Source organism: Pinus tabuliformis, chromosome 3_2 (genome assembly GCF_031772625.1).
Source record: "Pinus tabuliformis cultivar Carrire ecotype Pingquan chromosome 3_2, CPIR1, whole genome shotgun sequence".
NCBI lineage: Eukaryota > Viridiplantae > Streptophyta > Pinopsida > Pinales > Pinaceae > Pinus > Pinus tabuliformis.
In genome coordinates, this window is record NC_142302.1 from 661,096,023 (window position 1) to 661,168,111 (window position 72,089).

Below are 72,089 nucleotides of genomic sequence, written 5' to 3' on the forward strand. Positions count from 1 at the left end.
ACCTTGGTGTCTACTGGTCTTCTTGTGAGTCTGACCATTTATGAAATCTCCCCTTGTTGAGGAATTCGCTTTGAGTTTTCTCATTTCAAAATTTCGAAAAGCTTGTAGTTGAAAGTTTGCAATTTTCATTTTTACAAAAAGAAAATGAAAGATTAGTTGTTTTTTGACTAATTGTGATTCTGCATAAATTAGTCCTTAGCTCACATTTAGCTAAGTAAAACATCCTCAAAAAGACTTTTAGTAGGCTTTGACTTCAAGTAGCTTTTTATAGTTTGTAGCTCTCAAAGTTAGTCATTTTCATTAGTTTTGAGTGTCATTTTACAAAATATAAAAAACAAAATCTCTTTTGGAAAAGTTTGTCTTTTGTAGTGATTGAGTGCTTTGAAAAGAAAAAGGAAATTTGTGTGAAATAGCTAGTTGTCTCGTTTTGAGTGCTTTGGAAAGGAAAAGCTCTTCTTTTAATTTGTTTAATTGAGAAAGATTTGTGTTTACAAAGTAGTTGCATTTCTCAAACTCTTTCTTAGTTTAGAAGTTCATCGAAGAGAAAAGATTGTTTAAATCATCCTAGGTGCATCTTTTTAGTGATTTCGAGTCAAGTATTTACACCACGAGTTTCATCTCTGCCACCTCTTGACTTAAACAACAACCACTAAAATTAACGCTTAAAGTAAAATTCACCTAGTAACATTTTATTTCTAGGGCTCTCATACACCAACTTAGCTTAGGCTAGTGTCTTGGAGTAGGAGAGTAATTAACTCTCCAATATAGTAAAAACAAACAAGTAGCTGTATCTTGTGGTAGGAAGAAATCTAATTGTTGCATTTATGCTCTGGAAAAGCTCCTCTTAAAGGAGAAGCACGAGATCGTGTCTAAACCAGTGTGGGAATCAATCCTTCCTCATTGGGAACGACGCCAGATATTCACGTATTAAAAATGGTAAACCTCGAATTAACCATTTTCGAGGAGCCTGGGGTCACTTGTTGGTAAACCTTGGATTATGTCAAGGAGCCTTCAAGGGGATTGAGCTTGCTACTCTGCCCTTGCATGCGTATCAGATCGTAGACTGTTCCCCCAGGTGTATTTGTCTTAGTTGGTAACCTTAGTGGCCATATTCTTTAGGATTCTTCCTAAGGTGACAGTGGTGGGAAGATCCCACTGTACCTGGAGCAGACGTCGGCTAGACTCACTTGGATTTTCTAGGGGGTTCACTTCACTCGAGACGGTTAAGTGGAGGAACTTGGTCCAGTCTATTCATTAAGCAGGTTGCCGGGGTAACTATTCCAACCGCCATTTCTGTACTGAATTCTGCGACGTTGGATTTCATCACCAACTAGTGTTTTCGGTCCGGAAAGTTACTGTTTGTGTGTGTTTTGATCTCTAGATTCTTTAGGCATGTGATTCAAATTTGTTTGGTTCTTTAGAGGCTTTAGGTGTTTTTCATTGAGATTTTACTTTGTTTGCGTGTGAAGTAGTTAAAAGTTTTTAACTGTGGCTGAATTACCAAGACAGTCCTGTAGACTTTGGGGCCAGTCTCCTAAGTTTGTAACCGTGGTTGATTTACTGAGGAAGTCCCATAGACTTCAGGGCCAACCTCCTGAAGACGTTCCGAGCCATATTGAAGGCTTGAAAGTCCTCGTAACTCCTAGTGGCAGTAAAGTTGGTTCACCTGAAGAAAGAGAGTCTTCATTGGTTATACATCCTGATTACCAAAATCTAGAAACAGGTTATAATCCTGAATCTATTTGAGTTTCCGAACTTGCTGGTATCTTTTCATCTACTAGTGATATAGGTGAAGAACCTGAGATATCTGAACCTGTTACTCCAACATCGGGGTTTGTCTCTCCAACTTCTAGTGGTCCTAATTCACCTAGGGTAGAAAGAGTAATCACCGAAAATCTTCCTTTTGGTTTGATAGCTATTGAAGAACTTGCTCCGGAAGAAGAAGTAGGCATCCCTATCCCTGAAAATCAACCTATTATTGATCTAAGGGTGCGTGAATCAATTTTTTACAGTCCACCTAGAAGTACTACTTAGTATCTTTCTTTGACTAATTATTTGGAAAACTCATTGTTAAGTTTTTCACCACCTCGTACTCCTTATCATCCTAGAGGTTTTTATACTCCCGTAAATATGTCAGGTCAGTCGTCCATGTTTACTCAATCGCCTGAATCTTTTTTGTACGGCAGTCCTTCTGTTCCCGCTGGGTATCAGTCACTTTCTGGTACTTTTTCGGGAGCATCTCCTCAACCCATTGAACAAGGGTTATTCACTGGAAGCAATGGTGCAAAGCCATTGAGTGTAGAAGACATTCTTATGATGTCAGGTTCTATTCCCAATTCTCAACCTCAAGGTGGCCAATTACCGCCTGGGGGGCAACCTCATTTAACGCCTGGGGGACAACCTCAAGGTACACAATTTGCATCTGGGGGGCAACCTCAAGGACAGTACATACCTACGGTACAATACATTCCTCAAGGTCAACCCCAGACTCAATATGTACTCCAAGGTCAACCCCTGTATCAATTTATACCTCAAGGTCAACCCCAGTATCAGTACGTGCCTCAGGGATATGTACCCCAAGGTCAGTACTCGAACCAAGGTTTCCAACCACCCCAAGGTCAATCTTATGTTCAAGGGACGAGAAATGTACCTTTCAACTATCCAACCTACCCTCAACCCGGTTATGGTCCTCAATATTCTCAACCTATTATGGGTCAGTACCCCGGAATGAACATAGTGTGGGATCCATCGCAAACTCAACAGGTGTTGTAGCCAGGTGTACAGTTGTCATCTCAAACTGGACAACCCTTAGTTTCTGGTTCACCCCAGCAACCAGTCCAGTCTAACATTCAAACTTCTATACCTTCGAGAGTTTCACAGTCTGGGCCTACTGCGCCTCGTACTCCATCTCAAACGACTGCTGCAACTACCACAACATCTGTTCCATCTACCTCACCTACTTCTGGAGTATCGACAGCTTCGGTTTCTACTGTTTCTGTATCTACTCCTCAGACATCTTTACCACCATCTGGATCCACCATTCAAACTACAGTTTAGATGCCTGTAGGACAACCTGGTTTAAGTACGGTTGTCACCAGTCAACCTCAATTCACCTATCAACCGTACCAGGGACAGTACCAATTCGGTCCTGCTGTCCAGCAGCCAGTTTATCAGTATCAACCGTATCCTGGTTACACTTATCAACAACCTCAACAACCCCAGTACGGTCCGGTTAATCCTGGTTTTCCGGGAGGATACAATATCCCGAACGCGATTCCTATTCCTAGTTATCCTGGATATCCTCCTCCTGGGGCTGGTCTCATGACCCAGAGTTTTAGGGATCCTAATCGGAAGTTACCATTTATCGCAACTTTAGACTTACCAGACTTGTCGCGCCTAATGAATGATCCGATTAATTATCTTCCGTTTTGGCCGCCAATGCCGAATAAGTTGCCCAGTGACATTCCCAAGTTCGAAGGTAAATCTGGAGAGGACCCTTCGAACCATGTGATGACTTACCACCTTTGGTGTGCATATAACTCCATCACAGATGATTCGATCCATCTTAGACTTTTCCAGCGCACTCTAATTGGTCTCGCGGCCAAGTGGTACATTGAGTTACCGCGAGGCACTTTTTATACTTTTAGTCAGTTAGCTACCTCATTTTTAACTCATTTCCAGTTGCCAGTTCGATATGACAATGGCACGGAATTGTTAACTTCGCTAAAACAGTCGACACCCACGTATATTTTAGATCATATTCATGAGTGGAGACGTCGACGACGTTTAGTGAAGGTATTCATTCTGGATCAAATCTTGGCTGAGTGGTTTGTAAAATCTTTGTTTCCAAGGATCACTGAAGATGTTGCTAAAGCCGGAGTTGTTACTGAGGAGCAAGTGATTGCTCAAGCACAGTACCTTGACTTGGTCTATACTCAGTTAGATACGTTACACGAAAAGATCCCCGATCTTCCCAAGTCAAATCAAATCACTGCAGCTCCTTCGGGATCTCATGCCGCTGACGGTATGATTGGTACGATTAACACTAAAAGTAAGAAGAAGTCTTCCAAGAATTCTTCTCCTATCATAACCTTGCCTGATTCCCCGACAGGAGATTCTTCTGCAGAGGTTTCCGCCGATGTTCATGTTGTAGAATCATCTACAGCTAAATCAAAATCCGGCGGGAAGAAAAAAGGAAAGAAGAAGAATAAAATGGACAAAAGTTCAAAGGAGAAACCTGAAAAGGCAGAATCCAATGATGAAAAGCGCAAACCTCGTTATCCGTGTCTCATTTTTGACGAAGAACATTTCACAAGAGATTTCCCTCATCGAGCAGAGGTTGCGAAAATCGTCAAAGGTTCCCAAACTCCTACTGCTTTGAAGGATCCATTTCCAAATCAAGATAGCAAGATGATAGGTTCTTCCTCGAGTGCCAATGAAGAACCCATATTGATGATGTCCCATGTAAGGATTGTGACTCGATCGCAAGATTATGGCAGTAAAAGTCTTGTTGATGGCAAAGAAGCAGAATCTTCTCATTCTAATCCATCAACCTCAGCTCCCGGTTCCGATCCACTACAGATCGAGAAACCTAATCCAGACTTAGTAATAAAACCGCCAGCCAAGGGTGTACTTCGAAGGTCAGCTTTCAATCCACATGCGAGAGTGGCTCAGAATTATAACATTGTTGAGGATTTAGCTGTTTCACCCTCAGCAATGTCGGCTTTGGAAGTGCTGCAATCATGCCCAGCACAACGCAAATTACTTTTGTCGGCTATAGGAGCTGTTGATGTTCAGGACCCGAACCTAATAATCTTTGATCTAGAAAATAGTACACTGTGTTTGCCTTATCAAATGGCTTTCCAGATTCCAGTGATAGTAAAAAACAGGCCTATTCATCGGACTATAATTGATGAGGGAGCCTCAACGTGTATTATGTCGATACAGTGTTGGAGATCGCTTGGTTCTCCTTCACTAAATCAATCCCCGACGATTCTTAAGGCCTTTGATGACCGTGGGTTTCATCCTTTTGGCATTCTATAGGATTTTCCTATAGGGGTTGAAGGAAAAACCGTTAGTCTAGATGTGGAGGTGGTTGATGCCCCTCTAGACTACAACCTTCTCTTGGGTCGAAGTTGGTCTTACGCTATGACAGCGGTCGTTTCATCGGTCTTTAGAGTCATAAAATTTCCACATAATGGAAAGATCATAACAATAGACCAGCTGGCTTACTTTTCATCTGACCCAGCCTCTTCGGAGAGTATTCAGCACGTCGGTAAAATGAATATCCCATATAAGGATGTTGGAGTAGGATTAGTTAAAGATGTCAGTTTAATGGGAACTTTTCCTTTTCCTCCAATCAACGCATCATCTTCATTTGCAACTATTCATATGATTACATCAGACACTATTTTTTATCACGATCCTTGGATCGCTCCTTCTGAATCTGAAATAGACTCATTTGGTAATTCCATGCCTTTGAGTCCATATGAAATTGCCTATGAAGTTGTGCAGTCTTTTGCCGACTCGTGTTCAACCGAAAAAGACTTAATGAATGTGGTCCGTGAGGAATCACTTTTCACATCAACCTCAGATTTAACTACGTTTTCTGAACTTGTTCACTCTGAAGAGCAAATTCGTGAAATCCTATGTGTAGATGATTTACCATGGGAAGATCTCCATCACAGATCTTCGTTTTTACCTGAGGATGATCGTTTTGAAAATAATTTCTCATCAATATTTACGAACGAATATGTCAAGGAACCTCAGAATCCAATGAAACATCCCGATTCAGAGTTAAATTTGGGAAACATCTCTTGAACTATTCCCATTGACATTTCGGTTAAGCCTGGAATTGTTGAGAACATTCATATTGGTGCCTCGTGTACAGATGACGAAATTCAATTATATAAGGCCCTATTTCAAGAATTCGGCGATGTGTTTGCCTGGTCCTATGAGGAAATGCCAGGAATTGATCCCACAATTGTTGTTCATGAGATCAAAACTTACCCGAACGCTAAACCCGTCCGACAACGTTTGCGTCAGATTCACCCACGAAAAGCTGCTGCAATTAAAGCAGAAGTTGAAAAACTATTGAAAGCAGGTTTCATTTATCCGATCCCGCTAACGGATTGGGTATCGAATATTGTTCCAGTTAACAAAAAATAGGGGACAATAAGAATATGCATCAATTATAGGGACATTAATCGAGCCTATCCAAAAGACAATTACCCAACTCCCTATATCGATCAAATCATTGATGATTGTGCCGGCAGCAAAATATTTTCCTTTATGGAAGGTTTTTCCGGATACAATCAAATCAACATTCTACCTGCCGATCAACCAACATGGGGGACATTTGCTTATTGCAAATTACCTTTTGGGCTTAAGAATGCCAGAGAAACTTTTCAGAGGGCGATGTATTATGCGTTTCATGACATCAAGCACATTGTGCAACCCTATCTCGATGACTTGTCTGCTCATTCACTACATCGAGCTGATCACCTCGTCCACTTACGAGCAATCTTTATGAGGTGTAGGCATTATCGTATTCGGTTGAACCCACACAAATGTGTCTTCTGTATAGAAACGGGTCGATTGTTAGGATTTGTAGTTTCGAAAGCCGGCATTCATGTTGATCCCTCGAAGGTCAAAGCTATTATCAATTTGCCTCCTCCTTCGAGTCTTCGCCAACTCCAAATTTTGCAGGGGAAAGCAAACTTTTTACGACAATTCATTCCTAACTATGCCGAGGTTACAAATGGTTTTACACAGTTATTGAAACAAAATACTCAATTTTCTTGGGATGAGATAGCTCAGAAGTCTTTTGATGCACTCAAACACGCGTTAACCCATGCACCGTTGTTGCATCCTCCCAACTACAACCAGGATTAATTTTTGTATCTCGCTGCCTCCCATTCCACCGTTGGAATGGTCTTAGTTCAGGAAGATGAATTCGGAATGGAACATGTGATATATTACCTTAGTCGCACGTTAAATCCAATTGAGCTAAAATACTCACATGTGGAGAAATTAGCATTGGCAGCCATTCAAGCTGTCCAACGTTTTCGTCACTACATTTTACTACGCAAAACTACAGTAATTTCGAATTGCAACCCTATGATCTACATTTTGACCAAACAATTGCTAGGGGGCAAGTACTCTAAATGGATCGTTATCCTGCAAGAGTTCGACTTGGAGTTTGAGAAATCTAAGTTTAAGTAATCTTTAGTTTTTGCGGAGTTAATGTGTGACTTCCTGCGTGCTGACACAGAAACTGTGGCAGAGGAGCCCATTGCGGACGAATCTTTGTTTCTAATCAGCACTTTAGATCCGTGGTATGGGGATATCATCGTCTATCTCCAGACCCAATCCTTTCGGCCAGAAATTTCAAGGTCGGAACGTCGGAAAATTTGCTTCTAGTTGTTGGCATTATGATTCAGGTGTTGTCCTTGATGGCAAACCCATTCAGGTGATAAATCAAGAAGGACGCAGGAAATATGTTCAGCAAGTGCGTCCCCGCAGGTATACCATACAGAACCCGCGTCCAGGGACGCAGGCCAGCCGTTCAGGAGGTGCGTCCGCCCAGTGCACACATTTCAAGGCAGAGAAAAGCACGTGGGGGTTTCTTGTGTGGTATCTAGCCGACGGTTTTGTGTTTCTATGGTGTCGGCTCGTGGTTTTGTTCCATGTTTTGGGGAGAAGCTTGCCTATATAAAGCAAAGGAGTTCATTTGGATTATGTATCATCTTGGTTGAATATCTTTTGGTGAGATCTAGTCCAGATCTATGAAGGCGAATCTTCTAATGGACTGTGATCTCTATGGCGCATGATCAGATCTGTGGATCTGAGTGTTTGGGTTGGTTCTGAAGTCCTCATATCTTTTATATCTGAAGGGACGCAGGTTCAGTGAAGGGAAAGTGCGCCGGGACGCAGTACAGTAAAGGCTCAGGTGCGTCTCTGAGGCAAAGGACGCGGCGCGACTGTGTTATTGGGTGCGTCTCTGAAGCAAAAGACGCGGCGCGATAGTGTTTTTGGGTGCGCCGGTCGCAGCAAAGCATAGAGGAACAGTGCGTCGGCACGCAGAACAGTGGAAGGTAGACTGCGTCCAGTCGCAGGTCACAGAAAGAAAATATGCGTCCCTGTCTTAAGATGATCTGTTGACTGTATATTTCTGTTCATAAGGTGTTCTGGGTTATTTCTGTAATTACTGATCTGATATCTGTAGTGGACTGTATCTGTTGTATACTTGCTGATCTTTTGATTCTTCATGAAAAGAAGTAGGGGGTTGTAGCTCCCTTCCAGGAGAGACTGGAAAACGAGAGAGAGTTGTAGCTCTCTGCAGGTTGCAGCCTGCGCACTGGTAAAGGACTGCACCAGTACAAAATCATTGTAAAAAGAATTTCTTGAAAGAAGATAGAGACATATTGCAGCAGGTGGTTTTCTCCCGCATTGGGTTTCCACCTTACATCTTGTGTTCTTTGGTGTGACTGTCTATTTTCTTTATTCATGCTCATTATTTTATGGTACTGATATGCAAGAATAATTCAAAAGATCAAATAAGGAAGATTTGGTAAATTGCTTGATAATACTGATTCACCCCCCCTCTCAGTATTATTTCCAACAATTGGTATCAGAGCAGGTCCTTCAGAAAAGCTTGATCGCTTGAAGGTAGATCGTTCATCATGAGCAACTACGAGAGAGAAGCATCAATCAGGCCACCAGTTTTTGATGGGACAAACTTCAATTATTGGAAGGTAAGAGTTACTGCATATCTTCAATCTCTTGGTACTGAAGTTTGGGACATTGTAGAAACAGGCTATGCTTTTCCTTCAGCTACTCCTACAGATCCAGCTGAGAAAAAGAAGTATGAAACAAATGCAAAAGCAGTCAGTACTCTATTAGGAAGTATATCCCAAACAGAATTCATGAAGGTAATGCACTTCAAATCAGCAAAAGAAATATGGGACAAAATGATCACAAGCTATGAAGGAGATGAACAGGTAAAACAAGCCAAACTTCAAACTCTCAGAATTCAATATGAGACTCTCAAGATGTATAATGATGAAAGTGTGGCTAATTATTTTCTTCGGGTAGATGAGATTGTAAATTGTATGAAAAATTTGGGTGAAGAAGTAAAGGAGTCTCTAGTAGTTCAAAAGATTCTAAGATCATTATCCCCCAAGTTTGAATCCAAAGTATCTGCAATAGAAGAAAAAGAAAATCTCCGTGTTCTTACTATGTCTCAGCTACATGGAATTCTAACTGCTTATGAAATGAGAAAGGGAGGACCATCAGACAGAAGGGAGGCTGCTTTTAAAGCATCAGGCAAAGAAGATTACTATGAAGCAAGCCATGATCCAGAAGAAGAGGAAGAAGAATCAAATTTTGTCAGAAATCTTCAAAGAGGTTCTGGAAGGTTCAGAGGTAAGCTACCTTTCAAATGCTTTGCTTGTGGAAGAGTAGGTCATTATGCTGCAAAATGCTCTTATAAGGATAAAGGAAAGGAACCAGTTAGATGGAACAAGAAACAAAGCGCAAATAAGAAAAGCTACTACACCCATGAAGATAGTGATGGCTTATCAAACAGTGATGAAGATGAACAAGGTAATAAATATAGGTTGTTAATGGCATTTGAAGATGATGATTATGAGGATGCTGTAGATGTGGATAACCTTTATGATGAAATTACTAGACTCAAGAGATGCATAGAAGAAAAGAACATGATTATTGATACTCTACAATTCCAAATTGATGAAAAGGAAAAACATCTTGAAAAATTAGAAGGTGAAATTGTTGGTCTTAGAAAAGAAATTGAGAAAACAAAAACTATTAATCTCAAGTTTGTCAAAGGATCTGAAACTTTGGATGAGATTATCAGTGTGCAGCGGTCTCCACTAAATAAGACAGGTTTGGGCTATAATGGAGAAACTTCTCAAGCATCCACTTCAAAAAGTTATCTTGATGCAGCAAGAAGAAATGAGCAAGAGCACAAGGAAGATCATCAGGTAAAGCAGGGACAAATGTCAAGCAGAAACTATCAGGGGCAATCCAGTTTAAGGGTGAACAAAAGCCACAACCAGCCACAGGTAAAATCTTCTCAATTTAGTTCAAGAATAGATGAAAATAGAAATTACAATCAGTTGGCTGGTAGATCCAATAATCGCAGAAGCTTCTTCAATGGACAATGCTTTTCTTGCCATAACTTTGGTCACAAAGCAGCTCAATGTGTTGCGTATAAAACAATCATGACTAGAGAAGCTCAAAAACAAAGAAGTATGACAGGGATTACAAAAAGGACCTATAACAACTTTTCAGCTCTTGAAAATGAAGTTGAATGTTCTATTTGCAATAATTTTGGACATAAAGACTTTGAATGCAGAAGCAGGTTTCCGGAAAGAAAGGTACAAGAGCAGAAAAAGGAACAAGCCTCAGGCGCCAAAACATGGAGAATAAAGGAACCTCAAACAGAAAGATGTGGGATAGCATTTTATGCAGAAGGACAAGAAAATCTATGGCACATTGACAGTGGATGTTCGAAGCATATGACAGGTGATAAAGAAAAACTTGAGTCTTATTCTAATTTAGAAAAGGGAAAGAAAGTCTCTTTTGGAAATGATACTCCTGCAACTATAAAAGGAAAAGGTATTGCTCCTTTAAAAGAAGATGTTAAGGCTGGAAATGTTTTGTTTGTTGATGGATTGAAGCATAATCTACTAAGTGTCAGCCAGATGTGTGATCAAAGAACCGAGGTTATATTCAGATCAAATGGATGCCTTGTTCGTGATCTTGATACAGGTAAAACAGTTCTCAAAGGAAAGAGAACTCCAAATAATCTATACATATTTGATGAAGGACAACAACAATGCTATCTAAGCAAGAATGAAGAGCACTGGTTATGGCATCGAAGGTTGGGACATCTAAGCTTCTCACAAATAAGGAAAGCTTGCAAATATCAGGCAGTTCGCGATCTTCCAGATATCAAAATTCCTGACAACACCATATGCAGATCATGTCAGTTTGGAAAACAAACCAGAACTAACTTTCCAGAGAAAGAAGGATCAGCCAGCATGCCTCTTGAGCTAGTACATACAGATGTATGTGGACCATTCAGAAAAAGAACACCTAGAGGAGAGGAATACTTGATATTATTTATTGACGATTTCTCCAGGTTTGTTTGGTTAGGACTTATGAAGCACAAAGATGAAGCATTCGAAAAATTCAAAACCTTCAAAGCCTTGGCTGAAAATGAATCAGGTCACAAAATTAAGTGCCTCAGATCTGACAGAGGTGGGGAATTTACTTCAAATGAATTTTTCGATTTCTGTGATGAACATGGGATAAGGAGAGAATTCTCTACAGCTAGAACGCCTCAGCAAAATGGAGTTGTTGAAAGAATGAACAGAACAATCCAACAAATGGCTCGTGCTATGCTTGATGAATCAGGAACCCCCGCAACCTTCTGGGGTGAGGCTGCACATACTGCGGTTATTATTCTCAACAAGACAAATGTCCGGGTGAACAGCACTCAAACCCCTCATGAGCTCTGGAGTGGTAAAACTCCTTCGGTAAAGCACTTCAAAATATTTGGGAGCAAATGCTATATCAAGAATACTGAGGAGCAGCTTGGCAAACTTGATCCTAGAGCAGATGAAGGCATTCTTCTTGGCTATTCTCCACATAGCAAAGCATACAAATGCTACAATAAAAGACTTGGCAGAATTGTTGACAGCATTGATGTAGTGGTTGATGAAAAGGGATATATTCCTAGGCAAATACATCGTGAAGACATCGAAGAAGATGAGAGCTACCCTCAAAGACAGAATGATGAAGAAGAAGAACCTCAAGAAGAATCTCAAGAAGAACCTCACGAAGAAGCAGAAGAACGGACAAGAATAGAAGAAAAGACTCCATCCAGATATGTTCAGAAGAACCATCCAGAATCTCAGATCATGGGACAAAAAGAAGCAGGTATACAAACTAGAAGAACAGTTGCAGAAGCTTCAAGCTATTTGGCATTACTTTCCTCTACCGAACCACAAAATGTGAAAGAGGCATGCAAAGATGAATGTTGGGTGAAAGCAATGGATGAAGAACTTGAGCAAATCGAAAAGAACAACACTTGGGAGCTGGTTCCTAGACCAAAAGATAAGAATGTTATTGGAACAAAATGGGTCTTCAAAAATAAATTGAATGAAAATGGAGAAGTAATTAGAAACAAAGCCAGACTCGTTTGTAAAGGGTATGCGCAGCAAGAAGGAATAGACTTTGAAGAAACTTTTGCTCCTGTTGCAAGACTTGAGGCCATCCGAATGTTCCTTGCACTCTCAAGTTTTCAGAACTTCAAAGTATTTCAAATGGATGTGAAATCAGCCTTTTTGAATGGAGACTTGGAAGAAGAAGTGTACATTGAACAGCCAGATGGGTTCATTCTTGGAAATGATCCAAATCTTGTATGCCGATTGAAAAAGGCTCTCTATGGTCTCAAACAAGCTCCAAGGGCTTGGTACTACCGGTTGGACAAATATCTTCATCAACAAGGTTTCTTAAAAGGTTCAGCAGATAGCAATCTGTATATAAAAGTTGAAAATGACAAATTGCTAATACTTGTTGTGTATGTAGATGACATTATTTTTGGCAGCAATGAAGAAGCTATGAGTCAAAGCTTTGCCTCAGTCATGCAGAAAGAATTTGAAATGTCCTTGCTAGGAGAACTGACATATTTCCTTGGTTTGCAAATCCAACAGAAGGAAGGAGGAATCTTTTTATCTCAAACCAAGTATCTCAAGCAGATTTTGAAGAAATATGGCATGGAAGATGCAAAACCAGTATGTACACCCATGGTCACAGGATGTAGTCTCAGTGCAAATGATGAATCTGCAGCAGTACATCAACCAACCTACAGATCTATGATTGGAAGTTTACTATATTTGACAGGTACCCGACCAGACATCATGCATGCAGTTGGAATAGTTGGAAGATTTCAGGCAAATCCGAAGGAGACTCATCTTCAAGCAGTGAAGAGAATTTTCAAATATCTTCAAGGGACTCAAAATTATGGCTTATGGTATCCTAGAAATACAGATCTTACTCTTCATGCCTATACAGATGCAGATTGGGCCGGAAGCGTGGATGACAGGAAAAGCACAAGTGGTGGTGCGTTCTTTATGGGTCCCAGACTGGTCTCTTGGTTCAGCAAGAAACAGAGTTCAATTGCCTTGTCTACAGCTGAAGCAGAATATGTTGCTGCTGCATCTTGTTGCACCCAACTCCTTTGGATGATGCAGAATTTGCAGGATTATCAAATCACTTGTACTCCTCCAATCCCTATCTTATGTGACAACACAAGTGCAATCAGCATCTCAAAGAATCCGGTTATGCATTCAAAAACCAAGCACATACCAATCAAGTACCATTTTCTCCGGGAACAAGTACTTGAACAGAAGGTCAAGTTGGAGTATGTTCCTTCTAAGGAACAAGTTGCTGATATTTTCACCAAACCATTGCCCAGGGACACTTTTGAATACCTCAGGCAAAAGCTGGGGGTTGTTGATGCATCATCTTACTGTTGATCATCTTCCTATTGGTGGTATAGGCTCAGGGGGAGCACATAATGCATTGTTGGCATTATGGAGAAGGAGATCTTGGAAATAGCTGCAATATGTCTCTATCTCCTTCATGATGGATTTCTGGTTACAGATCTGGAGATGCATGAGCATAGGGGGAGCATACCCTTTGCCCTTGATGTCAAAGGGGGAGAATGAAGCTGAAGATTATGTGGTTGCCATCAAGTCCAAAGGGGGAGATTGTTGGCATTATGATTCAGGTGTTGTCCTTGATGGCAAACCCATTCAGGTGATAAATCAAGAAGGACGCAGGAAATATGTTCAGCAAGTGCGTCCCCGCAGGTATACCATACAGAACCCGCGTCCAGGGACGCAGGCCAGCCGTTCAGGAGGTGCGTCCGCCCAGTGCACACATTTCAAGGCAGAGAAAAGCACGTGGGGGTTTCTTGTGTGGTATCTAGCCGACGGTTTTGTGTTTCTATGGTGTCGGCTCGTGGTTTTGTTCCATGTTTTGGGGAGAAGCTTGCCTATATAAAGCAAAGGAGTTCATTTGGATTATGTATCATCTTGGTTGAATATCTTTTGGTGAGATCTAGTCCAGATCTATGAAGGCGAATCTTCTAATGGACTGTGATCTCTATGGCGCATGATCAGATCTGTGGATCTGAGTGTTTGGGTTGGTTCTGAAGTCCTCATATCTTTTATATCTGAAGGGACGCAGGTTCAGTGAAGGGAAAGTGCGCCGGGACGCAGTACAGTAAAGGCTCAGGTGCATCTCTGAGGCAAAGGACGCGGCGCGACTGTGTTATTGGGTGTGTCTCTGAAGCAAAAGACGCGGCGCGATAGTGTTTTTGGGTGCGCCGGTCACAGCAAAGCATAGAGGAACAGTGCGTCGGCACGCAGAACAGTGGAAGGTAGACTGCGTCCAGTCGCAGGTCACAGAAAGAAAATATGCGTCCCTGTCTTAAGATGATCTGTTGACTGTATATTTCTGTTCATAAGGTGTTCTGGGTTATTTCTGTAATTACTGATCTGATATCTGTAGTGGACTGTATCTGTTGTATACTTGCTGATCTTTTGATTCTTCATGAAAAGAAGTAGGGGGTTGTAGCTCCCTTCCAGGAGAGACTGGAAAACGAGAGAGAGTTGTAGCTCTCTGCAGGTTGCAGCCTGCGCACTGGTAAAGGACTGCACCAGTACAAAATCATTGTAAAAAGAATTTCTTGAAAGAAGATAGAGACATATTGCAGCAGGTGGTTTTCTCCCGCATTGGGTTTCCACCTTACATCTTGTGTTCTTTGGTGTGACTGTCTATTTTCTTTATTCATGCTCATTATTTTATGGTACTGATATGCAAGAATAATTCAAAAGATCAAATAAGGAAGATTTGGTAAATTGCTTGATAATACTGATTCACCCCCCCCTCTCAGTATTATTTCCAACACTAGTCCCAACAATTCAAAATTATTGGAGATACTCTTTATCGCCGTGGGGCAGACTCTATTTTTCGACGTTGCTTAACTCATGAAGAGGCTGAGAGAGTTCTAAATGAATGTCACTCTGGAGCATGTGGCGGTCATATGTCTGGGTATGCCACAACCCAAAAGATATTGCGCGCTGGCTATTTCTGGCCGTCCTTGTTTAAAGATTGTATTACGGCGGTCCGAAAATTCCACAACTGCCAGATTTTTCATCGTAAGATGCGCGCTCCACCTGCTCCTATCCACCCTATAATTGTCGTTGGTCCTTTTGCCAGATGGGGTATCGATTTTATTACATGTAACCCTCACTCGGTCGGGGGGCATGCGTATATCATCCTTGCGGTAGATTATTTTACTAAGTGGGCTGAGGCGATGCCTACATTCGAGGCAGATGGCAAGAGAGCTACAATTTTCGTGTTCAATCATATAATTGCTAGGTTTGGTGTCCCACAAGCGATAAACATTGATCATGGGCGTCATTTTTGAAACGTTATGATGACCGAACTCACAGGCTAGCTTGGTTTACGTCACGATAGTTCAACCCCTTATTATCCACAAGCAAATGGTCTGGTTGAATCCATCAACAAAGTTTTAGTTATCATGATCCGACGAATCATTGGGATTCATCAGTCGAATTGGCACAACATGCTATTTTCAGCGCTTTGGGCGTACCGAACTTCAGTAAAAACATCAACAGGGTTCACTCCTTTCCAACTAGTCTATGGTTTGGAAGCTGTGTTACCCATTGAGTGCGAAATCCCGTCACTGCAAATGGCCATCGAGTAACTTCTAGCTACTTCCGAAGAGGAGAAGCGTCTATTATACTTAGCTCAATTATATGAGAATCGACGTGATGCTGCATTGGCGATCGAGACTCACGCAAAACGTGTGAAAGCTCAATATGATCGGAATGTGACCCCTCAAAATTTTTCGGAAGGAGAACTAGTGTTATTGTATGATCAAGCTAATGATAAAATAGGCACTGGGAAATTTGTTCCTATGTGGCATGGTCCCTATATTGTTAACCGAAAGCTAGCAAAAGGGGCCTATGAGTTGGTAGACTTTGATGGGGACTCTTTGGGTAAACCCATAAATGGCCTTTACTTGAAGAGGTACTATGCTTAAAAGAATGGGGTATGGAGATTTCTAGTTAGGATAGTTTTCTTTCTAGCTAGTGTGTTTTAGTTTAAAAAACAAAAGTGTGCTTAGCTTAGAGTGTTTTTCGTCATTATTCCTGCTTATCTTGGTTTTACTCTTGATATTGCAGATGCCGATGCCTCTCCAAACATACATTGGATTTGCTGATGGTGCTTGTCGTAATACATGGAACATCTCTTCCACAGCTTGGGTTATCTATTCACCCTCTAACGAGTTAGTTTCTATGCATGGGGTAAGTCTCGGTCAAACAACAAACAAAATTGCAGAGTATAGTGCAGTGATTGAGTTATTATCTGAATCTATTTCATTTGGGATTCAGAGTTTGATAGTGAGGTTGGATTCTGAACTCGTTATATTACAGCTTAATAGAGTGTATACCATTAGAAATCCAGTGTTATTAAGATTATTTTTGAGAGTGCGTCTCTTGGAACGTGAGTTTGATTACATTGAATATCAGCATATTCCAAGGTCTTTAAATACATTAGAAGATGCAATTGCTTCTCGAATGTTAAATAGACATTTGCAATAATCATACATGTAAATTTAAAACCATTCCATAACACGATTTGCAAGATAGTCCGGTAATAGTGATATATATATATATATAGGAGTGTGTCAAAAAATACATTGTCTTCGATCATAGTTTGAAAAACACCTTATGATCGGCAAAAATGATAAGTACAAAAAACAAAATTTCACATGTGCCCACAAAAGGCGATCATCCTATCACTGGTGATGATCTCTATAAGAAACCACTGCCCGAGCCACCTCGCAAAGGAACCTCCTAAAAGGTCCCGGGACTCCAATCACATAGCACTGAAGTCGACGAGGAATGTCGTCGATAGTGGTCTCAGGAATATCTCCTATCAAGCGCTCAAGATGACTCTCCAACTCGGCCAAAACCTCTGCTGATTCATCCTATGGGGCTGGCACGGGTGCAACTGGTTGCCTCCTCTCGAAAGGCTGGAAAGCGGCTGGTCACTGTGGACCCACATCTGCATTTGAAATTTTTACTATCAGTTTTGAGACGATGAAAAATATAAAAAAAAAATTTAAATAGGGAAAGTTGAAAAGGATTTAACCTGACTCATCCCACTGCTCTCCTGGTGGAAGAGCCATGTCTGGGTCACTACGGAAATCTATCCTAGCGTAAGGGAAATCCTGAATGCAAAAGACCTGGTTTTCCAACCATTGGAAATACTCAGGTTTGAACCGAGCAACCTTTGTCCTCTCATCCAGGTGACGGGCCATGACTGCGACCCATCGCATCAGTTTGGGCTCTCGAGGAAGCCCAACTCCAATAGTAAGATGTTGTGGGATCATCATAGGAACCCTCTCCAGGCCAAAGCTCACGACTAAAGTCCCATAACCAAAGGTCTTTAGTCGTCCGCTCTTGGCCCTGGTCAGTTGGCCTTTCACATTAGCTAGCACAGTATTGCACCAGTTGAAGATGGTGCCTTGAAAGAAATCAACTACCATACGCATCTGGGATCTAGTGGCAACATGTAATGCAGCAGCTCTGCAAAGTCTAGTGACAGTAAACGCAATCACCATGAGCTCAGGACGGGATATGGTCTTTATGTCTATCCCTTTGTCTTTAGCCTGGCTGTTGCAGTACTCTAGCCGAAGGCTATCGACAGACTGGCCACCTGGCCTAGTCCCGAATAGAGTCAAGTCCTCGCCTCTCTTAGGCAAACCAGTCAAGAAATATATGTCCTCTGGCTCGATTTCGAGCCGGTGTCCGCCAATGAAAAAGCACTGGTCCTGTACGCTCCACCTGTCAACCAGCCACTGTAAGAAATCTACCTGAGCCCTCATGCCAGGAATGGTCCAGAATTTGTACAGTCCGCATGCCCTCAAAGCATCTAGTAAAGGCTGATGATTCCATGCGGCGGTATCCACGTCCTCATGCTCCCGTTCTCGCCAATCTAGCATGATATATTCTCTACATCAAGTATAAAGATTAATTATATTGCTAGAAAACATTTTGATTGGTCCATTTTTTAGGAATTTTAGGTTCAAAACCCTTGCTGCGGGGTACGCACCCTCCACGTTAGACACAGTGCGTGGATCCGCACTTTGTCTACACGGAAGGTGCGGACCCCGAGTTTTTTCCCAATGGAGAAAAATTCGGGGTTCGCGGGTCCGCAATGGTAAACCTGCGGACCCCCGCGCGCGGGTTTTGCGCCTAAAAACTCTCCCCCAAAAAAAATGAGGGGCTAAATCAAAAAACTAAACAGTTGAAAATGAAGAGTAAGATGATATGGATTACCTGGAGAAGACGGCGCTCGATTCTGACGGTTGGATTTTCCACAATCTTCACGGGAAGTTTTCTAAGCAAAAGCACTATTTTCTCACCCAATCTCGAATGGTAAAAATGAATTGACAAAGGCCCTTTTTATAAGTTTTTTGAGTAAATAAATCGCAAATTTGTTTATGTTTCACTTTGAAAAGGTATTTTGCAACGCTTTTATCCATTTCAAACAGGTATGAGTAATGTTTGTGTCTTTGTGCAGAATACAGGATTATTCAGGCGAAATCTATCCTTTTCAATGAAAAAACAAGTAGAGTCATCTTTAAGCCCTTTTCTGACTCCTAAAACATGAAAATATTGCCGAGCGTTTCTTTTACACTCGTTAAAATGGAATTAAAAGACGGTCCACTTATAGCTCTTTTCCGATCGTTAAAACATGAAAAGATTGCCGGATTTTTGTCGTTTCAAATTCGATATTGGTTATAAAATGACATGTCGTTGATCGCTTTTTTACTTTTTCAGGTCAGTGACACTAATAATGAAAAGTACTCCTTGGTCGTAAAAGATCAAGCGGTTCTCTCAAGTATTATTTTATACTTTTTCGGGCTTGGGAGACACAAATTTACGAAAAAGGTCAACCCTGGAGTCTTCTTAAGTTTTTTCAGACTCTCTAAAATTGAAACACACCGAGTTTCTCCTATGCTGGACTCGTTAAAATTTCACAGTAAAGGACCTGTTCAATTACAAACACGAACGAACCACTCCTTCTTAGGGTTCGAATTTAAACTAAGTTGGACTCATCCGAAGGATGAGCTTATAATCAAGCAAATGTTATCCTCCTCAAGCTTGTCAAAAATAAAGAGGTACTTGCCAGAAATGGTGGGGGAAAAGAGAGGAAAATGAGTCTGTTTGTCATACTTTGTAACCACTCTTGAACACGACACTTTTATTCACCTGGGTTGGGAAATCCTTTGCCTAACAGTTGATCAAACCACATTGAAAGTCTTCAGCCGGTTTCTGGGTATTAACTTTGGGTCAATTGCCACCAAGCCATCTGTCGTGTCGTTATGTGTTCAAGAGGTCACTGCCAATAAGCCATTCATTTGCAAAATATCTGTCATCCATCTTGACCATCCCTGAGTGAGTCCTTGCAACTAAATTTCTTCAACTTGATCTATGATTTCATGTTGTGGGCTTACCTACGACGGATCGCTTTCTATCGACATCAACTCATTATCTAGAAAGATGATCTAGAAATTGTCAGTACCTTGAAATCTGCATGCCTCAATGGCAGGTTTCTCGCCTTTGACGACAGTTTACATCATTGACTTTCGATCGAAGGATTCCGTGATATGTTCAACATCAACACATTTACTCACATCTCATGGGTTGTACTGGGTACTTTGAGAGCCATTGACATCACTGGTGGTTTCTCTCACACTTGTTAACAGTTTACATCATTGACTGGTAATCAAGTGGTTTCTACCATGTTTGACATCAACACATTTATTCGCATGGATAGAATCGTACTATTTCGGGAAGTAGAAATGAAGACCCTGGATCTAGTTTCTACCATCCAGGCTGCGAGGAATTTTGTACTCATTATGTTGTGGACTACTCATAAAATATGGCTGCGTCCATACTGTGTTCACACGAGTCTATACTTATGATGTTTTACAAGATCATTCCTATATCAGAGCAGTAGATAGATTTCTAGTTAGTTTTGATCTGAGTATGGGAATGCCTACCTCAGCGATGATATGATCTCATATATATATCTTGCATTGAATGTTTTTACAGGTTCCGACCAGGCTCTCCACAAGATAATCCTCGAAATTATAAAGTACTTCACTCTTCCTATATGATAAATGAAATCCTCATCTACTACAGACTTTTCACTTTAGGGGGCAATCTGTTACACAAAAATATCGTCACCATGATTATTTGCAGTCAGTATGGGTCTATCATCGCTTGTACTGTCCTCCTAAGCAAGTCTAGGACCTTAGCTCTTCAAATCAAGCTTTGGAAGTGGGAGAAAGACATTAAAAATCAATGTAACTCTGGTTCCACACTTTCTCTCATGGTCACCTGCGGTCCCGCACCTTCTGTGTACAAAACCTGCGTACCTACCCGCTCTGTTCCTAACGATACAGGTGCGGACCCCTGTGAAAGTCAAAAGGCACAATTTTTATCTTAAAAAACTCACTATGGGTTAATTCTAGAGTTTTCTAGAAGGAATTTTGACGTGGATTGTTCGCTCTGAGGTGGTTCATGCATCCCAAAAGAGAAGGAGCTAATCCCTTGACTAAAGGAGCTATCCCTTTGAAGGAGGGCTTTATCCCTTTGAAGGAGGACCTAGTAACTTCCCTCCATTGCACTATAAATACAAGCATTGGGGTGAGGACTAGAGAGGTTAGAAGCTGAACATTTTGAGGGTAAATGCTGGTGAAATCAAGACTCTTTGGTTGAGCTTGAGAGGAAAGATCACATACCTCTTGGTTCCATTGGAGTGTGAGTGAAGCTTGTCAAAGTAGAGGAGACATCTTGCTGGACCCTGGAAGGAGCTTGTACAGCATCAAGGTAAAGGTTGTAAAGTTCTTCTTCTTTTGAATTAATACAATCAAACTCATTTTTCTCAACAAGTATCTTATGTTATTTGTTTCATGGACTCCTTGACTTTCATGTTAAATATGTTTCATTCAATTGGTTTTTCAGGTGCTATTTAATTTGTTTGCCTTGTTTGTGTTTGCAGATTCGCGAAGAGGAGCTCATTTGGATCAAAAGATCGAGGGCATCCGCAAGCTTGCGTTGGACCAAAGGTAGGCCCTAAAAACCTTTGTTTGCTATTGTTTATTGAAGCATATTTAGAGAAAGATAGTGTCTGGTTGGTTTGCTTGTCGTTAGGTCTTCTTTAGATTCTAGGAAGGTCTATCTTGTCTGCAAGATCGATCCATTCCGCACGACAGAAGGGATGAGAGGATAGGATGCATCTTAACTCATTCCTCATCCACTTTCGAGCTAATAGGAGTTGATAAGTGAGGGAACCTTCTAGATGACTCTAAGAGATAAGAATATTCCCCAAACCCTATGTGAATTTCACTCAAACTCGTCCATCGCAGGTGAAAGGAAGCCTAAGTGCTCTATAGAGCACCCTGGCATGGACTTAACTACTCTGCAGTGCACCCTTACATGGGCCTACCCGTGCTGGTCCCTCTAGAGGCCATTTCTGGATGTCTTCAAGTCATGAAACTATCTAGGAAGGAGGCATTCAAAGGGGTGACTTGTTTAGGGCATGTAACAACTGAAATTAGGGTTTTATGAGACCTAAAACACTAATCTAGATGATCATATTGATGTGCCCAAATGGATCTGTAACACTTCCCCAGTTCTTTGATTTCGCCAAGTAGGTTGTAGTTGAGACTTATTAATTCCTAGGAGATTGTGGTGGTCCAAAAGTTTCTCAAAGAAGTTCATGAGGGGGCTAGTCTGAGCATGATTCCCCCATGATTCAACATGGTCAGGGGAGAAATTCAAATCTCCACCTATGATAATATTATCAGTATTCATGAAGGATGTCGACTTCAGATTTTCCTAGAAGGCTTCACAATTGTGGTAGGGGCCATATATATTAATCATTCGAAGGGGGGTACCCAAATCAATAGAGATAACATATGCTCCCAAGACTCCTTCCCTCCCTAGAGATTTTCAATATTCATAGTTCTATTGTTGAAGCCAATAACACAACCCCCAGGCCTACCTCTCACATCCAGAGTATGAAAAGTCCAACAGGGGAGGATGGATTTCAAGATGAGATTAATATATTCTCCATCTCCTAGGGTCTCTTGTAGAAACATAACATCCAGCTTCTCTACTTCAAAGAGTCTTCTAAGGGCCAGTTTTTTATCACGGCTATCCATGCCCTTGCAATTAAAGGATAAACACTTCATGAGGTAACAATATCAAGGTTTCCTTTTGCTCTAAGAACCCAATCAATGCAGATTTGTTTTCCATATGCCAACTCAATCCTAGCCTTATGGATAGCTTTAGATATATAAGAATGTATTCCCCTGGTTGATCTCAGAGGCTTTGGGGGAGAGGTATTGCCAATGCCATAGGAAGATAAGGGCTTGGAGTGTGCATGGATCAAAGGTTGTACCTATGGATGGGGCTAGTGTCCGATGAAGCCTCACCTTCAAAAGGATCAAGATGGGGGAAGGCTTACAGGGAGGATGTTGGGTCCCTATAATACTAGTGATTACCCCATTACTATTGTAGTTATACCCCTTATTAATATTGTTGTGCCCCTATTTCCCCCATATTGTTATTACTGTGCCCCATAGAATCCCTCTATTGTTATTTTTGTGGCTTTATATTATTATTGTTAGGTCGGCTGGATTATATTGTGACTCCTTAGACTCCTATATATAGAAAGGAGGTTTTGTCATTTATATCATCCAAGAATTGTTCATTTATGTAATGTAAAGGAGGTTGCCCCCTCGAAGAGGCTGAATTCTAAGGCGTTGATCTATCTTTTCTATCTTTTCTTGAGCTGGTTTCATAACATTTGGTATCAGAGCTTTGGATTCTAGGGTTTCGCTACTCCAAACAGGTCATCGTGGAATTTTCGCTATAACCATTTTTCTGTGACGTTTCAGAAGTCGAAAAAAAAAAACCATTTGAGAAGAAATTGCATTGAACCTTGGATCCGAATTTCAGAGCTTTTCGCATGATATCTGCGGAGATATGATCTGACGAAGTTGGTCTTTTTGCAGACTCCTGAATTACATTCAAAACGGGTGACTTGGGGAAAATCGTCATAACTTTCTCTCTAGGGATCGGATTGAAGTTTCGTAAGCAGGTACAGAAAGAAGACGGACTGTAGTTTCTTTTGTGTGTTTTTCAGATCCAAAGGTTGAAACAATGACTCCTGGCACGTTGTACAAGTTCACTCTACTGAACTAGTCTATAATCAAGTCACTGTGGGAGATTTTGCATAACTCTTCCTTGGAGAATCCAATTTGGGTCAGACTTGTGGCATTGGAAAGAGGACATAGAGGGCTACTACAGGTCACAAATTCAGAACTAGATAATCAGAAAGTACAGAGATACATCAGAGGCAATATCGAGCTCCTACAAAGTGAAAAAAGGTGTGTAGATTTTCTTTAATTTTTGCGGAATTCAAAGGGCATATTAGAGAATTATTATCGGTAACTGATGCCCCGAGGAAAGAAAATGAAAACACCTAGTAAGGAACCCGAAAGCTCTAGCATGACTCATGAAGAAGAAGAAGAAATGCTATATGATATATCAAAATTACAAGAACAAGTGCAACAAGTGTCACTTGCACAAAAAGCAACAGAATCTAAGATGGATGGTTTAAGGAAAGATGTAGAAGCTAAGATGGATGGTTTAAAGAAGGGTGTAGAAGCTAAGATGGATTGTTTAAAGAAAGGCATAGAAGCTAATATGGATGGCATGGAAGCTAAGGTGAATGGAATGGACGCTAAAATTGATGGCATGGATGATAAGATGGAAGAATTGAAGATAAATATGAATAAGTTGCTACAAGAAATGGTCACTAAGGGTGAAATGGTACTAAAGGAAACTCATGATGAGAACAAAAGAAATTTTAATCATGATTCCATAGACTCTAATGTTGGATCGAAGACTCACCATATTCCAAAAATCGATATGAGGAAGTTTGATGGCAGGGATCCTGCCACATGGATATTACAGATGGAGCAATTCTTCGATCTCAATAATGTGCAAAACACACAAAAGGTACGTATGGAAACTTTATATTTGGAACCAAATCAGTTTGTATGGTATCAATGGCTTTGCTCTCATAAACAATTTATCACTTGGGCAATTTTTACGGAAGAATTGAGAACACATTATGAGGATACAAAAAGCAACACTTTTTTTAGCCAATTGATAAGTCTCAAACAAAAGGGTTCAATAATGGAGCACATTGAGGAGTTCCAAAAATTGAACATAAGGGTAAAAGATATTCCAGAGGAGCATAGGATTGATGTGTTCATAGGGTCTTTAAAGGATAATATCCAACATGATGTTCGCCTTTGGGAACCTGATTCATTAGAGAAGGCATTCAGGTTAGCAAGAAAAATGGAAAGCAAAATTATGGCAACCAGGAAGCATACCACTCACAACTATAAAGACGGAAGTGTTGTTGCCGCTAGTCTTCCACAACCTATAAGGTTGAAACCACAACAATTGGAAGAAAAAAGAGCAAAAGGGCTTTGTTATAGTTGTGATAGCAAATACACTAAAGGTCATAAGTGTGCTAAGAAGAAATTATTCTACATAGATTGTGAAGAGGAAGATGAAAAGGAGCAAGAAAGGTCAAAAGAAGAGGATATAATCCAGGAACAAAACCTAGATAAAGAAGAAATGAATCCGACCATATCTTGTAATGCATTGGCGGGAATTACCACTCCTCAAGCCATCAAGATAGAAGGACAAATCAAGAAGAAAAAGGTAATAGTGTTGATTGATTCAGGAAGTACCCACAATTTTATTCATTATAAGGTAGCAAGAGAATTGAATTGCTTCTTATATCCAACACCAGAGTGTCAAGTGATGGTTGCAAATGGAGGAACAATAAATTGCTCGAGAAAGTGCCATAATATCAAGCTATCCTTGGGAGAATATGTATTGACTAGCCCAATGCTTTCCATTCCAATGGGAGGTGCTGATGTTGTACTAGGAGTCCAATGGCTACAATCTTTGGGTACAATAGCTTTTAATTTTCAAGAACTTTTCATGAAATTTTCTGTGGAAGGAAAGGAAGTTGAATTAAGGGGTATTGCAGGGAAACCGGGAAAGATAATTAGCTCTAACGGTATGATAAAGCTTCTAAAAAAGGAACAAAGAGGTGTAATTGCACAATTATGTTCGCTAGATGTGTCCACAGTGGAATCATCTATTTTCCCAGATCTCCAAAAAGTCTTGGACAATCATTCCAAGGTATTTGATACTCCCAAAGGTCTCCCACCTATTCGTGATCATGATCATGCTATTCATTTGATTCCAGGAAGTGTTCCTCCAAACATCAGGCTGTACAGATATCCCTATGCCCAAAAGAGTGAAATTGAAAATATGGTTGTAGAAATGCTAGAGGCTAGTATAATTCAACCAAGTCAAAGTTCTTTCTCTGCTCCAGTCGTATTGGTGCACAAGAAGGATGGATCATGGCACATGTGTCCGGATTATAGGGAGCTCAACAAGCTCACTATTAAAGATAAGTTTCCCATTCCTGTCATTGATGAATTACTGGATGAATTGCATGGATCAATTTACTTCACCAAGTTGGATCTTCATTCGAGATATCATCAAATCAAAATGAAGATTGAAAACATTCCGAAAAAAACATTTAGAACTCATGAGGGTCATTATGAATTTTTGGTCATGCCTTTTGGCCTTACCAATGCACCTTCAACATTTCAAGGTTTGATGAATTCAATTTTCAAACCATTCCTTAGAAAATTTGTGTTAGTATTTTTTGATGATATACTAATCTATAGCAAGTCTTGGAAGGATCATGTTGAACATGTTGACAGGGTGTTACAACTATTGGAGGAGAAATAGTTATATGCAAAAAGATCCAAATGTTTCTTTGGAGTACAAGAGGTGGAATATCTGGGTCATATTGTATCTCATGAAGGAGTTAAGGTAGACCCTAGAAAAATTAAAGCCATTAAGGAATGGAAAATCCCACATCCATAAAGCATCTGCGAGGATTTCTCGGGTTGACAGGGTATTATCACAAGTTTGTTAAGAATTATGGGAGAATAGCAGCACCTCTAACAACATTATTGAAGAAAGATGCATTTTCATGGACCCCAGAAGCAACAAAGGCATTCGAACATCTTAAAGAGGCAATGTGCCAAGCACCGGTCTTAGTTACACCGGACTTCACAAAAACCTTTATTGTGGAATGTGATGCTTCAGGAAATGGAATTGGTGCTGTTTTAATGCAAGATGAAAGACCCATTGCTTTTGAAAGTCGTCCAATCAAGGGAAAGTTTTTACACAAAGCTATTTATGAGAAGGAAATGTTGGCAATACTCCATGCACTTAAGAAATGGCGACCCTACCTAATGGGAAGACACTTCAAGGTAAAAACGGATCATGATAGCCTTAAATACTTTTTAGAACAAAGATTATCCTCTGAAGAGCAACAAAAGTGGGTCACAAAGATGTTGGGTTATGACTTTGAAATCATCTACAAAAAAGGGAAGCAAAATGTGGTGGCAGATGCACTCTCAAGAAAGGATGAGGATGTTGAAGCATTGTGGTGCGACATTTCTATTATCCAACCAGATTGGATAAACGAAGCAAGGGAGGAATGGAAGAATGACAAATAAGTGTAGGCACTTATTCGAAAGTTACAACAAGATTCCAGTATGTCTGATACATTTAGCTGGCAAAATTATTCGTTATGGTACACAGATCGCTTATACCTCTGTAAGAATTCCCAGCTAAAACAAAAGATTCTTATGGAATTGCACACTTCTCCCTTAGGAGGGCACTCAGGATTTTTAAAAACTTACCACAAGGTTAAGAAGGAATTTTTTTGGGATGGCCTTAAATCAGATATTCAAAAGTTTGTGGTGGAATGTTTGGTTTGCCAACAAAATAAAGTTGAAACAATTAAGACACCAGGTCTATTACAACCTTTATCCATTCCAAGCCAACGTTGGGAGGAGGTTTCAATGGATTTTATCACAGGTTTACCAAAGTCTGAGGGAAAGAGTGTCATCATGGTGGTAGTTGACAGACTTACCAAGTATGCACACTTTTGTGCATTATCACATCCATTTAAAGCTAGTACAGTTTCTACTACATTTATGGAAACAATTCAAAAGCTACATGGAAACCCAAAGATTATTTTAAGTGACAGAGATCCCATTTTCACTTGAAATTTTTGGACAGAATTATTTTCTTGTCTTGGTACTCAGTTAGCTCATAGCTCATCTTATCATCCTCAATCTAATGGGCAAACTGAGATAGTAAACAAATGTTTGGAAGGATATATTCGTTGCTTTGTATCTGATAAACAAACATAATGGGTCAAATGGTTGCCTTTGGCTGAATGGTGGTATAACACTTCCTTCCATACAACAACAAAAATGACCCCATTTATGGCACTTTATGGGTATCAACCACCATCCATCACATCATATTTAAGAGAAAATTCTAAGGTTCAAGCAATGGAACATCACATCGAACATCAACAACAAGTCCTCCAACTCTTAAAGGATAACCTCGTGTTGGCACAAAATAGAATGAAACAACAGGCAGATCAACATCGCAGTGAAAGAAGTTTTGATGTAGGTGATTGGGTATTCCTACCGCTACAACCATATAAGAAAATGTCCCTCAAGCAAGCCAAGAAGGATAATAAATTATCACCAAAGTATTATGGTCCGTACAAGGTGTTGCAAAAGATTGGTACTATGGCATACAAATTGGAGCTTCCTGCAGCTTCTCGATTGCACCCAGTTTTCCATGTTTCATGTTTAAAGAAGGTTATAGGTGACAAGCTCCCACTTCAAACAATATTGCCAGAACTTGATGAGGAAGGAAAAATTATATTGGAACCGGAAGCAGTCACAAAAACAAGAACTCGACAACTACGAAATCGATCAATTTCAGAGTATCTTATCAAGTGGAAGAACTTATCCACTAAAGATTCCACATGGGAGGATGAGAATTTTATGCAGAAGTATCTAGAACTACTCAAGCGTTGAGGACAACACTTTTTTGAAGGAGAGGGGCATGTTAGGTCCCTATAATACTAGTGATTACCCCATTACTATTGTAGTTATACCCCTTATTAATATTTTTGTGCCCCTATTGCCCCCATATTGTTATTACTGTGCCCCATAGAATCCCTCTATTGTTATTTTTGTGGCTTTATATTATTATTGTTAGGTCGGCTGGATTATATTGTGACTCCTTAGACTCCTATATATAGAAAGGAGGTTTTGTCATTTTTATCATCCAAGAATTGTTCATTTATGTAATGTAAAGGAGGTTGCCCCCTCGAAGAGGCTGAATTCTAAGGCATTGATCTATTTTTTCTATCTTTTCTTGTGCTGGTTTCATAACAGAGGAGATGATGTCATATGACAAGGGGGTAGAATTCAAATTACAGGAAGATAGAACTGAACTAGAAGTAGATAATGAAACAAAGGCAAAATCTAAAAGTAAATGATGAGATTAAACAGGGGGTATTGAAGACAATACAATAGCCAGAAGTGGACCAGATCTAGAAGAGTGTGATCGAGTAAACCTTACTGAAGGTGGTCGATTTATTGGTTGCTGAGGGTTTTTCCCAGTATCCTGTTGTTGCCTCGGTGTATTGGTGGGCACATTTGGAGTAGGAGCCACCCCATCTACTGCCTGTGTCTGTGTTCTAGTTGATTAATGCGTTGTTGATGTCTCCTTGTTATCAATGGTGAGCAAAGGGAAAATCCTTATAGAGATGTTTGACTTTGTGACACCTTCTGCAGCAGAATGGAACCCCTTCATAGTCCATAATATGCCATCTGATATGCCCACGATACTGAAGTTGTAGACTTTCAACTAAGCCATCCCTAGTATCTAGGTGAACCAGGATTCTAGAAATAGCCACATTCCCTATTTCAATGAAGGACTTATTGTGGTCCAAATAAACCCCCAGGTCATCACCAATGCATCTGAACACATCTTCGGACCAAAATTGTAGTGGTAAACCCAGGATTCTGACCCAAATAGGACCCGCTACCAATTTTTCTTTGTATGGGTCAAATAAGGGTGTCCACCTCTTTAGTAGAACAAGTGTCGTCTCAATATGTTGGAACTTGGAGAGGATCCAACTTGCCTGATCAGGATGTGCGAATATTAGGGCAAACCATCCTCTTGTCATGGTGAGAACCGTGAGTAACTATTCGAGAACTTGACCCAAATTTCCATCAACCATTGCTTGAGCCTTACCATAAACTAGTTTCACCCTCTAACCCTGCATACCAACACCGAATTCTTTGTGTTTACGACCTGGGTCATGTTAATTCCTTCTTCGAAAACTAGTAAATGCCCTCGTTCCCTAACCTTAGTGCACTTGGATTTTTTCCCGGATTTTTTAGATTTCCCTTCACTTGCTTGCCCTAGGTCGTTAGGTTGTGCTTCTTCAGAATCAAAAACCTGAACCTTTTCATGGTCTAAGGGATGGTTGGGGGTTCCTTCAAAACAACCTAAAGATCTCACTGTGTGCAATGACCGATGTGCCTGAGATGTTGGATTTTCTTCCCCTGTTCTATGGAGCCCCAATCTCTCAAATCCAATGGTTTTTTCTTCAGATCCGAGTAACCCTTCTACCGCCCTAGACATCTTGCACCCTCCATATGAAAACTTGGATAGATGTTCTAGCTCCCATAATTGTAGTTCAGATGGGGACGGGATCGCAAGTACCAACTAAGGTTGATAGTCCAATATTATGTGGTCGATGCCAGCATTAGAAACAAAGGTAGGCTACGTAAACCCCAAGGTAGTAAAAGAGACCACTCCTTCTTCCATATCAACAATAAAGGGATCGACTTGGACAAATGGTTCCTAGAAGACCGTCGTTGAATGCATGTTGTGATGCTGAGGTGGATCATTAGTCCAGATCAACATGGAATCCATGGAGTCTATCGAGTAGTCAACAAGTTTCTCTTCCATATCAACGAGGATAAAGCCAAATTTTTCGCAATAGGAGTTCGAAAGATGCGAGGATGTTGCCTTTCATCAGTGGTAATGCTATCAGCTGACTGCTACATCCTTCTCCATCATCGACAGCCTTTTTGCTTTCACCGCTGCCTGCGCCCTTCAACTTCAGGAATCGGATTCCACATAACCTAACCAAACCCTAGTCTGTCGCTAACCTTCGCTTCGTTGTGGTACTTCAAAGCCATTTTCGGACAAAAGTGACATTGTATTGCCTTTAAATATAATTTTTTATTGTCTTAGAGAGACAATAACAAGGACAATTGTCTCTATAAAGACAATATGTCTTTAATCCTAATTATTGTCTTTGGAGAGACAAAAATGAAATTGTCTCCTAAAATACAATAATGCTTGTATTATATATTGTCTTTACGGAGACAATTTTTGAAGACAATAATTTGGGACACCCGCTTAAAGACAATATTTAAGACAATACACAGTTTTTTTTTTGTCTCAATTTAAAACAATTTACCCAAAAATTATCTCCAATATTGTCTTTAAAGTTCTCACTATATCATAATAAAAAATTGAAAAAAAACAAAACAAAACAAAATAAATTTCCCAAACGCTTTTAATTTTGGAAATATATTTTTACATTTACACTTATAAAAATTTAATCCACATCATCAATATAAACTTTAAATTTATACATAAACTTTTGTATTTTCATTTTAAGAAATTAGTCTTCATCAACTATTGATATATCAGCACTTATACAAATCTTTCTATTTGTATTTCCAACAAATTGATTCCTATCCCATTTTAAAAATGAATATATCATAAATTGAGTTATTATCTCAATCTTAACCATTAACAGATCTAGTGTAAACTTTTACATTTGTATTTCAAATCTTATTCATATCTCCATATAAACCATGAATCTACGAAGTATGAGATCAAATCTTTGCAAATTGCAAGATATTTGATTTCTATGATTTCTATCTTCATTAATGATGATAAATTTTAAATCAATTTAAAATTTCAAAATTAAATATGTTTAGTCTATTTTATATTAAATTTTTATTAAAAAATATTATTTCCATTTACAAAAGGAAAATAATAATTATTAATTTTTTTAATTAAGTAAAATTGTATTTCATTATATTATTTAATTTTTCTATTTTGGTTTTCTTTTGTTTTGTTTTTTTTTTTAATTTAATATTGGCTAAGCTACATCATAGGTATGTTTAAGAATAACATTCAAATAAAATGAGAAAAAGAACCAATAACTTAATATCTAAAAGTAAAAGACACCATAAACATCACTTAAAACTTATGTATAATATATATGATATACATTGATATGCCTATTGTAAAGTAATTATCAAATTTAGTGCTATATTCATAATAAGTTTATAATAAATTTGATATTTAAATATATATTATTTTAAATTTATTAATATTTATTTTCTTTAGTGAATGTTAATATATAGTTAAATTAAAAAATATATATTTTTAATTTATTTTGTATTTAGATTTAATTAAATATATTTAATTTTTAAAAATTCATATATTAATTTTATTTCTTAAAATAAATTTATTTTCCATATATTATATATATTATATTGGTGTAAACATATTTAAATTGGTAATTAAAGCTTCTCAATATTGTGTCATATCTTTGAGGTGTCCAATATTTCTAGTGAATATTTCACCCATTTTTAGTGACAAAAAGTTGAAAAAGATTAGACACCTCAAGAGATCACAAAATATTCCAGAAGCTCTCATCATCATATTGTTAGCTGTGAAAATCTACATGCTAAAAACATATTTAAAAAAAAATAATAATAATAATATATTCATTTTATTTCTCAGCCCAAAAAAGAATTCCATACATTATATAGATTCATTTTTGCTTTGATGAAAATGATGATATGTTGTGTTACATTGTTTCATCATTACATAAAATTAATAAAAACAAGATGACTTTAAAATCAAATTATTACATAAAATTAATAAAAACAAGATAACTTTAAAATCAAATAAATGATATATTTTTTCATATAAATTATTTATTTAAAAAAAAAGTTATTTTTCTCCTTTTAGAATTAAATAAATAATATTTTTTTCTCATTTAAATTATGAGTAACATGAATAATGATAAGCTTCCATAAAGAAAAGCCCTGGAAGCTCCTCCTAGAAAGCAAAGTGATTTTCATCCCCTCCCCTCCCTTGGAGGATCTCCTAGAGGGTGATTTTCACCCCTCCCCTCCCCTCCCCTCCCCTCCCCTCCCTACCGTTCCTAACGCACTGATAGAGATAAGTAGCAATCATACAGAAGCCAAAATATTTATGTACGAGAAGGCAAGGATCCTATCTTGGAAGAAATAGTATAAGCATAATAATCATAAACCAAACAAGTAGGAAAGTAAGATTAAAAGATATGGATTGAGGTAGAGAACCACTTACCACGTCATGAAGATATGGAAATAGTAGTAATGGAAGAAGAGGGAGATATCTCTTTTCCTTAGGAAGGAAGATATAAACTATGGGTGTAGATTTTAATTGATGATGTATCAAATGTTGAATTAGAAAAAAAATAGAATAAGTAGAAACTAGAAGGTGAGCAAGATAAGAATATGAGAACTAGGTAAGTAGAAAACAAAAATAAAACATGAGTCAAATTCACTTTAAATGCCTTTTGGAAAGAGGAAAATAAATCATTTTTATTTTATTTTAAAAAGTAACGTAACAAAATCTCTTTCGCATTTTATAAAATAAACTCAATCAATTAATAATCAAAGATAAATTATAGAAATTACATATAAATAAAAATTATATATTTAAATACTATTTTTTGAAAAATATTAATAAAACAATATATATATATATAATATTTATATTATTATTTTTAAACAAAACTTATTTAAAATACTAATGAAAAGTTAAAAGATTGGATTTAATTCGTGACAGACTATTTTGATTTTTCTTTTTTCTGACCTATGCTGCCACATGCTTTTTAAATAGAGAGTAGTGATGTGTTAAGGCACATTTTGATGTAACGCGTGTCACCAAATTTCATTCCCGTAAGTTGTGAGCGATCTTTACCACTGTGGGAAAGGGCCATCTCCATCTCCATTTTCAATTCATGTGGCCGAGCTCACAAAGGGCCTCTCCTTCCGGTAGCCATGGACTAGACGAGGGTAAGGAGAGGGAGAGATTTTAAGGGAAAGGTAGTGCGTGCATTGGAAGGATGGGGAAAATCATGTAAAGCCATGAGTGGTTGCAGTGTTTGAGTGGACAAAAAATGTAGCCAAATAGACAGCCATATTGCCCAATACATCAAGTTGGGAATGGACACATTCCAGTCAGGAGGATGCTCAGAAATAAGATGAGTTTGCTGGCTCTCCCTCTCAGTAATGTATACTTGTTTGTTATGTTGTCTATTGTGTTATGTTTTTCTGTTGTCTTATATTCTCTGTTGTGTTCGTCTGTTGTATTATGTTGTGTTGTGTTTGTCTGTTGTGTTAGTTTTTTGTGTTGTATGTTATTTATGTCTATGGGTCTGTGATATCTGAAAAAGGGAGCAACCGAAGAGAATATGAAATTGTGGTTTAGGGTAAAATATCCATTCATAGAGCGTGCAATCTGAGCCGTTAGAACAGCGTTTTCCACTCTTAACCATTCTGCACCCAACTCCTCCATTTACCGAGGTTTAAATCTAGTGTTCTGCCCAAGGTTGGTCATTTTTTTCTTGCTCTAGGAGTGGGGAATATTCTGATTGAACGATTGCCATGTCTATTAGGAGGTATAATTATAATACATGGATATATTCAGGGTTCTGAAGGACCAGTTGGCCAATCTGCTGGTAAGTTTCTCAATGGTTTGTTGCCAATTCGCCATCTTTAGAGGATTCAGGGCTAGTGGGGTGCCAAGATATTTTGTGGGAAATTCTCCCAAATGGAAACCCAATAATCTTGTTAAATATGTTTTGACATTTCCTGCAGTGTTGAAGAAATATATACATGATTTCTCCTTATTGATTTGAGTACCAGATGCTTCCATGAAGAGGTCTAGGATCCCTTTTATTCTTTTTACTTCTCTGAGAGAAACTACACAAAACAACATGATATCGTCCACAAATTGTTGGTGTGTGATCGAATAGTTATTCCCCCATATCTGGAGCCCTTTGATTTTCCTTTCCCGCAATTCTTTTTTTATATATCTTCCTAGCCCCTCCGCCACAATGATGAACAGGAAGGGGGACAGAGGGTCCCCCTGTCTTAGTCCTCTAGAGGCCTTGAAGGTTGTAGATGGTGTCCCATTCAAAAGAATGGAGAAATTCGGGGTGGAGATCATAACGGAGACCGATTTAAGGTATGCCTAGTTCAGACGATCATAAGCCTTAGAGAGGTCCAATTTGATCATCATTCCAGCTTCTTTTTTGGTTTTCAAAGAATGCACTACTTCTTGTGATGCTACCAATCCATCCAGAATTTGACGACCTTCCACGAAACCTGTTTGTTCCGGAGAGATAATGCTAGAAAGGATTGGCTTAAGTCTTTTGGCCATAAGAGTTGCAATAATTTTATATATTACATTACAAAGGGAAATGGGTCTAAAACCTTGGGGATCTTCAGACTTAGCAGTTTTGGGAATAAGAGATAGGAGAGTTGAGTTTAAGCCTGGACATACCTTCTGGTTTCTTTAAGATTCTTCCACCACGCCCAGAATGTCTTGTCCCAAGAATTGCCATCCCACCTGGTAAAATTCCACTGTGAAGCCATCTGGTCCAGGAGCTTTATTCTTCTTCATCCCTTTCACGATCTCTTCCACTTCCTCCAGAGTTGCTGCCCGCATAAGAGCTAGGTTTTGATCTCTGGTAATCATGCTTGGTATCTCATTGCAGATTCTCCCAGTAGCCTCTCTTCTGTCTTCTTGGGGTTCTGTAAGGAGGTCTTTGAAATGACTTACCAGAGTCTGTTCCATTTCCTCATGTTGAGTTAAGCGAAGTCCTTCTTCGTTTTTTATAGAGAAGATTCTATTTCTCTATCTCTGCTGGATCATTGCCTGATGGAAGAACTTCGTGTTCCTCTCCCCTTCTCGTAACCAGTTCACTCTTGATTTTTGTCTCCAAAGAATCTCCTCTTGTTTCCTTCTTTCTTCAATTTGGCCGATCAGAATCCCTTCCTCTCTAGCAAGTTCCTCACTTCTGCCTGCTATTATAATTTCTTGTTGAAGTTTCTTCATTTTCTGGTCTAGAAGTTACTGGTCCTTGAGGATGTTTCCAAATTCCTCTTTGTTCCATTTTTTAATTTTCTCTTTTAGTTCCTTTAGTTTTAATTGGAAGGTCTGCATCCTGCTTCTTCCCCTTTGTTGGCTTTGTTTCCACCATTCTTCCACTTTCGTCATAAACTTCTAGTCTCTGAGCCAGAAGGCCTCAAACCTGAAAGGACGTTTCTTGGGGCTAGCTTTGATGTCAAGTTCCAGTTTAATCGGCCAATGGTCAGAACCCATTCCCGGAAGTATCATTGCTTCAATGAATATGTCCCGGTTTATGATCTGTTCTGATATTAGGAATCTATCCAGTCTCAAGGAAATTTGGTGTATGCCTCCTCTTCTATTGTTCCATGTGTGAATCCCATTTATTGTTGGTATGCCGACCGGTATTTGTTCCGCAATCATTTCTCCGAAGGATTCCATATCTGAATCTGATCTTCTGAGGCCTCCTCTTTTTTCCTTTAGAGAAGTGATCATGTTGAAGTCTCCTCCAACAATCCATGGAGTTTCTGGGAAGAGGGTTCAGATTTTTTCCAAGTTCTGAAGGAATATCTTGAGTTCTCCCGGTATATGTAGACCATATACACCGATGAGAAGGACCCATTCCTGAGATCCAATATTCCTGAATTTGCTTGAAAGAATTTGAGGTACACTGAACCAATTTTCAAATTGAATCTCCTCTGGGTTCCAGAGAATTGGTCGGCCCCCTGCACTACCTATTCCATCTTGACCTATTATCTCATAATGCGGCTTGAATTTTCTCATAATATCTTTTAGTTTTTCTTCGCTGATCATTCTTTCTTGGACTATCATTATATTGGGCTTATCTTTCTTAAGTCTCTATTTCAGATATCTTTGTTTTCACCTACTATTTAGCCCTCTAATATTCCAAGTTATAATTTACATTTTAACAGTTTGAGGGGTTGTTGGAATACCTCCGGTAGAGGTACGACTCTTCCTGAGTTTACCAACATTTCTCCAACCATTTGGATGGTCTTGCTCATAGGTCTTCTTCCTCGTTTTCTTCCTCCCTTCCCTGTAGTACCCACATCTGTGCTCTGTCCTCCTTGCGATCCTAGCTATTCTGGTTGATTTATTATGACTGCCCCTCTTTTCTCCTTGTATCTTTGGAACATGTCTTTGTATAATTGCTTTTGGTCTTCTGGGATGAATCTTTCATCCAGATGCCTCCATTCGTGTAGAAGTCTCTTCATGACTTGTTCCTCTTCACTTCCTTTGTCCTTCTGTGGGTCTATCTCCATTTGGGTCTGGTCTTGAGGGTTTTCTGTTCTCTCCCCTTCCTTCTCGAGTTCCATACTTGTTTGCGATTTATTTTTTCCTTTGTCTACCTTTATAGGCTCTGTTGTTTCTTCTTCGCTGTCTTCACCTTCCGCTTCCATTTCCTCTTCTTGTAATATCTCGAACTTATTCTGATTTTCCTGAGTTAATTCCTTAGAGGGTGGTTTCTGATTAGTCAGTCCTTTTTGAGGTTTTCTCCGACGAGGCACTTCTGTAAACCCTTCATCATCCTCCCTACTCACCACTTCCTCCTTCCTATTGCCTCCTTTTTCCCAAGATTTGTTGTTGCTCCATTAGCATTCAAAGGGCATGATTTGAAGAGATGACCGTATTCATGGCATCTTCTGCAGTGGAATGGAATATGCTCATAATCCACTGGTTGTTGCCACACCTCATCGTGGTATTCCACTTCAATATATTCTGGAAGTGGCTCTGTGATATTCATGTACATGCAGATCTTGACATAGGACGTATATCTACCTCTTTTGGTGGTTTCTTCGACCTTGAAAAAAGTCCCGATTGAGTTCCTGATACCCTCGAGAGTCTCTGGATCGCAAAACTCGATTGGGAGTCCGAACAACCTGACCCATATTGGTGTCGCCAACATTTTCTCCTTATCTAGATTGTAGCATTCTTCCCAGTCTCTCATAAAGAGACCTGCATTATTGAAGAAGTAGGGTCCCTCCTCAAAGACTCTCTCCTTATCTTCCAGGTTGGCAAAAATGACCGTGAAGAAGCCCTTAGCCCCTAATTTTACGTCAATATACCCCTTAGGCTTCCATCTTTGTTGTATCCATTTGGCCAGTTCTTTCTCAGACGGCCATGACCCCACAAACTTACAGATCAAAGCATGATATTTCATATATCCTCTGTATTCTTCGAGTTTATTGTTTGGGATTACAAACTTGAGTTTTTTCATCACTCTAAGAAAGCATCTGTTTCCCAACCATGCTTGCCATCGAGTCCCCATGATTGACGCGTCCTTGCCTCGTTTCCCTGTGCCTTTGTTCAATCCATTCCTACTTGTCTTGCCTGCTGCTACATTTTTATAGGAGGGGATCTCTCCCCCCCCACTCGACTCTGTCATTTATTTGTCAGTTCAGCATGTTTTCTGTCTACCTTCCTCCAATCGACCCGTAGCTCTCCCTTGTCCTGATCTAGTGCAGGTGGCTACAGGCTATCCCTGCACCCTGTCCAGGGCTCAGGTCTACCAGAGGAAAACCTTGCTGAAACCCTAACCCTAAACGCTTACCTTCATCGCCCTCCCCTGTCTGCTCTCTGCTCCTCTCAATCCCCACGATCGAGGCACACATTGATATTGCTTATTTTCCTTATTAATTTTAGACTTTAGTGTCATTACTCCACAAATTTGGTAAACATTTTGTTCATGCTCATCCAAATATCTAGTGAAAAGTATTTCATGCTTTTTATGTTGCAGTGGTGGTTTCTGTCATGGCTATTGAACCCCAGTTCTCCATGAAAGCAGGCAAGCTGGTGTAGGAGTAGGATCGGTGGTGATTTCTATCATGGCCATTGAACCCCACTTCTCCACGAAAGCAGGCAAGCTGGTGTAGGAGTAGGATGTGGCACACTTATCCAAAGTTCAAGTGCTAAGTAGGTGCCTTTTTATACTGGTCATTTTTACATTCTCTTCATATTCCTGTAGTATTTTTTTTGTTATATAGACATATAAATAATTTCACTGTCTATTTCTTACACATCATTTTGATGTCTATTTCTTAAATCTATGTCACAAGGTTCTTACACTATTTCTTACTTTGACTATACTATATAAAATTAGTAAAAAAAATTAATAACCAATAAGTTAAAAATATAAAATTAATAAAAATAAAGTTATTGTGGTATAATGGAAGTTGAAGTCTTTCGCACGTGGGTATGTTTTTGGGGAAAAAATATATGGAGGGGCGTAGATTTTTTAATGGGGGCAATATGATTAGATGGGCATATTCTTCAAATTTGAAGTTTTATATATATATTATGTTTATGTTGCTATATTTATATTCACAAAAGGTATATATGGGGCACATAGCATGAATTTATCAGTCACAATGCTTAATTTAATAGAGATATTTTATATTTATATCCATAAAAGGGTATATATCTATATATATATATATATATATATATATATATATATATATATATATATATATATATATATATATATATATATATATATAGATAGATAGATAGATATATAGATATAATGCTTGATTTAATAGAGATGTTTTATATTGATATTTATTCTATTAAATCAATTTATTGATAAATCCATAAGTTGGGTTCTTGCACAGTAGTCTGTTGAGGATTTCACACAAGGGTACGTTAAAATGGGTTTGACTTAATCATGCTCAAGTGACAAGCTGTTGGATATAAATCAATAAAAGTCCAACTGTAAAAAGCCAAACTTCATAAGTTGATGCTAACCAAAGGCCTTTGTACCATTTTCTAAAGTAAGTACCATTTTCTGAAGTAAGAAAAAATCTAAAATGTTATTTGCAGTAGTACACTTGCTTGATATCTATGGGATTTCCTCAAATCATGCATACCTACCTTCTGAATTTTCATGGTACTGAAGTTTTATGAGGCCCTTCAAAGCCAAATGTTTTCCAGTCACAGGATTCTTGCCTTGTTTTGAATGTATGTCATAATGAGCCTGACTTGCTAGCTCACAGTTGTTCCACAAAAGTCTTGTGACTCAAGAAATGTTAAAAGAGGAGCTTAGACAATATGAATGTGATTTGATTTTGATCAAGGCCAAGCAATTCTCTTATCAGCATTGAAGGCTCAGCCAATAGATTGAGCAAAGCTAATTTGTATCTGGTAGTGTATAGGTGACTGCAAAGGGAACATAGAGCCACATGGTGGCAATGCCACTGATGTATTTTTTGTGTGTGCACTACATGCACAGTATACAAAAGCAGTATCATTGCCACCACATGGCTCTTGTTTGTTTACAATGTTGTACTTTATAAAATGTAGAATCCTTTTCAAATTCCCTTCACCCATAGCTTGATCCATTGCACCTATATCATCCCTTTTTTCATGTATCCAAGAAATAATTTATTACTATTCATTAAATTAGTTGGTCGCCATTTTAGTTAGCAAGGGTGGGATGTTAGAGCAGTAGGTATCATAACTATCAAGAAATCTTGAGATAGAAAGGGTTTCTCCACATGTAGTATAGTTATTCATAGAAGCAACTTTTCCGCCATCTCTCTTAGATATGGGATTTTCTCTCCACCTAATTATTATTGGAATTTTGAAAAATTTGGCATAGCCTTTGGTTCCTTCTCTTCATTGGGGTCCCAACGGGAAAAAGAAGAGGTCGGAAGGGCCAACATGATGTCTAGCCAACTGCAATAGTTATCCTAGTTGGCAGTTTAGTGTGCGGGGGCGCAGATAGGTTGTCCATCCCTCTCGATCCCATTTCTGGGCAGATAGGTAGGAGAATCAATCCTTAGCCTACCATTCAACTATTTTATTTTTATATTTTACTTTTACCATTTTAAATGTATCATCAAACCTTTATGTTTTTCTCTTTTTTTTCCCCTTGGAAAAAATCATAATTTTCATTAAATGAAAAAAATTACATGTTGTATATGCATATTGCATATGCTGTAGGAAAGGAAAAATGTCTATCAACACCAATAGATTCCAAAGTAGCTAAAAATATGCCTTGTTCCATGCAGGGAGGCACAAATCTTCTAGTTCAACAAATTTTTAAGCAAAATTACTCTTGGCAAAGAGTACTTGTTAGTTATGTGTCTAATAATATAAAGTCATATATGAATAATTACAGATGATGGCTTGTGATAAAAATATAAACCCAAGCTCCCTGTGAGCCCTTAATACTGCTGTATCTATGAACAACCAGTGATAGTACTGATAATGAGCCTCATTCCTTTACTCCTGAATCAACCAGAGACAGGGAGGCCTGTCCGCAGCTTCTTTGGATAAGATATCGACAGCTGAATTTCGTTCCCTGTAAACGTGATAGCATACAAAAGAGTAAAAAAGAGAGACAAGTCGGTGTGCCTCATCCATGATCTGTCTCAGAGAGAAAGCTGAAAAAATTGATTTTTTATTTATCCAATCATAGACCACTTTTGAGTCACCAAATAACTGAAGGTCTCTACAGTGTTTTTCCTCAACAAATTGGATGAGAAATTTGGCTGTGGATAGTTCTGCATAGTTGTTTGTGCCTCTTCCCAGGTCCATTTGCAGTTTGTAATAAAAGGATTTAGATAAATACAGTAAGGTCGCACCCCCACAGCCAAGATCTTGAGCAGAGCCATCAAAGTAAGCCCAGGAAATCAAATGGTTGATGGATTGAAGAACAATGGTTCGGGGGTGCTGAATGTCTTCCTCATCAGGGATGGTGTTGTAGTCGTGCATAATGCGGGCCAAAATGGAAGGCCAGTGGGGCGAGATGTTCTGAAAGATGAGATTGTTGTGTGCTATCCAGAGAGCCCAACATATAAGAAGGGGGATGTTTCTAGATTTGGGAGGTGATGAGCCCCAAATTTGCCAACATTTTGGGCTCATTTGGCCTAACTACCCTTGCTCAATCCTTCATTTTTCATAACTTATGCATCATTTTTTAGTATGTTTATGTCATTTGTAAGAATAAGGGTAGTCACTATTCCTAGGTGGCTAACACGTGCTCATTTCAGGATTTTTTGACACATGTTGGAGCAAAACCGATCAGACAAGGGCTAGGAGACATCCAAGATGGGGTTGAGGATTCGTAGGGGGGTTGTCCACGGCATTAAATAGCCTTCCTCAGGATTTTCACCCCCAACTCCGAGCTCCAAAAGCCACCAAAAGCGGATCTAGAAGGCAGCCAAACAGATTTTGTGGAAGCAGCTGTTCACTCCCAGTTTGGTCAGCCAAGTCACATAGATTTAGGAGGCCAGCTTGGGCCTCGTGATGTATAAATGATAAGGCTTCAGCCTTCGAAAAAGACTTTTGGAAAAACTTTTTCACATTCTGCACTACGAGCTGCCAGCTCTGCTTTGTTCTTTTGTAGCCATTATTGGCATAACTCTTGACTTATGATTATTATTTTTTAATGGGAAGCAGTCAGATTTGATCTCAGCTCTGATTTTCTAGAGGAGCCATAGCTCTCGAGGTTGGGCCCAACCTGAGAGCCTAGGTCCTACTTCTTTGTATTGATATCTTTCCTTTCAGCATTATGATTTTCTTTGTATGCATTTGAAACGCAGTTTGTTGAGTTAGATTTTGTTGTGTGGTTAAGTAGGTCATTGTTGAAGAATAGAGTTGTTTCAGATGTCTAGAATAGAGTAATGAGATAAGAAGTGATAAAAGCCTCAGAAAAGGGTTGCCTGCACTCTCATTTTCACCTCTTCCTAGGGGCTGGAATTGCAGACAGTGTTGCCCAACAAAAACACTAGTTGCTTACCCATGCAATCTTCGGTGAGGTGTTTTCATTTGTAGGAGTTATTCATGCGTTCAAACCTCTTGGAATGTTTCTTTGCTTCAGTACTGTACATGGTTCTCTTTAGAAATAACATTGCTTTTCATTGGTTTCATTAACAGTTAGGATAGATTAGTTAATATTTTGATTATGTGCAGGAAGTGGTTGATTTGGTTAAGTTTACACTGTGCAGTGCATCTCCATTACTCTCTCGTCCATCTAAGCTTCGTCCAGGCCAACTGCTCATCTCCAATTTAGATCCCTTGTCTCACAACTACTCTTTTGCCCACGTCACCCTACCTTCTTGGCCTTCCGTTTCCTCTGCCCTCTTTAAGACAAGCTAGCTTTCCACACCCTCTCATCACTTCATCTCTCTGTCACTAAGTCATTATAGACCCCTATCCTACCTCCCTATTCATTCATGCATCCTCTTTCACTCACCCATCATCCAAAATCCAATTGTAGAACGTCCTGTAGAAACTTCTAAACATCCTGTAGAAATTCTGAAACATCATGTAGAACCCCTGCAGACTTCCTGTAGAAGCTCACGAATGAGGTTTCTTGATAGCCAAACTCTGTGAAACTCTCTGGAAGGGCGTTATGGACCCCTTAGGCCCTCTCTGTACCATCCCAACCTTTTCCAAGCATTTCTCCTCCTTGATCCACCCTTGTACAGTGAAAAGCCAGTTAAAAGCACATGCATGATAATTCTAATTACTCAGTCAAAAATACAAAAAGATGTTTTCTTTAGATAGAGGCAGTGTAGACACATGTATTTTACCTTCATAGAAGTAATGGCATCTCTTCTCATAGTTTGCATTTTCTCCTTTGCATCAGTAGGACTAGTTGGTAGAATTAGGGTTTGCTAGGGTTTGCGTTCCTTTTTGGCTTTCAGTTTCTTTCCGCAAGTAGATTAGCTTACTTTGAGTTAGCTTTCATCCATCAGTTAAAAAGCTTCTTCTAAGAGCTCATAGAAGTTGGCTTAAGCCCCTAGCGGACTTGTGCCAGCTGACCAAGTGACAGCTGCGGCAAGAGCTAGTACTTATGCATACAGCACCGTCGCTTCCAAGTTTGTTACGAACTACCGGGTTGATAAAATTAAAGAAGGGAGTCCCAGGAGTTGTAGCATTATTGCTACAATATTGGAGCCCACCATCTTTTTGGTGCCGTTGCTGGGGAAGCGTCAGAGTATTGGTGATTGTTGCTTTTCTACTATTTTCCTACTCTCGCCTTCTGCTAAGTAGTTTATTTCATTTCCATTCTGCAATTTCCTTTCCACAAAAGGAGCGTAGACATTTCCTGCTTTCATAGATTAGCATTTCAATTCTGCAATTTCATTTATGCAAGCGTAGATTAGCATTTCAATTCCGCAAGCGTAGCCTAGCATTTCATTCCTGCAATTTCATCTGAGCAAAATAGATTAGTTCTTTCATGCTTTCATTTCAATTCCGCATTTCCATTTCAGCAAGATAGTTAGTTGTAGTTCAATCTATTTTAGTTTTGCAGGTACCAGAAAAAAGAACAAAAGCAATCAAAAGTATTTCCATTTCATGCCTCGTAGAAATCGAGATAAAACAGGCAAATTCTTACCCAACACCCCCACCACTTCACTGAGTCACCCTTCTCTCTTCTTTGGTGACAGTGATCCAGAAGAACCTATAGGCGAGCCTCCTGAGATATACGAAGATCCTATAACAGAAGAAGAGTTAGAGAACACTCCATCTGAAGCCATGGCTGACAATAGAAGAGAAGATGAGAGAATAGAAGGTGCCTTTCCCATCCGAGAGACCAATGGAGACATGAAAATGAAAAACATAAGCCCCTCCGCTTTACCTCACTTCCATGGACTGACTACTGAAGACCCTGATACCTTCTTGTTTGAGTTTGCTATCCTTTGTCAAACCTATGACTATACCGAAGATGAGAAAAAATTGAAACTCTTCCCCTCTACCCTTAAGGATGCAGCATTACGCTGGTTCATGGGCTTACCTGGGAACAGTATCACCACTTGGGCTCAGATGCAGCAAGCTTTCAATACCAAATACCGGGACTACTGTAGGTCCAAGGAAGCCAAGGGAGAAATCTTTCGGATGACCATGGGGAATGATGAGTCTTTAGAATATTACGAGGAAAGGTTCCAACTTAGCTATAAACGGGCCAGGTGCACACTTGACCCTGAATCTCTCAAGTTGTTCCTGCTCCGAGGAGTCCCTGAAGACCTTCTAGATACCCTTCACATGCTAGCTGGAGGAGATATTTACCAACTACCTTATGAGGATATTAAGACTGTGTTTAGGAACCACTCCAGTGCAACCCGGAAAAGAGGTAGAGGAAACCCCCTCTCAGCTAGTATTCCTTTCTCCAAACATGAGTTTGCAAATCAGTTAGAGGACCTCAAGAGTGAGGTGAGACAGACCATTGCCATGCAACCTGATACATTCTGAATCCAGCAGAAGAAAGAGGAAGCTAAGAGGGCTTTGGCTATCTTCTGCCCTAGGTGTACAAGGAAGCACCCTAAGAACGAGTGCCCACTACATTCGGTAGAGGTATGTTTCGTTTGTGAGGAGCACCACCCCACAAACCAATGCCCAACCTTACCTGGGCTTAAAGCCATGTACCAAGGAACGGAGGCACCCACTAAACCTCTCTATTTCCTCAACCAAAGGAGGCCACATGGACCGAGACCTTACCAGCAGGGGATGCAAGGGATATCCCAAGCTTATTATAGCCCCAACCAATCTGCTCCTATGCCTTCCTGGGGTCCCCCTGCTCATCCTTCCTGGTCTGTACCTCCCCCATGGTCTTACCCACCTCAGTACCATACTCAGCCCACTACTCATTCGTTTCACTCACATGCCCAGCCACAACCTTAGTGGAATGCACCTCAACCGGGGTGGAGGCCCCAGTACAATACTCCTCCCGCCATTTTGCCTCCACCACTAGCTCAACCACAACCATTACCTCCTGCTCCTCCAAGACAACCCCAAATGCCTGCTCAACCGAACCTGAATCCCAACAACCGACAGGCCCAGCAGGTATATACTGGGGAAACAACATGCCCTACCTATGCTGTGGAGATCCAGGAGATCAACCTGCGATCTGGGAAGACTCTTCTGGATCGCCAACCTCCTCCCCCAGAGGACGAGGAAGATAAACAGGAAAGTGAACCAAAAGCCATTCCACCCTTTCCTGAGAGACTAACAGCAACCACACAACCCAACCCAGAGGAGGATGAGCTTCTGGGAGAACTCAAACAGTTGTGTGTGAGAATACCACTTCTCCAAGCCATCAAAGATGTACCGATTTACAACAAAATGGTTAAGGAAAAGTGTTTCAGACACCCAGGCAGGCAAAAAAGAGATGACTCAACCATCAACGTCATAGGACAACTGTCTGATCTTATGTTGGGGCAAGTAATCTGCCCAAAGTATTTGGATCCTGGGAGTCCTGTAGTTGATGTCCACATCAATGGCACCATCATACCCCACACTTTGATTGATCTAGGGGTTTCCATTAATGTGATGACCAAAGATACCATGCTCAAACTCAACCTTCAGGGTTCCTTAAGAAAGACCTCGACAGTCTTGCAGCTAGCAGATCGCTCCACCGTGACTCCCGAAGGGATTGTAGAGGATGCCTTGGTCTCTGTTGACTCTTGGGAGTACCCTGCAGACTTCTTGGTTCTTCAACCAAAGGCAAAGCTTACTGGATACCCCCTTATTTTGGGAAGGCCTTGGTTAGCCACTGCGGATGCTTACATAAGCTGTCGTGCAGGAAACATAACCATCAAAAATGGTCCTATGTCCAAGTAGCTAGTCCTATATCCTCCTGCCCAACCTCTATTAGAGCATGAATTACCACTTTGGTTGGAAGAAGGAGAAGAGGATGAGGTGTACTCTGCACCCTTGTGCACCTTAGAAACTACCAAGGAAGGTCCTCAAACCGAGGATGATTTGATTGAGACCTTGTTTCAGAATCCACCTCCCAGTGCATTGTCTTTAGAGAAATTGGTGGAGGATACCCAAGCCAGCACCTTAGTGGACCTTTGTGTGACCAATCCAACCACTCCCAGAGTCAAAAATGTGGAGTTTGGCCCCAAGAGAACATTAAAGATGAGCTCCTCCATATCTCCTTCCTAGGAAAAGGACCTGTGTAGTCTGTTGGCCAGTCATCTAGATGCTTTTGCTTGGAGCTATAAGGAGATGAAAGGAGTCCATCCTTCGGTCTGTACCCATCACATCTAAATCAAAGAAGATTGTAAACCAGTCAGGCAACCCCAAAGGAGAATGAATCCAGCCCCTAAGGACATCGTCAAGGAAGAATTGCAAAAACTGTTGGATGCAGGATTCATTTACCCCATCTTGGATAGCGAGTGGGTGTCCCCTCTGGTGTTGGTTCCCAAGAAAAACGGGAAGTGGAGAATCTGTGTGGACTACCGAGAACTGAACAAAGCCACCAAGAAAGATCACTTTTCTCTACCCTTCATAGATCAAGTGTTGGATGGACTAGCGGGAAAGAAGTTTTTATCTTTCCTAGATGGGTTTAGCGGGTATAATCAGATCCAAATCAGCCCGGAAGACCAAGATAATACCACCTTCAGTTGTCCTTGGGGTACCTTTTCTTACCGAGTTCTTCCCTTTGGACTATGCAATGCTCCTGCCACCTTCCAAAGAGCCGTCTTAAGCATCTTTTCCGAGCTGGTCCATGACTCGGTGGAAATCTATATGGATGACTTCACTCCTTATGGGTCCAACTTCCAGGAAGCATTGTCCAATCTGGGAAAAGTCCTAACCAAGTGCATTGAGATGAACCTGTCCCTTAGTCCTGAAAAATGTGAGTTCTTGATGAATGAAGGGACCGTGCTAGGACATACCATTTCTCGCCAAGGGTTACAGGTGGATCCTAACAAAATTCCTCTCATCAAAAAGGTTCCACCTCCTCAGAAGGTAAGAGATGTTCGAAGTTTGTTAGGGTTAGCAGGGTATTATAGGAGATTCATTAAAGACTTCAGTAAGCTAGCCTCGCCATTGTTTGGCCTCTTAGCAAAAGATGTTGAGTTTAAATGGACTGACGATTGTCAGAAGGCTCTGACTGAATTAAAGGATAAGTTGGTGTCTGGCCCAATCTTGAGAGGTCCAAATTGGGCCCTACCTTTCCACATCCACACTGATGCCTCAAACAAATCCATAGGGGCGGCCTTAGGACAAGTTGAACAAAAACTTCCATACGCCATATACTTTGTCAGCAAAAACTTATCCAAGGTAGAACTGAATTATACTGTAACTGAGAAAGAATTCTTGGTCATGGTCCATGCACTGAACAAGTTCTGAGATTATATCACTGGCTATCAAACATTTGTACATACTGATCATGCCGCAATTAGATATTTAATGAATAAACCAGATGTGGATGCTCGTATTATTAGATGGTTACTTTTGTTGCAACAATTTGATTTGACTATCGTTGACAAACCAGGTAAAGAAAATGTTGTTGCTGACTTCTTGTCTAGATTGGATTTACCTGCAGGTGAGGATGGAACAGTGGATGACCAGATGCCAGATGAACATCTGTTTTCTATCTCAGTACTCTCTCCATGGTTTGCTGATATAGCAAACTACCTTGTCTCAGCACAGTTCCCTCCGCACCTATCCTCAAGAGAGAAGAGCAGAATCATAAGGAAGAGTGCCTCATTCACTTGGATCGAGGGCAACCTGTTCAAGCTTGGCCTCGACCAGATCTTAAGGCGTTGTGTAAGGGAGGAGGAAGTCTTTGATATCCTCCTAACCTGTCATGACGGGCTTTGTGGAGGACATTTTTCAGCCAAAAGAACTACCTTCAAAATCGTACAGGCAAGCTACTATTGGCCCACGCTTCATCAAGATGTCAGAAGATATATCAGCCAATGTGACCGATGCCAAAGGATGGGGAAACCGACTCCAAGGGACGAAATGCCCCTCCAACCTCAAGTGACTCTTGAGCCATTTGAGAAGTGGGGGATGGATTTTGTCGGTCCAATCAATCCTCCTTCAAGGCAAAGGTCTTACATCATTGTGTGCACAGACTACTTGACAAAGTGGGCAGAAACCAACGCAATCAAAGCAGCGACAGAAGAAAAGGTGGCCGAGTTCTTAAGAGAAAACATCTTCTAGAAATTTGGCTACCCAAGAGAGCTAGTCACCGATCAAGGAAGCCAGTTCACCTCCAACTTAATTGAAGACCTACTCGTTCATCACAAAATCAAGCATAGGACTTCCACCCCCTATCATCCTCAAGCAAATGGGCAGGTGGAAGTCACCAATAGAGCATTGGAAGGGATCTTGACTAAGGTGGTGAGCAGCAGTAGAAAAGATTGGGCAGATCACTTGGTTGAGGCCACTTGGGCTTACAACACCACTTGGAAGACCACAACCGGCTTCACACCTTATGAGCTGGTCTATGGGAAGAGAGCTTTGCTGTCAATTGAGTTCGATTACAACACCTTGAGGATGGCAGCTCAACTGGACCTAGATCTCAGCCATGCCCAACAAGAAAGGTTATTGCATATGAATGGGCTAGATGAACGCTGAATGCAGGCCCTTCTCCACTCAGAGGTGGTTCAATTTCAGAGGAAGGTATGGCATGACCAGCACCTCAATGACAAGCAATTCCAGCCGTGATATTGTGCACTGTTGTATGATTCCAGACATAAGGATTTTAAGGGGAAGCTGAGAACAAGATGGTTGGGACCATATGCAGTGGAGAAGTGTAATGACAATCGATCTGTTCTTGTTCGGACCATTGATGAGGAAGCCATCCCCATGCTCGTCAATGGGCATCGACTAAATATCTACAGGAAACCTCTTTCGAGGCAAGAATTCATCAAAACTGTGGAAAAATCAGTGCTGGTCATAGAGAAGGGTTCTGCGTTTGTTTTGGGCATACCCTGAACATCAAAAAAAAAAAAAAAAGATCCTTGGGTGAAAACCTTTCTGAGGCTCCCAAGGCAGATGGTAGGGGTGAAAACCTCATTGAGGCGCCCCTGCTGTCTTTCTGAAAATCTTTGAATAAAAAAGACCCTTGGGTGAAAACCTCTCTAAGGCGCTCAAGGGAGATGGTAAGGGTGAAAACCTCACTGAGGCGCCCCTACTGTCTTTCAAAATAATAATAATAATAATAATAATAATAATAATAATAATAAGAAAAAGAAAAAGAAGAAAGAAATAAAAACAAACAAATAAAAGGAAAACAGAAAAGAAGGAAGCAGAAACAGGAAAACAAGCTCAAGATTTTACAATTCATGCAGGTTGCAGGTATTCCATGCAGATAATGAGGTCTCTCAACTCAAGGACAAGGGTCCCTACTATGCTACCAGGTGACCTCACCAGCACTCCCTCCAGAAACACTCATCTCTTCCAAGGTCTGGGCACAATTTGATCACAGTTTAGCCTTCTGCAGGAAGCTACAGGACTTTCTACAGGAAGTTCTGTATTTCTACAGGAAACTTCCTGTAGAATCTTTGGACGGCCCAGGACTGACTGTGTGGAAGAATTTGAAGCCCGAAGTCCAATAAGGTGGCATGCAACCAATGTTTTTCTCCATCACCCACTGTTGTCGCCTCCTTCTACCACCCGTGCTGCCATGCAATGGAAATACCTGCACAGTCAAATCAAAACGTTGGATTCTCAGAAGAAACAATTCTCAAATGGAATAAAGTATGCAGAGGCCCAATGCACTACTTATCAAAGCAATCCGAGGACCTTGCAATCGTGACCGTGATTCCACCGTTTCGGCATGCACCCGAGGAGGAGAAACGGCTACAGGATATCCTATAAGAATCCTGTAGCAGTTGATCCAGCTTGAGCATACACCATGAAGGCACCTGCAACTCATAGAGCTGGCACATGCACCATCCGCAGCCAGGTAACCGGTCTCGTAACCAGCAGCAGTCGGCAAGAAGGAACTCCCATGCCTATGCATGAAGCAGCAGCAAGCGGATCCGTCACCCTCGTCCTGAAGCATGAAAATAACATCGCGGCCGCACAGGTAAGTGCCTCACCCTTTTTCATCAAATTACATGAACAATGCTCTAAAATGTGTGCGAGTATGGAAATGAATGGGTTGAGCCAGTCCGGTAGCCATTCAACTGGCCACCACGACCAGTCCAATGGTCTCGTTCGATTCGGAAAGTGTTGGTTGTGTCAAACAAGACAGGAAATGGACACGTGGGAAGCATCCAGTCGGGGAGAAGCAGTGATCTAACAGAAATGGTGGCGGTAGATATGCAGAATGATTCGGCGGTCAGGCAGACTTACAGTGGAATGATAACAGGTGACGTCGTCCAACGGTCCGGCAGGGACAGCTCACCCCCGCGCCACAAGTTCCGCAGGGATTCAAATCCACCGGCTAGATCGCGTATGGCACTCCACTCATTTATCCTCAACCACTTTGCAGTCGAGTAAGCATCCGAAATTTCCTAAAGACTGTTACTCTGAGTCCTCAGCCTGTTCAAATCTCCGGTGGTTGCACAGAAGGCCCAGAACCACTGACGCGCTCTCCAGAACCCGTGCACGACTTCTACAGGAAGCCAGAAATGAGCCGCTACAAGGCTTTCTACAGGAAGTCCTGAGAAAGGAAAATAGAAGGGGAAGACGGCCGAAATCCTTGCTAGGGAGGCAGCAGCTGTGCTGGCCACCCTAAGTACCCCTCCCAAGCCAAAGGAAAAATGAAAGAGGGAGACCCCTCTGTATTTCAAAGCAAGGAGAAGTGTCAGAATCAAAACAGGCAGGCCCCAACCTCCATCCAGCGACCCAATTACCATAGAAGACACCCCTACCTCGCCAAGGGAGAGGTCCCCCTCAAAAATATCAGTCACTTATGAGCGGGGGAGCCCGAAGACAACTGCCTGGAAGGAGAGGATGGAAAGGTTGGCTTCAAAAACCCCTCTACAGGATGTTGAGGCCGTTATACAGGAAACATTGGCCAGGCCCAAGGAGACCGAAAGAATGGAGGGAGAGGCAGCCACATCACCACCAAGGCAAGATGGAGTAGAGCCACAGAGGGAAGAAGAGGTAGAGCATATTCTGGAACCTAGTCCCCAGCCAAGCTTGAGCTCGTATTATAACTTTTTGGAGGCTGGAAAAATTATTCCACAGAAATTCACAGTGCCACTTTTCTTTGCGTTGGAGGAAGAAAGAGTGAGAACCCACACGTGGATGAGGATAGCTAAATCTAAAGGAGTGGCAGATATAGGCCCCTTGGAGGAACAACTCAAGTAGGCACGAAGAGAATTAGCTATGGCCAAACACGTGGGAAACTGCCAGCGGGTATTCCTACAGGAAGAGAATGAGAAACTCAAACTGCAGCTACAGGAACAGAGCAAAGAAAGGGACACAGCATCAGAGGACACTACAGCAGAACCTCAAGGCAAAGAAGGATTGCAAGTTGGTCTTGGGGAGCTAAACCAACATCTACAGGAAAGGGAATTGCAAGCACAAACCGAGATACAAGCTCTCAAACAGCAGTTACAACAAAAAGAGGCACAACTGGCCTGCATGGCCAGTTGGGCCATGGATGCTCTACAATGTAGACAACCGGCCAAATCTTATGGCCTATACCTACGGGAACAGTGGCTGCAATTCCAAATTAATGCATTAGCACAGAGGGGTATCTCCCAAATCCAAGACCCCCAGCAGTTCACAGAGTTATGCAATAGCAGTTCATCAGAGGACAAGGCCAAGCTATCAGAGTTCTATCTCCATAATTTGGCCCTTCCTAATGTGACTTCATGGGATCCCAACACAGTCGTAGGAGATATGCAGTTGATGGCATTTGCCTCATGGTTGAACCATGAAGAGAAGAGAGCAGCAGAGGTCAAAGAGGTCATGAACCAAAAGTTACGTGAGCCACTGCTGATTAGAGCAGAGCCAGGGGACCCCACTGCATTGATATCAACCCACCAACACTTAGCAACCGACTCTCAAGCTTTATTGAAATACATGGATCAACAGGCTCAGGCTATAGCACATTTCGAGGATATGGAGCGACTATTAGGGGACAATTGTGTTCATGCTTGCACCCGCCGGTGGAACACATTGTCCCACAGCCTCAAAATCAGGGAATATCACACTCCAACTCGAATGAGGGAAGCTCTAGTACGGGTGCCCCTCTACAAGAAGTCCATACAGAACCTCCAAGCCAGCTAGATTGGCCTCAAGCTAAGCCCACCTTTGCTTTTAGGATTGATGGAAGGAAGCACAGAGAAAGAAGAGCATAAGCAGTGGGAAGAGGTGGAAAGGAAGGTTGGGTTTCATGCCAGTGAGGAGGATACTACTTCAGAGCCTGGGATGTGAGAGTGGCGGTGAAAGCAATGAAGGACGAGGAGCTGGATTAGTTGCTCAGGGATGAGCAATCATTTTAGCTGGGGGGTGATGATGAGCCGCAAATTTGGTAACATTTTGGGCTCATTTGGCCTAACTACCCTTGCTCAATCCTTCATTCTTCATAACTTATACATCATTTTTTAGTATGTTTATGTCATTTGTACGAATAAGGGTAGTCACTATTCCTAGGTGGCTAACATGTGCTCATTTCAGGATTTTTTGACACATGTTGGAGCAAAACCGAGCAAACAAGGGCTAGGAGACAACCAAGCTAGGGTTGAGGATTCGTATGGGGGTTGTCCACGGCATTAAATAGCCTTCCTCGGGATCTTCACCCCCAACTCCGAGCTCCAAAAGCCACCAAAACCGGATCTAGAAGGCAGCCAAACAGATTTTGTGGAAGCAGCTGTTCACTCCCAGTTTGGTCAGCCAAGTCCCATAGATTTAGGAGGCCAGCTTGGGCCTCGTGATGTATAAATGATAAGGCTTCAGCCTTCGAAAAGGACTTTTGGAAAAACTTTTGCACATTCTGCACTACGAGCTGCCAGCTCTGTTTTGTTCTTTTGTAGCCATTATTGGCATAACTCTTGACTTATGATTATTATTTTTTAATGGGAAGCAGTCAAATTTGATCTCAGCTCTGAGTTTCTAGAGGAGCCATAGCTCTCGGGGTTGGGCCCAACCTGAGATCCCAGGGCCTCCTTCCTTGTATTGATATCTTTCCTGTCAGCATTATGATTTTCTTTGTATGCATTTGAAACGTAGTTTGTTGAGTTAGATTTCGTTGTGTGGTTAAGTAGGTCATTGTTGAAGAATAGAGTTGTTTCAGATGTCTAGAATAGAGTAATGAGATAAGAAGTGATAAAAGCTCCAGAAAAGGGTTGCCTGCACTCTCATTTTCACCTCTTCCTAGGGGCTGGAATTGCAGACAGTGCTGCCCAACAAAAACACTAGTTGCTTACCCATGCAATCTTTGGTGAGGTGTTTTCATTTGTAGGAGTTATTCATGCATTTAGACCTCTTGGAATATTTCTTTGCTTCAGTACTGTACATGGTTCTCTTTAGAAATAACATTGTTGTTCATTGGTTTCATTAACAGTTAGGATAGATTAGTTAATATTTTGATTATGTGCAGGACGTGGTTGATTTGGTTAAGTTTACACTGTGCGGTGCATCTCCATCACTCTCTCGTCCATCTAAGCTTCGTCCAGGCCAACTGCTCATCTCCACGTTAGATCCCTTGTCTCACAACTACTCTTTTGCCCACGTCACCCTACCTTCTTGGCCTTCCATTTCCTCTGCCCTCTTTAAGACAAGCTAGCTTTCCACACCCTCTCATCACTTCATCTCTCTGTCACTAAGTCATTATAGATCCCTATCCTACCTCCCTATCCATTCATGCATCCTCGTTCACTCACCCATCATCCAAAATCCAATTGTAGAACATCCTGTAGAAACTTTTGAACATCCTGTAGAAATTCTGAAACATCCTGTAGAACCCCTGCAGACTTCCTGTAGAAGCTCATGAATGAGGTTTCTTGATAGCCAAACTCTGTGAAACTCTCTGGAAGGGTGTTAGGGACCCCTTAGGCCCTCTCTGTACCATCCCAACCTTTTCCAAGCATTTCTCCTCCTTGATCCACCCCTGCACAGTGAAAAGCCAGTTAAAAGCACATGCATGATAATTCTAATAACTCAGTCAAAAATAAAAAAAAGATGTTTTCTTCAGCTAGAGGCAGTGTAGACACATGTATTTTACCTTCATAGAAATAATGGCATCTCTTCTCATAGTTTTCATTTTCTCCTTTGCATCAGTAGGACTAGTTGGTATAATTAGGGTTTGCTAGGGTTTGCGTTCCTTTTTGGCTTTCAGTTTCTTTCCGCAAGTAGATTAGCTTCCTTTGAGTTAGATTTCATCCATCAGTTAAAAAGCTTCTTCTAAGAGCTCATAGAAGTTGGCTTAAGCCCCTAGCGGACTTGTGCCAGCTGACCAAGTGACAGCTGCGGCAAGAGCTAGTACTTGTGCATACAGCACCGTCGCTTCCAAGTTTGTTACGAACTACCGGGTTGATAAAATTAAAGAAGGGAGTCCCAGGAGTTGTAGCATTATTGCTACAATACTGGAGTCCACCAGGAGGGACTGCAGTGGTCCACCAATTTGTCCACACCTCTTGAATGGACCCACCCTGCCATATGCTCTGGATGGGTATGAACGAAGAGGACAAGCTCCAGAGATCCTTTGCTGCCTGGCATTCCATAAAGATGTGGTCCATGATTTCATTGTTGTACCTACACAGACAACACCAAAATGGACCATGCTCTGCCCGCTTAAGGAGGTTGTCCCTTGTTGGGGTCTTGTTTTTGAGGATTGTCCACATGAGGAGTCGAGTCCTGGGAGGGGCCTTAAGTTTCCATAAATGTTGCACCAAGACTCGAGAACTTGAGGTTTGTAGACTTCTGCTAGAACCAAATATCCCCCAGGAGAGTATTTCCCAGACTTTGCATGTGCCCATATTATCTCATCCGCCTCATCTAGGATTCTGATTTGAGCTTCGGTCAAAGGCACTGTATAAATTTTCCAGGCATGTTCCCATTGCAGAGGTATAAGCTGGCTTCATGCTAATTTCCAGGCTTTTTGAAACAGTGAGGTATGTTTTGGGTATGCAATATAACTGATATGAGTAATTCCTACTTCGTTGAGATAGGTTATAAGCTTGGGGGGTAGTCTATGGGCATTTTCGCATCCAATCCAGGGATCCTTGCTGATCCTCACAACATTGCGATCTTGTATTCTCCATGTGAGGCCAAATCTAATAATCTCCAGGGATTTTAGCACTGCCTTCCAGATTACTGATATCCCTGTATTGACTCTTAAGGGTTTCTTAGCCAATCCATCACGTTTATAGGTGCAATGTATTTAGTAGTGGCCACCTTTTTCCATTGGCTCTTTAAGGCGATGAGCTACCAGCCGAGATTTACTACTAATGCTGAGGAGAAGTCCTCAAGCTTCTTGATTCCCCAACCTCCCCATTTTTTTGGAATAGATAGAGCCTCGCATTTTACCCAGGCAAAGATCTTGACAGGTTGATTACCCTTCCAGAGGAACTGTCTGAAAAGGGCTTGTATCCTAGAGATAATTCCCCTTGGAATCCAAGCTAGAACCATCTAGTATACTAGGCTAGCCTCCAATATTTCTTTTATTAGAATTAATCTGCCAGCCCTGGATAAGTACTTGTGATACCAGATATTCAGCCTTTTTTCCAGTTTTGCTATTATCCAAATCCAGTTTGCTATTCTGTAACCCATGGGTTTGAGCTTGTAGCCTAGATATCGCAGCCCTTCCTCCATTCTTAAGAGGGTGAAGTTAAACCGATGGAGGGCATATTCAATCTCATGAGGCAAGCAGCCTAGGGCTGTTCTAGTGGACTTGTTGTTGTTGAAAATCATACCTGTGACAGATTGAAAAAGGGAGAAAGAGTTCTTTAGGGTAGTCAGATCCCCTATACCTCCATTAAGGAAGATCAAGACATCATCCACAAATAACAAGTGAGTCAGAATGCATCCATCTATGATTTTGATCCCTTGAAGTCTGCCTCTGGAATGATCTTCTTTGATGAGCCTGCTAAGTCCTTCCATGATAAGCAGAAAGAGCAATGGGGATAAAGGACATCCCTGTCTAAGGCCTCTTTCTGAGTGAAAAAAAGGGGAAGCCGCTCCATTTACCAGCACATTGAAAGGTATATTAGTAATACAGCACATAATCCATTTAATAAAGACAAAAGGGAGCCCTATATGAGTTAAAAGCATTCTCAAGTAGAGCTAACTTACTCTATCATACCTTTCATTTTCTTAGTCTTTAGAGTGTGCAAAACCTCCTACGCTATTCCAACCACCTCATGGATTTCCCTGTCTTGGAGGAAGGAAAATTACTCAAGTGAGATATTGGAGGATAAAATAGGCCTCAGTTGGTTGGCTATGATTTTGTAAATACAATTACATAGAGAAATGGGCTGAAAATCATCGAACGAGGCTGGATTGTTAGATAGTATTGGATGCTTTCCTTCCATTTGCAAATTTATGATAAAAGTTCATGTTATCATCACCTTCAAGCAGCTAGATTTCCTTGCTTCACAGTCTCCATGTCTCTTCTCTATCCTTTAAGATTTTGCCTCGAGAGGCATATAAAGATGTGAGCTTATCCTTTTGATCAGGTGAAGTGAATACTCCACCCTTATTATTCTCAAAATCAACTATCTTAGCTTCAATCACCCTGATGGTTTTTTCATCCTGAACTCTCTTGTTGTGTGCCCATATTTTAGAGAGTTTCTTCAATTATTTGAGATTATACATGAAACCCTCTGCAATGCTCCCTCTAGATTCAGGGGGGTGGGCCTTCTAGAAGTTCTTGACCAATTGAGCATAGGATGCCTCTTTTAGCTAGGATGAGTTGAATTTGAAAGGACCCTTAGGCTTGTCAATCCTCCCTCTAATTTCAAAGTAAATAGGCAGGTGACCTGATAGGCCTCCTGAGCCTACCCACTGCCTGAGAATGAGTGCAATGCTTAGAAGGCCTTCCTTGAGAAGGAAGCGGTCTAGTCTTCTAGAAAGACTGGCCTCCCCAACTCTGTTGTTCCTCCAGGTGGCATGCAGTTTGGCTAAGGGAATGTCCACCAGACTATGGGCTTTCAAAATGTTCTCAAAGAAATCCGATTGGGGGTCAGACTGGGCATGATGTCCCCAGGATTTCGAATGACCTAATGAGAATTTTAGGTCCCCTCCTGGACTTAAAAGGTCCTTCCAAAAAATCTCAGAGCTCAGAAGATTTTCCCAAAACTTAGTCCTATGGTGGCATGACCCGTACACATTAATAAACCTGATCTCAGTGCCCAGGTCTAATATGAATAGGTCTACCCCGATATTCCCCGAGCCGCCCCAATAGTTAATAAGACTGATGGACCAGGTGTTAAAACCTAGGGAAATGCCACTTGATCTCTTGGATGCATCAAGGGCCTGAAAAGACTAGTCTGGGATCATCAAATCGAGCAATCTAGAGATAGCTTCAGCTCTACCCAAGGTTTCTTGTAGGAGAATTACATTGACAGGGTCGACATTGATTAGTCTTCAAAAAGATAATTTTTTATTGGGCCTAGCTAACCCTCTGCAGTAAAATGAGAGGACCTTCATGGTTCTGCCAGGGTGTTCAATGCTCTAAGAGCCCCATGGATCATGTTTTGCCTCCCTAAGGCTATGTCCTCCCCATCTTGTAATTTAGCTTTGGATAGAGAATAGGGACAACTGTGAGGGAGCTTTGGAGGGAAGGGGGTTGAATCAAGACTAATGCCTAAAAGGTCTGGGACAAGAGACTTCGCCTTGGATCTGGTCGGATAACGGGGAGGAGGGGGGCGAGTCTCTGGAACAGGGGAAAGGGAGGGGGGAAGCTCTGAGATGGAAGGAGGGATAATGGAGATAGAGGGGAGGGGGGAAAGAAGGGGGTAGGTCACTGAGGCTGGAGACTGTGACGGACCTTGATTAACCTTCAAATTTGCTATTGAAGAGAGAGAAATACTATTAGATAAAGCACAATTTTGAGAAGTACAGGGGTCCAGAGAACTCTTACCCAAAGAAACCGTAGCCCTGGCAGCCGCCCTAGCCCTAGTGAATGGAGGAGAGGGAGGCCGATATTGTGATTTAGCCTACTTCTTCGAGGATTCCTTGGTGGGAGTTTCCTTAATTGCTTCAGAGTGAGCATGTGGCGCTGCCTCTCTTGATAGTGGGGGCTTTTATTGTGATTGATGATTCCTTGTTGGCGTTGCCTTGCCAGTCTCCCCAACCTTTGCCTTATTGTTAAGAGGGCAATCTCGAAAGAAATGGCCAACCTTGTGGCATCTTCTGCAGCAAAAGGGCACCCCTTCGTAGTCCAGTATTTGCTTTCTTGTTGAATTTCTCCATTGGAGGGTGATGTGCTCCTGTAAGCCCTCGCTGGTATCTAGATGTACTAGAATTCTTGATAGGCCATCATACCAGTTGACAGATAGGCTTTTTCATGGTCCAAGTAAGTGCCTAGGGTATTTCCAATGCACCTAAATACATCCTCGGACCAGAACTGGAGGGGAAGTCCTGGTAGTCGCACCCAAAGAGGGCCTGCTCCTAGATGCTCACTCTCTGGATCAAATAGGGGGTTCCATCTGCGCAGTAGGATATGAGCCTGTTCAATGTGCCATACTGATGAAAGGACCCAATTTGTGTGTTCAACTCGCTCAAATCTTAGCACAAACCATCCCTTGACAAAATTTTGTACAAAAGGAAGGTCCGCTAGGTGATGTCCCCATACTTTGGCCGCCTATTGCTTCAACCTGGCCGTTGTGTAATTTCTTCCTTGAATTCTGCCTACCAGAACCCTGTCTACTGTTTCCATTGAATCTCCTAACTGGATGTCATCTCCCATACTGAGGAACACTTCTTTTGATTTATATCTTATGCACCTTTGTTTCTTGTTTGGCTGAAACCATACATCAGAAAGATCTTGCGGAGGACCTCTCTAAGGTGAGGCTACGAGAGGGTTAGGTTTTGGCAACTCAAAGGAATGCACGACTGGAAAAGCTTCGGATATTGGTGGGATGAAAGTAAAGCTGCCTGAAGTGGGAGTCGTTGATATTAAGGCCGACGGGATCCCTGTTGAGGAATCGCCAGGGGGAGCCACTGAGGGGTTGTGGGAGCTTGCTGATGGAGGGAATGAAGCAGGGCCTGAAGAGGAGCCGACAAGAGTGGTTCCTTAGGAGCTAAACACCAGGTTTTGGGATATCTACGGCGCATGGGGGGGATGAGAAAGGTGTCCAGGCAGGGATGAACTCTAGATGAGTGGCCACCAAGCACGAGGGTCTTGAGAAAGAGGGCATCGTCTCTATCTCGTCTGAGAGCTCATTACTATAATGATATGATCTGAAAATCACCCTATGAGTGATCTCAGTTAAGAATTATTTGAATGAAGATATCACATACTCATGTGCTAGTGCCTGTCTATGTTATTTAGGCAACAGATTGATCATATCGCAAATACATAGACACTTGAAATAGAAAACAACAGAGAAACACAGTAAGCAACTACAAGAACACAACAATTAATAAGGAGTTCACCCTATCCTCCAAGTCTACATCTATGATCTAGCTCTTAGTGGTGGCCTTCTTTTATTGTGTCTAAAAGTAGAGAATTACAATGAGGAGCTCAATCTGAGTCTCCTAAAACATAATTTCTTGGCAGGGTGGTTCTTGGATTCCCCAAGCCATTAGAGTGCACAAACTCTTGCCTTACTAGCTCTTGACCTCTCTAGTCTACAATGGAAGGAGCCCAATGTGGTGCTCAGTTTCCCACAGATCCTCATAGGGATGGCTTGAACCTCTCAAGCTCTCCAGTGCTCAATGCTGCCTTTGATCAGCTCGGACCTCTATCTTTCTGCTTTTTGCTTCACTGTCTTCTTCACTTTTTCTCTCTCTATCCTTGTTTCCTTCTTTTTTTCTCTCTGTCGTTCTCTGTGTGTTTTGTTATGTATATTCATGGCTTTAAATCCAGTCGATCTCATGGTTATTCGATTCCCCTTCTACCTCCGTCGGATCGCCTGCTGCTATTCGCTTGGGATCCCCTGTCTCTACGTCACGATCATCGGCTCACAGGGAGTGGCCACTTTTCCTCCTACGAATTGTGCCAGCTTTGCCTCATTGGTTTAGTTCTTCGATTCCGTCGGGAAATGACTCATCTGCCACCTCCGCATCAAATCAGACCTCAAATTCTTACATATCACGGCTTAATCCCCCGTCAATTCTAGTGCCTCCATTGGGCGCGATCTTAGTCGTTAGATCTGGAGCCCCCAGATCTGACGCCATACACTCATTTCGTACAGTTGACTTTCTCGACCATTAGCACGTGATGAGTGGTAGTTTTCTCTCTCCTACGCTTGCCACGCATTGGGCACTAAGTGGAATCACTGGTTTTTCTCCAAATCCACTTACCGCGCAAGGGTACCTCTGATAAATACCGTAGTTTTTGGAGCGTGGGTCCCGCCTTTAGCCTTTAGTGCTTTTCCCCCATGTTTTTCCCAGCTTCCATGCGATCGAGCACTAGGGGCCTCTCCTTCTCGAGGGGTTTTTCCAAGCGATGCGCGATTAGCACACATCAAAAGCTACCTCCTTTTCCTGATCGGGGCTTCCCAGGGGCTACTTTCGCCTCCTACACAGTCTCCATGGGCCTTAGTTAGTGCACTTTGACTTAGGTCCTCGTTTTTCCATGCTGGCTGCCAACTGCCACTGTTCAGAGGTTTTTTTTATTGCTCTATGCTCTTTGAATTCGAATTTTTGTCCCGATCTGATACAGTCATGGTTCTCTGATAATTCTTCATGGATCCAATTCGGATCACGGTCTTCCCATTGAAAACATTTTGGACAACCAAAAGTTGTTTTTCAAGCATCAACTAAGTGAGGGTACTATTGTCTCACTTGCCCAATCTCAATCCACTTTGCACTGCTCGGCTTTGAACCCTTGAGCCCTACTCTAAGGTACTCAACATCCCCCCTGCGTGTCATCATCACCTTCCTATCCAAGACTATGTCTTCCTGCAATTGATTAAGATATTCAGGTAGCAGGTCATCAATAGAAGGCAACTGACTCTACTCTTCAGGATCCTCAATCAGAGAAGGTTCAAACAATCTCAAGCAATCTGCATTTACAACTGAGTAGATGTGCATGTAAGCTAGTAGATCAAGGTGAAAATAATTTTCACCAATCTTCTCAAGTATCTTAAAGGGTCCATACCTGATAGGCTTTAGCTTTTTACCTTCACCTTGCATCCTGTCCTTGCTGATATATAGCCAGACTTGGTCACCAACTTGGAAACTATGCTCCATCTGATGCTTGTCATGCCTAGCCTTGTATTTGGCTTCGATCTTTTCCAGCTGTTCCTGTACTGTCTGGTGGATCTCTTGGATTTGTTTAATGAACCTATTTTCCTTGTCCACATAATTGTGTCCATCAACTGTGATATCTTTACCAAAGACAAAATCCAAAGGAGACCTTGGTGTGAAACCAAAAAAGGTCTTAAAAGCAGATCTCTATGTAGAATAATGTTTTGCTCTACTGTAAGCATGTTGCACATAACACAAATTTTCATCCCAAAGCTTAGGATGTTTTTTGCAATATCCTCTCAGTAACTGGATCACTATCTTGTTAACTACTTCTGTCTAGCCATCAGTTTGTGGATGAAAAATTGTGCTTTTCTTAAATTTGGTGTCCATCAGTTCCCACGGAATTGACCAAAATTTTCCCACAAATCGGGTGTCTTGATCAGATACAATGGAAGTGGGTAATCCAAAATGAACCCATACATGTTCAAAGAATATTTTCAGTTTGTTCAGCTGTAATCTGTTTATTACAAGGTATCAAAATACACATTTTGCTGGACCTATCCACAAAAACATATAGATAATCATGACCTTTCCTAGATTTAGGCAGTCCTCCAACAAAATCCATGGAAACACTTTCCCAAGGGTGAAAAGGAACTGGTAGTGGAGTGTACAACCCTAGTTTTATATTGCTGGGCTTTCTTTTAGCACACATAGTATACCCTCTTACATGTCTAGAAATGGTCTCATTCATTTTTTTCCAATAGCAAAATCTTTGCCGCTGTGCAACTGTTTTACTTACCCCAAAGTGACCTGATATCAGAGAAGTGTGTGTCTCTCTAATTACCTTTACTCTCTCAGTTTGTGGAATGCAAAGTTTCCCACAATGGTATAAGAATCGGTCCCTTACATGGTAATCCAATTCTTCTACTCTTTTGCCTTGACTCAAAGTTGCATATACATCTCTAAAGTCTATATCTTAAGCATATTGTTTAATGTAGCTTTCATGTAGCATAGAATTATGCTTAAGTATAGTATATGCATTTATAATGGGTCTAGATAACATGTCTGCAACTTTGTTATGTATGCCCTTTTTATATCTGATGACTAAATGAAACTATTGTAGAAAACCCATCCATCTATAGTGTCTTGATTGCTACAACTTAGTTTGGGAGTGTAGATATTGAAGTGGTTGATGATCAGTATGTATTACCGTCTCTTTTCCCATTAAATAATGTTTCCACTTTTTCACACTCTGAACTAATGCATACAATTCTTTATCATATGTAGGATAGTTAAATACTGCAGGATTAAAAGTCTTAGAATGATAACATATGGGTTTACCGTGCTGTGTCAACATTGCTGCCATGGCATAGTCACTGGCATTTGTTTGGATCTCAAATGATCTTTGCAGATCAGGCAGTGCTAGTACAGGTGTTGTACTAATCTTTTCTTTCAAGGTGTCGAAGGCTTTTTGATGTTTGCTTCCCCACTGAAACACCTTGTTCAATCCTTTTAAAGCAATTAAGGGAGCTACAATTGAGGAAAAGTTGGAAATGAACTTCTTCCAATATTGTGCTACTCATAAGAAGCTTCTCACTTCTGTAGCAGACTTGGGTTTAGGCTAGTTTACAATGACTGCCACTTTAGAGGGATCTATTTTCAATTCACCACCCCCTAATATATGACCCAAATAATTTAAATATGTTTTGCCAAATTCACATTTTGAGAGTTTAACATGAATTTTTTCTCTTTTCAAAATGTCTAATGTCTACTTAGCATGCTTTAAGTGTTCTTCCCACATTTTACTAAAAATTAGAATGTCATCCACATACACAATAACAAAGTCATCAAGAAAAGGTCTAAGTACATCATTCGTTAATCTCATGAAAGTAGTAGGAGAATTAGTTAAGCCAACAGGCATAATTAGCCACTCATACAATCCCTACTTTCCTTTGAAATTGGTCTTCCATGCATCTTGTTATGCAACTCTGACTTGATGGTATCCACTGTGCAAGTCTAGCTTGGTGAAATAAACATCTTCCTTCAATTGATCTAAAAGATCATCTATGTGAGGAAGAGGATAATGATTTTTTATTGTTATCTTATTCAATGCTCGGTAGTCAATGCACATTCTCCACGAGACATCTTTCTTTCTCACCAAAATGATTGGTGACCCACATGGTGATGTGGTAGGCCTGATAAACCCCTTCTTGAGTAACTCCTTCACCTACTTCTTGATTTCAACATTCTCTAAAGCAAACCACCTATACATTCCAATGTTAGGAAATGGAGCATCTTGCTGCAAAATAATATCATGTACTATTTCCTTTTTCAGTGGCAGGCCTTTAGGTTCTTGAAACAAGACATCATACTCTGAAGCAACCTTTTCTATATCAGCTTGTTGTTTAGCATTACAACCCTCAAATACATTGGTTTTATCAGGTTTCTTTTCCTTTACAATCATCAGTAAGAATTGTTTGCATGAATTTATCATTCTTTTCATCTGTGTTATAGACATTTTTGTGCCTTACAGCTCCAAGCATGAAATGTCCATAAACCAAGGACTCCTAAGTCCCTAAAAGTGTTGTTCTAACCCCTAAAGGAACAAGGTCAACAAATTACAGCTTCTCCCAGAAGTTCTCCACCAGAAACTGCTCAAAATAAGTCAAAACAGGATCATTTCAGCTACTCCACTAGCCAAGTGCGTTGCATAGCACCTAAATCCACTGGCTAGGTGTGTTACAACGCACTTAAATGCACTATGAGGGTGCGTTGAGCGAGAAATGACAAATGGCAGTGTCATTCCGCGAGGTGGAGAGACAATGGAAGCTTCCAGAATCTTCTCTTATGACACTTGCCTCACTGAATTCGACCAAGGATGAGTAAGAGGCTTTCAGTCTCCAAGTGGAAGCAAGAACTGATAGAGAGAAGCCACTAATCAAATCACAAGCTGACTCATCCTCCTTGCATACATCTATATATGGATCCCTCATCTCAGAGATCTGGAGGCTGGAATTTTGCACATTGTAAGGAATTGCTGTTGGTTTTGAGACAAACATCAGAGAATTGGGTGATCTATGCTTTGTTGGAGGTGAAGAGGGGCTTCTTTGCTCGGAGGTTGATGCTGGGTCAGGAATCATCGGTTGTAACTCCTCCTGGATCTTCTTTTTTATCAATAAAAACTATTTGAGTTTCTCCTCCATGCTTTTGTATCATTGATGCTTGTTACATTTGTATGGTTAACTTAAATCTGATCCTAAGTTATTTATGAATATAGATCCATGTCTTTGTATAGTTTTCTTCTTCTGTGATCTTACAGGTACTTGGTGAAGTTGGGCAAGTAAGGGAGTAGGTAGCTAGAAGCTGTCAAAGAAGAGAAGGATTGGATCAAAGGATTAGCGCAAGACACGGGTTGGTTCTTCCTATTCTTCTCTATTTATAGTTCATAAAGGAAATACAAAAGTAGTTTTTCTCAGTTTGTTTCTAAGGCAGCTGTCACACCTTAGTGGGATAGAGCAGTTCTAAATAGACACTTTTCCCGGTAACAAAATGGCGACTCCACTGGGGAGAATGTCTAATTAGTTTGTTTGTGTATCTCTTGTTGTTTGTTTCATAAACTTATAAGTAGCATTCGAACTGCATTTTCCATAACAAATGCAAAGTAGACATCTACTGCTTCAATCCATTCACTGGATTTGTTTATGATTTGAACAGCTGATTCACAGACTATCTGATTGCCCTTGTGATAGCTCTTAGACCCTCCTTAGATCTACCCCTGATTGTGCATTACTGATTGCTTTTACCTGGCCAAAAACCAAAGACTAAAACTGCAAACTGTGACCCAGAACCCGGATAGAATTCTCGTTTCTGGACCAGCATAGGTACTGTGAAGAGATCCTGCATTTCAATGCACTTCCCGAAAGGGCAACCTGCGCTGCAATGCAGTTTCTCTGTGTTACAGGTGCGCTGATCAGCCTAGCCCTGTGCAACTGAGGTTCTTGTGCTTCATTCTTTCTAGTTTTTGTCTCTGAATTTTGCAGCCTGTGATCGGTATATGACTGTTTCAAACCCCTTTTCCTTACTGATATTCCGCCTCATTTGTATAAAATAATTTTAGATGTTTTTGTGTGTTTTTTGAGTCATTTACAGTTTTCCATTGCAAAAGTATAATAATCGTACTGTCGTCCTTTGATTTAGATCTGTCGCAAGTGTCAATTTCGATCATAGGAGAAAGTTTATTTGTTGTTGATGGTCGATTATGCTTTTACTATTGCCTTTGGTTTGAATTTGTGACTTTCTAGTGTCAAAACGAGTATTTATTTCAAAATCATAAAGTGTCGTAATCATCTCTACCTTTTGATTTCGAAAAGAAGCTTGTTTGTGTTTGTCGCTTGAAAGCAAATTCAGATTTGTACATCAACTTTCTTTTTAGCATCAATACTAAGAAAGTGAAAAACAAATACATGCATGTGCATTTGCATATAGACAGTCTGTTTGGCTTGATTTAGGAAAGTGCATTTACAGTGTGCTCTTTGCTCTTTGTGAAAAGATTGTGTCTTTCTTTTCCCCTAGTAGCTAGGATTTTCATTACCGAAAAGAGATAAAAGTTTGTTTATCATCTTTAGAATGCATTTTAGGAATTACATCTACATCTCGTGGTGAACCCAAAAGGCAAACTTCATAAGAAAGATCAACTTAAAATAAATTCAATGAATCTAACAACGCTTTGGAACTTAACGCACAACATTTAGAGGTCTAGGCTAGAGACGTATTCCGGCGTCGTAAAGCCTGGTAACTGTCGTCCTCACTGATGGTTGGGTGATTCCTCCACTTTGAGACGATAAGTGCCAGTACGGACTTGTGCTCCCACGTACCGTAGAGTATATTTTGGGAGACCCCTATAGGCTTAAATCCTTTATCCATAGGAAGCCGTGTCGGCCACCCTGCTGATCGCAATGCACTGAACACAGCATTCGGGAAGATTGACTACCGTACCGTAAAAAGTATTCTGCAGTTTTGCGATTGGTTTGGTACTCCCTCTACCTAGACCTCCAGAGTAGTCCCTTTCGTTCCTTTTCAGACTCTGTAACGGAAAAGGTCCATCTGAGCACTTGTCACTTCAGGCTCATTAAAAATCAAAGGAGACTAGAGTCATCTTTTGTTTTTTCTCGACTCTTAAAAACTGAAAAAACAAGTTGTTTCAAAGCGTATTAAAATTTATTTTAAACAGAATATTCATTACCCCTTTCCTACGTTGATATTGGGTTGAGAAAATGGAGTCTACCAACCAAGGAATTCCCCTTGGTGGAAATCCTAGTCCCTTCTCCTCTTGGGGAGATGTTGTTGCACCCCATATGGCCACATTGTCGCTTCCAGGGCTGACAATTGGTTTGCCTGTATGGCTCTTCTCAACCTCTGTCGTTCAGAACACCACTATTCCTGAACAGTCGAATCAGCAATTAGACGAGTCCAGAGTTGCCCACCAACCTTCTACTTCCTCTAATTCTTCCTCTCCTCCTTCCTCTTCGCTTGATGGGGCTGGTAAAGCCAAAAGTCAAGTTCCTAAGGAGAAGAAGGAAAAGAAGAAGAAAGAGAAGAAGAAGGAGCCAAAGGCGAATGGGGGAAAACGAGTGTCGTCTAACGAAAATCCACACACTGCACCGACCAGGCCTAAATCGCCATGTGTCATTTGCAAAGGAGACCACTTTCACAGAGATTGTCCTTGCATCCCTTGGATATTAAGGGACTGGTCTCCTCGTTTGCACAACCCGATGTCGTCAACCTCTGATGATCAAGTTGAAAGCACACCATCAACTAGTGAAAGTGAAGCCCTAGAACAAAAAGGGAAATGTAGATTTCCTTGTAAACTGTGCGAAGGCGATCATGCCGTCCATCGTTGTCCCTTCTTAGACGAAGCTAAAAGAGTTTTGGATGATCGTCCGGTTTCACCATTACGACTTCCTCCTGGATATAAAAAACTCTTGCCGAGTCCGTCATTAGTTGAAAATCCGGCTGGCCCGCTCAGGTGGTCGGTTGAAGCACCTATCATTGAAGATAAACCATCTGGATCCATACCAGAAGAAAGTCAAAAGGTCGAGGTGGCAGTTGACCCAGTCTTTCCTTCAGAGGTTTTATCTTCAAATGATACAGTCACTGAAGAGAACAAGGATGACACCATCCAAATTCTCTTCATAAACTCAGACTCCGACAAACATGGGGGCAATTTACCTGTTCCTTTACCGCAGGAAGGAAGTTCGTCAGAGCCGTACCCGGCCGTCTATTCGGTCCCACCTCCAAGCAACCTAGTTGTCTCCTTCGACTGGAATCAACTAGGCAGACCCCGTTTACCAGCAAGCATACCATTCCAAATTATCGTTCAAATATATAGAATGATTATGGCTAGTACCATCATAGATGAGGGGGCTTCTATGAGTATCCTTTCCTCAACTGCTTGGAAAGCGCTTGGTTCACCATCGCTTTTGCCTGAGATGAGAAATCTGACGGGCTTTGATAAAGGAACCAGTCGACCTTTAGGGATCCTTCCCGATGTGCCCATAACATTGAGAAGGAAAACAACTCGCATGAACGTAATGGTAGTTCAATGACCCCTGGATTAAAATCTACTCCTTGGACGAGACTATATTTATTGCATGGGGGCAATTGTCTCCTCACTCTTTAGAGTAATGTGTTTTCCGCACGAAGGAAGAGTGGTCAAGCTCGTGGACCAGCTTACATTTCCCAAATCATACAGAGAAAATAGTCATATATCATCCCTAAATGGTCTTTTCACGCAAGAAATGTCTCGATCTGCAGTCCGTCCTCCCGATGAGCGCGAGTAATTCGGAGGGATATGACTGAAACCCAGGGGGCATGCATCCTGGTCTGCTTCGGCAGGAAAACTTCGGGTATAGGGTAGGTTTCCGTGGGAGAATATGACTAGTCTGTACCCCCATCCGTGATTGGAAGAGGGGGTTATTCTGGAAAAATATTCTATTGTCAAAGTTATGTGAGTTGGCGAGTGCCGCCACTCACCTTTGTTTATTTCAGCAGATATTGCCAAAGAAGTGTTTTGTTTGCGCCCCGAATAGAACAATCTTTGGGTAACCTGTAAGAGGTACCCTTCCTGATAAAACAAATGTTTTGTCAGCTCGAATAGAGGGTGACCTTGAAACTCTCTTTTATACCTGGAGGCATGGAAACCTTTTTGAGTGCAAGCGATGGGTGACTATTTATTTTTTAAATTTTTACGACCTCTAACCCTTTAAACTCGTAGGATTGGTCGTCAACTAACTTGCATGAAGAAAGGATGTGGGGCAAAACTCTAAAAATTGCCGTTTTTATATGAGACATTCTTATCATATGACTGGATTAATCGAGCAGTGTTACCGCAAGGTTCAAGCTCGTTAAAAAATAAACTCGCACCGAGCAAATGTTTCCACCCGCGTTTAAGCTCGTTAAAAAATGAACTATCCCCTGGTAAATAACCACCGTGAATGTAGCACTTCAGCCATTAAAGCCTTGGTCGTGTTTGCACTGTCACCTCCGTTTGATTGTTTACCCATTTTGAGGAACAACTGCGAAGAGTGATTTCACTATCCATCCTTGTGACACTGTCATGATTGGAAAATTCCAAACCTTACCTGGAATCAGCTGCTACCCTTTTTATCACTCGTTCCTCAAAAGACGAGTCTTCTTTAAGCTCTTTTCAACTGACTCGTAAAATATGAAAAGATTTTCGAGTCCTTGGCCTTCCAGCTCGTTAAAGGGACAGGAAGTGCTATCCTTCATCTAGATTTTAATCTTTTTGGACCTGAGGGATTATTGCAAAAAAAGATCGAGCGCTTGTTTTGTTCGGCTCGTTAAAGCTATCGAAAATTCATCCCTTCTGTATTGTTTTATACTTTTTCGGACTTAAGGGATTAGATGACAAAAAAGGAATTTTGGAGTTACCTTTACGTACCTTTTCAGACTCTCTAAAAATGGAAAGGACCGAGTTATCTTTGTCGTTAAACTTGTTAAAAAGGTTAATAGTGACAAACTTGTCTTTAGACGAGAACGAGTTTCACTATTGCTAGGCTCGTTAAAACATAGCGATGGGTTTGCCCGAAGGGAAAATTATAGAACAAGCATATGTTATCCTCCTCAAGCTTGACAAAAATAAAGAGGTACTGGTTAGCAATGACTGGGGAAAAATTGGGAAGAAAACTCAAAGAATCTTTATTGGTAGCAAGTTGCTCTTGAACATGACACTTCTACTCCGTGCCCGAGTTGGGTTGGGTTGTTTCATTCACCGGCCACATCGCCATGGTCACACCATACCATCTGTAGAGCCTCTACTCTACACCTACTTGTCTACCATTTCCCTCAGTTTTTCCTCATCTTTTCTTCACTTTTGCCTCATTTTCACTGTAAAACCACCCAGATCATTACATTAGGTGTCATTAAGCATGATCAAGTAAGTTTGCTAATGGATGATTGTTTTGTTTAGATTTTGACTTACTTGCAGGAATTCCGCAGCTGTCTGGCAATCCCGCAGCCATTCAGCGATCCCGCAGCCATCTGATGATCCTGCAGCCTTTTTGTTAAACTGAAGGTTCCACGTGTCAGTTTGCTAAATGAGCCACATGGGCACTTAGGTATCAACGTGCTCGAGGTTCCTGTGCCATTTGTTCAACCATCCATGTCATCCGTACCGCTGGTCAAAACTGGTCAAGTTATGGTCAAATAAAGGCAGCTCAACGGTGATTGTAAGCTGTTATGTCACGTCAGCTCAAACGGTGACTTGTCCGCGTTTTGCAGGTGGTAGGGGACATGATCCAACATGGGATTCATTGCCCATAACGACAGAGCCTCCAGCTCATCCACGCAGCCTTATGATGTGTCAATGAACCTTAAATACGCATTACAGTTAGTTGTTTTTCAGTTATTAGCTGTACGTGTAGACCATCCTTCAGATGCTTATATATACCTGCGTCTGCGTACGCTTATTAGACTTTTTAGTGGCTGTACTTTCTAAACTTGTGATAATTTTAAGAGCTTTTGCAAACTCTGTTTTTATAGTGCTATTCTAGCACTCTGTTTTGTATATTTCTGCAAATGGAGCAATAGAAATAGTGTTGTGTTGAAGCTTTCAGTTCCTTAAGTCTTCTTGTGGCTGAATGAGTAGAGGGCCCCTATTCATGTTAGCCTCTGTAAAGTATTTTATGTTCAGCATTTCTTTATTTTCCCATTCAGCATTTCTTTAAACGTGTATAGTTTGATTTATTTGATTTCTTTTCTTTCAAGCTGATCAGTATTGTTTCCTTGCAAATTTTTAGCCCGGGATTTATTTTTATGTGTGTATTTGCTTTACAAACTAATGGTATTTGAAGTTGAAAGGTTCAAGTTGCTGCCTTTGTTCTTATAGCTGATTTTTAGTCTTATTTCTCAAAGTTCTGCTAACACATGAATGATCTTTTATCATAAATTTCTATCTTTTAAGGATCAGAATACCACTAACTTGCAGTTGGCTTTGAGTGCTTTCTAGACTAATTTTTCACTACTTTCTAATCATACTTTGCATAGTACATATGGCAAAAGTAGAGAGTTAGAAAGAGCAAAACGTTATCACTAGTCTTTAAAGTATATCTTTCTTAGTTTTAATCACTTTTCTAATTCAACTTGAGCTACTTCCTAATCATACTTTACACAGCACTATGTGTTTGAAGTAGGGAGTTAGGGAGAGATAATCATTATCTTTGGTTTTAAAAGTGACTTTCTTTTCTTTTACTTGCAGCAGCATGAATGGTGTCTAGTGCCATTGGAAGTGGTTATTTGCTTTTAAGTTATTTTCAAGTTATTTATTTCTTTCAAGCATTTCCTTTCAAGCAAGTAGTTAGCAATCACTAATCACACACTCTCACTCATTTAGAATTCACTCCACACACACTATCACTCATCTGTTTATAAATCACCACTCCATTTTAGGAAGATAAATTAACCACAACAACACCCCCAACGATAAAAAAAGCTCTAAGAGGTTGCTTAAGTACATATAGTACACCTTCACTTCATCAGCTTACGAGCCCCGGGTTGACAATTAATACTAGCAATTTAGATAACACTAAATTGACTAAACACCATCCACATTTGGGGTTAATGCTACCAATCCATCACATCAGTGTCGTCGACATGTTCAAGAGAAGTCATCCAAAAAGGCCACCTGTGTCCCACCCACTACCATACATTATACTCCATTCTTTCATGACCGCCACCCTGAATCGTATATCATCAGATCGTTTTCACCTCCATCAAAATCATTTGCTTCGTTCCGTGTCATTGATGTGGGATTCATTAAGGCCCTCCTATGATGGATCACTTCTTGTCGACATCAGCTCATTATCCAAGAAGTTGGTCTAGGAACACCCTATTCAGTACTTAGAAGCTTGCATGCCTCAATGGCAAGTTTCTCACTTCCGGCGATAGGTTTACATCAATGACCTTCGACCAAAAGATTTTGCATGGTGTTCGATGCCAAGTCCTTTATTCACACCACGTGAATTGTACTGCAGTACCTTGAGGATCATTATCATTATCGTTGATTCCTCTCGCGCTTGTTAACAGTTTACACCATTGACTGGTAATCAAGCGATG